The sequence below is a fragment of the Mauremys mutica genome, chromosome 5 (genome assembly GCF_020497125.1).
Source record: "Mauremys mutica isolate MM-2020 ecotype Southern chromosome 5, ASM2049712v1, whole genome shotgun sequence".
In the NCBI taxonomy this organism is placed as follows: Eukaryota; Metazoa; Chordata; order Testudines; family Geoemydidae; genus Mauremys; species Mauremys mutica.
Genome location: NC_059076.1, coordinates 129,583,581 through 129,655,294, shown reverse-complemented (window position 1 = coordinate 129,655,294; position 71,714 = coordinate 129,583,581). Strand labels below are relative to the sequence as shown.

Sequence of the window (71,714 nt, the reverse complement as noted above, 5' to 3'; positions counted from 1 at the left end):
TTATGGTCAAGAGCTGAGCATATACCGTAATAGATTTTTTTCAGTTTGGGGGTTGAACTGGTGGGGAAATGGTTCAGTTAGAACCAGAACAGAATTTTTGCTGTTTTTCCTTGCCAAACGAAAAAAAAATGTTTCGGGTCAAATGAAACATTTTGTTCAACCCAAAACAAGGGGTTTTTTTCTTCAGTTTGGATTGTTTTGGGGGCCTTTTACCCTTTCTTTTTCTAAAAGTTAAATTTCAAAACAAAATGCCATTTTGAAACCATATTTTTCACTTCAACATTTTTTAAAATAGAATTCCAATTGTTTTTGGCCAAAACTATCCACTAACTTTGACCCTAATTTGCAAATAGTTTTAGGGACCTAAAAAATGCATTTTGTGGTGAAGAAATATTCACTTAGTTCTATTACAGCCCCCCGCTAAAAAGGGTTGATACTTTAGTTCAAGCTATAGCAGCTCTTGCTTTTAGCTCTGGATGTCCCCAGTTCAATCCCTGGTGTGTTGGCCAAGAGGTCATCATGCCACAATGTATCTTTTTGCTCTGTGTTGTACAGCACCTGGCACAATGGGGCCTTGGTCCATGACTGGGACTCCTAGGTGCTACTGTAACAACAAATAAAAATATTGCCTGTTTGCCTACCCAAAACTCCCATTGAAATTACTATGCTGTGTTAATATGGGAAAAACCTAACAGCAGAACGATGGAGTGTAGAACCAATAGTGTGAGATTCCAAGTGCCTAAGGAAACAGATTTTCTGTGCATGCCAGAAAAATTATATTTTAATTACTTACATTTCCATTATTTTAAAACTTTTCCCTAAAAAAGCTTAGCAAAGCAATTATGCCTTAATGCGTCACGTTCATCTGTTGATATGTAATTTATGCACAAAACAAAATATTGGGAAAATGGGAACAAGTATGTATCCTTTTCCCGGCTCCATTCAAAAACAGCTGAATGGACTGCACTCAAACTTCCCCAGAAATTCACCTGATGGCGGACCAAAGCTTGGAAAGTTTCAGGCCAGAAGGAACATCTTGAAGAATGTTTGAGCTAGGAGCTGTTAAAGGGGAAGTTCCAGTTTTCTTTTTGCAGCGTGAGGCATTTAAACCTTACACTTTACTGTAGTGAATAAAAGGAATATCACAGACATGGATGGGAAATGAGAATTAAAGGCCCTGCCCTGAAAACCTTTATTCACAGGAGTAGTCCTTGCTCTGGTGAGCAGATCACTGATTTCAATAGCAGCTCTTCAGAAGTAGGTGAAATGACTCAGATGATAAAGGACGCTTCTCAACAGGATCTGGCCCCAGGACTGGCACTGGCACCTTCAGGGGTTATTTTTTCCACCGCAAATGATTTTCCAGTGAAAATATGCACTGTACACTGAGCTAGATCTTCAGCCGCTGTAAACAAGCGTACATCCAAAGGCCCTGGAGAGGCGCAGATTTACACTGCTTGAGGATCTGACACACTAGACTTTCCTTTTAGCTGAACCTGATGAAGCAGGTTACTATAGAAGGTGATTCCTGACATTACATTGACAATCCTGGGTCTGATCCTGCGTATACTGAGCCCTTCCTGCAAGGTGACAAGTGTCTGAAGTGAATGGGGGTGGTGGGTGCTAAGCAGGAGGCTGGACCTGTAATCCTTTGCTCACACAAGCAGTCCCAGTGCTTTCAGAGCTACAACTCACATGAGTGAGAAGGATTAGCAGGATCAGGCCGAGATGCTCACCACTTGTCAGCATTTGGCCGTTAGTAGACTTGGAGAGCACAGCAAGAGGGAAGTAGGAGCAGGCTTATTATTTGCTGCCAGCTTTCATCATAAAGTAAAATATGATGGTGATTATTTATTTGTACTATTGTAGCATCTAAGCGCCCCAGTCACAAACCAGGACCTCTTTGTGCTAAGTGCTACACAAACAGAGAACATAAAGCCCCAAAGTGCTCACAATCTAGGTATCAGACAGGAGACAACAGATGGATACAGACATACAGGGGAGTACAAGGAACCAATGAGACAATATTGGTTAGCATGACAGGCAGTGGTCTCAGAGCACCAGCAGCCTAACCATTGTCAAGTTTTTTGTAGGCATCACAGCCAGAAAGAGTTTGAAGGAGGGATTTGAAGAAGGATAATGTATTAGTTATGCAGATGTTTCTGGGCAGTTTCTCTCAAGTGTGAGGGGCAGCATGGGAGAAAGCACGAAGGTGCTTGTTTTAAAATTTAACAAGTGGGAGATGGAGGCTGATTTCATGGTCTATCAGAGGCAGCAGTTGATAGGTCGTGAGGGGCCTTGAACAGGGCCAGCTCCAGCGTTTTTGCCGCCCCAAGCGGCGAAAAAAACAACAACAAAAAAACGTGATCGGCGGCACTTCGGTGGCAGCTCTACTGCTGCCACTTCTTGGGCAGCAATTCGGCAGCAGGTCCTTCCCTCCGAGAGGGACTGAGGGACCCACCGCCAAGTTGCCGCCAAAGAGCCGGATGTGCCGCCCCTTTCCGTTGGCCGCCGCAAGCACCTGCTTACTGCGCTGGTGTCTGGAGCCAGCCCTGGCCTTGAAAGAAAAGACAAATAACCTCTTTAGTCTTGGAAGGATTTGATATTTATCAGTAAATGTCAGTAAACACTGATTTCACCGCACACAAGCAAAACAACAAAAATATATTTCCATCGATAATTGAAATTTACAAATTGGCAAAGTAAGAAAAATGCTGTTTAAGAACTTATTAGAGTCAACATCCTTTAAAAGAATAAGAACATCCTTATTCTTTTGAATTAGGCTTATTGCAAATGGACTAGCAAAAGAAGAGTAAAAACAGGTATGACTGCTTGATTTAAGGCTATTTACTTCGTATATTTTGACATGTGATGTTGACAATTTGTGTCTTAATGGTTTATAAAGCTCGAACTTTTTGAATCTCAACATCTAATGTCATGAAATAACTGTGTCCCCCATCATTTCCCACAACTGTGAAAATTTAAATCAATAAAAATAGAAAAAAGTCTCAAAACCCATAAATTGTGCAACTGTGAATGTATAAATTGATAAAAAATTGCTTTAAAATAGATGTTGACATACTCTTTCAAAATTATAAAAAAATAAAAATCAAATTCTGCCAAGCCTACTTACGTTTGATACAAGACTTCTCTACAAAGTACACATTTCGATCTGTGGTTCTTAAACATTTACATATCTTCCTAAGATCAGAAGCGTCCCAGGGACCACGTGCCCTTTCCCCCTCCAAGTCCAGAAGCCACACCTGCCTTGCAGAAACCAGGAATCTTAGCTATGTGAAAAAGTAATAGCAGGACAGTATAGCAAATAAACTCGCTCTGACATGGTTGGTACTGACAGCTTAGTTACTTCCCTCCCTTTTTCTTGTGCCTATTTCCTGTTCTCTGCGCAGGACCTTACAGTACATTGAACTGGATTTCCCCCAGTTGCCTGCAGCCCCCACTGCCCTAATCAATCCAGGTCACTTTGCATTATAGTTCTCTTCTCTGAGTGCTTGTTACTCCTCCAGGTCTGGCACAGCGGACAAATTTGATCATGGTTGTACTTCCTTCAAAAAAGCCACAAGCCAATTCTTGCCATTTTATCAAAAGTCTCATAATATTTAATGTTAAGGTGCTAACTCCAGGAGTCAGGTGATTATGTAAGAGCCTCGGCTTTCAATAAAAAAAAAGACATTTCTAGCCCTCATGATTTCAGAGAAATGCCTGAAAACATAACCTGAGTGTATCCCAAAGGCTCAGAAACCAGAGGCAAATAAAAAGAATCCAAAATGCATTATTTTTTTTAAAAATCTCATGTTTTTAAAGGCAGTCTCATGATTACTGGGGCCCTGACTCATGATTTTTGATGTTTGGGATTGGCAATACCATGTCACAAAGATCAATACGAAGCAGCTGTACAGGATCCAGAGTGCGGACTGATCTGTTGATCGAAAAGCCTTTGTAAGGTCCTGAAAGAGTTATGGAGTGGGCTACAGCAAGCAGAAGGTGTCACTAGTTGACGACTGGCAGGTGCTTCGTCACTTCACATCCAAATAAATTGTAAACGTTGCCTTTTCCTCTCTCCTTAGGCCTATGAATGGGAGCAATGGAAAACCCAGCATGCCAAACAGATACGTGTAACGTGACTGAGCCATTTGCATCTGGATCTCCAAACGGGAGCTGTGACTGCATAAACAAACCCTACGTCCATTTCCATTACTCATTCTCGGCCTCACTTTATTTTTTAAATTGTTCTTGTACTTTCTATTCTGTTAAATTTTAAAAGGCAAACTGTTCAAAAAGAGCATATAGATAATGCTGGACACCAGCCACTTTCTTCATCAATTCTATTGCCTGGATTTTAAAGTATAGCTCCCTCCAAAATTTTCTTGGTTGAATCTTTCAAACTGGTCATAAAAAAGCAAAATATGCCAAATGACATAGTCCATAACTCTAGCAAAGCCCCCACTTACTGAAGTCTATGACGCAAATCCTGAGATTTTTATTGTCCTTACTTAAATATATACCAGTTGATTTCAACAGCTAAGTAGAGACCTCAACGTTCAGTCTGTTGGGAATTTTGCCTGCATAAAAACAGAGTAAAGACTGCCAGATTAGGCCTGCCACAATAAAGTGTGTGCTCCTGAAGTCACTGGTAAAGCTCTCATTCACTTCACCGATGCAGGACTGGGGCCTTTGTGAAGACATTTTTATTTGTGATGCTGTCTACAATGGGGAAAGGAGATAAAAGGTTTTTAATCTAATGAGCATCCCAATGCCAAGCTAACTGGTAGTGGGGCATTAGCACAGGCTAATTTTAATTTTTTAATTTTAAAATGGGGCAAAAAGCCAGATAAGTTTGAACAATCACAGAGTTTAGTATCAACAACTGGCTAAAATCAATGAAACTGTAAAACTTTTAGAAGACATGATGCAGGGTTGAAAGGGCAAATGGTAAAAAGGGCTGTTATTCCTTTTACGGTCCCAAAGACTAAAGATTGCAGGCTCCAGCATTCTGCCCTTACTCAGGTAGACTCTCACTGACTTCAGTGGGAGTTTTGACTGATCAAGGTATGCAGGATTCATCCTATTTCTAGGCACCCTCAGGTAAGTGGCAAAAGAGTAAATCTAAGCCCATTCTCCCTTCCGCAAACCAGTGTTTTAAGCACAGAATGAAAGATCTTAGTTTTTTCAACTATGTAGTTGATGTAAATATTTTCTTGCTATAATTGCCATAAAGTTTTTCATTATTTCTGTTCCCAACAATCAGTATAAATACTGTGGAACGATTCAACTATACTTCTAGATATTCTCACTAAAGTACATTTCCTTTTCTTCTTCTTAGCCTCAGAAAAGTTTCCCACCTGTAAAATAATACTTCCACACCTTGCTGTCATGCTAAACCCAAAATACTTTGGGGTTAAAGGCCTTATAAATCTGTAGATACAAGATGTTGACTGGCAAGAGAGATCTCTTACTATATATTTATACACAAATCAGCCAGACAAAATATTCCATCTGTATTGGCACTACCACAGTAACACAATCCAAATCCACTTCCAACATCCCAAGTGTCTCTCTTCTTAAACAGTGGATCTGGTAGTAAGTGTGGCCCCAATTTAGTAAGTCCTAAAGCTTGTGCCTATCTCAAGACTTGTGAGTAGTCCCATTCACTAGACCAAGAAATCTTTTTGTGACAGACGTTGAGATGCCATGTAATAATCTATGAATACTGAGATATAATAAAGTTATGAACACTGCATGTGACCTGTTCTGTAAAGGGAAGTTACAGTAGAGTATGGTGGGTTATTGGAATTTCCTGAATGAATGTATCGATCTGACTTAATAGGAGGTTGTGAGAAAAGCAAGCAGGAAAGCAACAAAATAGCTAGAGGTAAGCAACCCTCCCAACAAACACAGGGGTCAGGGAGGGAGGGAGTGTGAGGGGCAATTGTAAAACAATGGCATTCCTCCAGGCCTTAGGCCAGGGGTCGGCAACCTTTCATTTATTCACTCTAATTTAAGGTTTCGCGCGCCGCTAATACATTTTAATGTTTTTTAGAAGGTCTCTCTTTACAAGTCTATATATTATATAACTAAACTAGTGTTGTACTGTAAAATAAACATGGTTTTCAAAATGTTTAAGAAGCTTCTTTTAAAATTAAATTAAAATGTTGATCTTACACCACCGGCCCGCTCAGCCTGCTGCTGGTCTGGGGTTCTGGTCACCTAGGCCGGCAGTGGGCTGAGTGGGGCCCGCAGCCGGGATCCCAGACCGGCAGTGGGCTGAGCGGCTCAGCCCACTGCCACTCAGGGGTTCCATCCACCGTCTCCTGCCAGCCGGGATCCTGCCTGCCGGACCCACTCAGCCCGCTGCTGGTCTGGGGTCCCAGCCCTGCCCATATACAGTGGGTACCTACCTTCTCCCTGGTTCTGGCCCATCTTTTCCTCTCTCTGCACTGAGCTGAGGGTGGGAGTGGACCGAGCACAGGGCTGGGGGTGAAGGGTCTGGCCAGAATCTAGAATGAGGGAGGGGCTCAGGGTTGGGGCAGGAGGTTTGGGTGTGGAGGCACTTACCTGGTGTGAGGGGTGCAGATGGGATATGAGTGGGGGTGCAGGAGCTCCTGTTTGGTGCTCACGGTGGGGATGGGGATATGCAGGGTGCATAGGATGTGGGGGGTGCAAGAGTCAGGGCAGAGGGCTAGGCACATGTGAGGGGGTGCAGGTGTCAGGGTAGGGGGGCAGGGTATGTGTGGGGGTGCAGAGTCAGGGGTGGGATCATGGGGGGGTGAAGGAGTCAACAGAGGGTTGGGTGATACAGGGCTCAGAGCAGGGGCCTGCGTGTGTGTGGGGGTGCAGGGCTCAGGGCAGAGGGCTGGGTGACTGCTCCCCCCAGAACCCCCCCCAGCTCCTTGTCTCAACTACCCCCTCCTGGGACCCCACCCTCTATCTAAGCCTCCCTGCCCCTTGTCCCCTGACTGCCCCCCTAGGACCCTACCCCCTACCTGTCCCCTGACTGCCCCAACCCTTATCCACACCCCCACACCACCCAGACAGAACCCCCTGGACTCCCATGCCTATCTAACCGCTCCCCGCCCCCTGACAGGACCCCCAGAACTCTGGACTCATAACTCCCCCTGCCCCCTACCTGCCCCCTCCAGAGACCCCCACCCCTAACCACCCTCCTGGGATCCCACCCACCCTGCTCCCTGTCCCTTGACTGCCCCCAGCCCGGCCCCCTTACCATGAGGCTCCCAGCTCATCCGGAGCTATGCTGCTGTGCGCGCGCACAGCCCTGCCCTGCCCTGCCCCTCAGAGCGCTGCACGTGAGGCGGCAGGGCTCCAGGGAAGCAGGGGGAAGGCAAAGGAGGGACCGGCGGCTTGCTGCGCTCGGCCGGACGCTCCAGCCAGGGAGCACAGACCCTTCAGCTTGCCGCGTCGGCAGGATTTTTAATGGCCTGCGGAGTCCCAGCAGGCAGTCGCGTGCCGTCTTTGGCACGCATGCCATAGGTTGCCAACCCCTGCCCTAGGCCAAAGTGACATAGCTGTTCTGCTGTCAAAGGGCTAAGTTAAGCCTCCTCAGGAGAAGAAGGAGGATCAATTGTCAGCATGTGTGACAGACCCAGGGAGAGGTTCTGTGGAGAAGTCTGAAAGATTAGGATCTTTCCCCAGATCCAGGGAATGGTAAGCCTTAGGGAAAGACAGGCTAGCATGTAGGGTGCTGATGGTTTTAAGATTTGTTTTCTCTGAAAGTCTTTTGTACTAAATAAATAATACATTGCTTGATGAATGCTGCCTGGTCACTAGTTATCACTGTCATTGCTCCAGAGGAGATGGAACTGCAGGCACTGAGGATAAATCAAACCTGCCGAGGTAACCATGGTTGATCAGAGGGGACTTCAAAGTGGCAGAATCACATGATTGCATACCAAGAGAGGTGATGGTGTGAGGCCCAAGACCTGAGAGGGGTGCATGTGACGAGACCAGAAGGAGTCAGAGGTGCAGTTAGCTCAATAACTTGGACAACTTTGTTACACAATGCATAACTAATCTGTGGAACTCATTGCCACAAGATATTATTGAAGAAGCCAAAAGCATAGCAAGATTAAAAAAAGAACTAGACATTTATATATATATATATATAGTTATATACTTATATGTACCTATATAACTATATATATCTATATATATATAGTTATATATAGTTATATATATACTTATATTGCAGTAGCACCCAGGGGCGGCTCCAGGCCCCAGCACACCAAGCGCATGCTTGGGGCGGCATGCCGTGGGGGGCGCTTTGCCAGTCACCGGGAGGGCGGCAGGCAGGGAGCCTTTGGCGGCATGCCTGCGGAGGGTCCGCTGGTCCTGCGGCTTCACCGCGGCTTCAGTGGAACCGTGGGACCAGCGGACCCTCCGCAGGCACACCTGTGGGAGGTCCAACGGAGCCACAGGACCGGCGACCGGCAGAGCGCGCCCCGCGGCATGCCGCCGTGCTTGTGGCGGCGAAATGTCTAGAGCCGCCCCTGGTAGCACCTAGAGGCTCCATTTGTTAAATGCTCTACCTACACATCATAAGAGACAGTCCCTTCCCTAGAATTTATAGTCTACATATACAAAGGGTAAGAAGGGCAATAGAGGCACAGTGAGGGGAAATGACTTGCCCAAGGTCACAGAGCAGGTCAGCGGCAAAGCTGGGAGTAGCACCCAGGTTTCCTTACACCCAAGTAGTATATGGCTTGATAGTATTCATCACCATGTATTTTTGACAGGTTTCACACCACATTTAGGGCTTATGTTTCGTCCCCGTTTCTGTTGGTGTCGAGGTTTGGCACCATCGGCCATTTTGAAAAAAAAATATTTTTTATGTTTGAACAGTGGGAATGTTGTATGCTTGTACTTTGGTACATTTGGTTGATTGCTTAGAGAAAAGAGTTGAAAGAATAGAGTGAGAGAGCTTAAAGATTTAAAAAAGAAAGCTTTGGTAAGGTGTAGAGGGAAAAGAAAAGAGATTTTTGGTGAGGTTGAGTAAGGAGAGATGATTTTAAAGGCCTAGTTTGGCATGTTATTAAAGAATAGAGAAAGACCTTAAAGAAAAATAAAGATTTTTGGTTTTAAAAGGTTAGTTTGGAAGAGCAGAGGCAAGTTATTAAAGAGAAGAAAGATCGTTTGGTAAGGTTGAATAAGGAAAGATAATTTTATAGGCCTAGCTTGGCATGTTATTAAAGAATAGAAAGAGAGAACTTTTAAAAAATAAAGATATTTGTTCTTAAAGGGTTAGTTGGAAAGAACAGAGGGAAGTTATTAAAGAAAAGAGAGATTTTGGTGACGTTTATTAAGGAGAGCTGTTTTCAAAGGACTAGTTTGGTATGTTATTAAAGAATAAAAAAAATTGAGATAAATGTAAAAGGTGTATTAAATATAAGGGTTTGTTAAGAAAAGAGCATTTTAAAAGAGTTAACTAAAAGAGAAACACATAAAGGAAACTGTTTAGTAAGCACATGGTAAAAATATAAAGGTTGGTTAAGAAAAACATTTAAAATGTTAAATGTAAGGTGTAGGTTAAGAAAAAAGCATTTAAAAACATTAAATAATATTAAAAATAGGTTGAAAAAGAACACACATGGGGGAAAAGGGGCATTTACTAAAGCAGAGACTGTTTAGTAAGCACATGGTAAAAGTATAAAGGGAGGTTAATAGAAAAGCATTTAAACTATTAAAGATACTTCGTAGCAGGGCCTGCAAAGCAACAATTACAATTTTGTTTATCATTATCTTGTCTAAGCCCCTTGAGAATATTTTTTGTTTTGTTTTTATAAAACATTTTTATGCAAACTGTAACCCTAGATGATGTACAGCATTAAATAATATGAAACAGTAGACGAGAGACCAGAGACACTGTTGAAATCAGAGGGGTCATGATTAAGTCCTAATGCAGAGGGCCTGGAGTGGAAAATGAAAAGGTACAGCCGAAGCGGAAGACGATATGATTTAAGAGGGGTTCTGGGGTTGTTTTGCAACAGGCCAGGTGCCCCAACTGCCTATATCCTTCATGCACAAGCACCAGGGCTGGGTGGGGTGAGTGGGCCTTTGTTAGAGGAACAGGCCGCTCATATACTTCTTGTTGTTGACAAACTGTAACCTAACTGCACGTATACTCTGGGGGGCAAATGACTGCCCTTTTGACAAACCCCACACCCCTTCAACTCCATAAAAACATGCTTCACACAGTTATTTTCAACGTGACATTTTATTTTACAACACACCCTGTTTTGTTCCCAAAACACGCTCTAACTTGTAGTGTTTTTTCTCAGCAAGATTTTGTAATTTGCTGAACAAAGAAGATGTTCAACATTTCACATTAAAAGTTTTTTTTCTTCTGCTGATAATAGCTCATCTTAATTAATTAGCCTCTTAGAGTCGGTAGGGCAACTCATGCCTCTTCATGTTCTCTGTATGTGTATATATAATCTCCTTGATACATGTTCCATTCTGTGCATCCGATGAAGTGGGCTGTAGCCCACGAAAGCTTATGCTCAAATAAATTTGTTAGTGTCTAAGGTGCCACAAGTACTCCAGTTCTTTTTACGGATACAGACTAACACGGCTGCTACTCTGAAACTTCTCAAAGAAGTAGATCAGGTTGGTTTGACACGATCTATCTTTTGTAAAACCATGTTGCATTTTGTCCCAATTACCATTGACCTCAATGTCCTTAACTACTTTCTCCTTCAAAAATTTTCCAAGACTTTACATACTACAGATGTCAAACTAACTGGCCTGTAGTTATCCAGATCACTTTTTATTCCTTTCTTAAAAATAAGAACTATATTAGCAATTCTCCAGTCATACAGTATAGCCCCTGAGTTTAAGGATTCGTTAAAAATTCTTGCTAATGGGCTTGCAATTTAATTGTGCCAGTTCCTTTAATATTCTTGGATGAAGATTATCTGCCCCCCCATCCCACCCTGATTTAGTCCCATTAAGCTGTTCGAGTTTGGCTTCTATCTTGTATGTGGTAATATCTATCTCCATATCCTCTTTCCCATTTGTCATCCTACCATTGTCCCTAAACTCCTGATTAGCCTCATTAAAGTATTTGTTTAGCTATTTGGCCATGCCTAGATTATCCTTAACCTCCATTCCATCCTCAGTCCCACTTCTTTCTTTGTTTTCTTCTTATTTATATGGCTATAGAACCTTTTACTATTGGTTTTAATTCCCTTTGCAAGGTCCAACTCTACATGGCTTTTGGCCTCTCACTTTATCCCTACATGTTCTAACTTCAATAAGGTAGATTTCCTTGCTGATCCTTCCATTTTCCACTTCTTGTAGGCTTTCTGCTTTTTCTTAATCACCTCTCAGAGATGCTTGCTCATCCAGCTTGGTCTACAACTCCTGCCTATGAATTTTTTCCCCTAAGGAGGAGCTTCCACTTAAATGGGTCTGATGATTAAAGATGGCTGCACCTAGAAGGTCCTGGCCAACACTGGCAGTCAAGTCTCTCATGAAGAGACATTGTATATATAAATATATATAATATAAACTGTCTGTGGTTTTAAACATGGGGTGTTTCTGCATGCTCTATTTTATTGAAACACACCTGTAAATAAAGGGACGTGTCTTCATATAGGCTTGTCTTTTCAAGTAATTATTTTTATTGTATTTATTATATTATTATTTTATACTTTATTCCTTTGCAAAACTTAATGTAACTTTTACTTGCATTTGTTAAAAAGTTTGGGGATGAAGCAGCCTTCTTATCTCTGATCCACTAAGGGTATGGCTACACTTGCAGCTGTACAGCGCTGCGATTTAAAGCTGTCTTCATACAGCTGTGTAGGGAAAGTGCTGCAGTCTGTCCACACTGCCAGCTGCCAGCGCTCTGTCGTGGCCACATTTGCAGCATCTGCAGCGGTGTTGGGAGTGGTGCATTATGGGCAGCTATCCCAGAGTTCAAGTGGCTGCAACGTGCTTTTCAAAAGAGAGGGTTGGGGTGGAGTGTGACAGGGAGCATGGGGGAGAGAGAGAGTGGATTTTTGGAGCCGACACTGTGTCAGCTCCCTGCCTTGCAAATTCCGACCCCTTCCCCCACCCCTCTCTCATTCACAATCCCCATTTACCAAGTTTGTTTTTTTCCTCACAGACCAGATAAGCAGCCGCTCCGAAACGGACCCCCACTCATTCACAGAAAACAGGAGCTGTGTTTGTTTTTTAGATAAGCAGCTCCAGGAGCCCCCCGAGTTCACAACAAAACAAAGAGAGGCATCACAACAAAACAAAGAGAGTTCTTTACTTAAAAGCATTATGGGAAACTTCCGGAGGTCAGTTACAGCGTAGTAAGATTAATCACTGTTTACACTGGCACCCCAGCGCTGCAGCAGCAGCGCTATAGTCTTTATTCCTCTCGTCGAGGTGGAGTACATGCAGCGCTGTAGCCAGGGAAATACAGCGCTGTATGTGCCTTGCCAGTGTGGACAGGGAGTGAGTTGCAGCGCTGTAAAGCCACCACCAGCGCTGTAACTCTCAAGTGTAGCCAAGGCCTAACTCACACATGCTGTTTTATCTAACAGGGACTTTGCTGCAGCTTCAAATTGTCCTCACTAAGAAATAACCGTTGCAAGCCTAAAACATAGGGGGAAACTTTTAAAAATTGTTTGTTACTAAGGGCTTATGGTTTTAACTTTTATTAAAGCCCCTATGTAAAAGGGCTACATGGCGGGAAAAATGCTTGGGATCTGTTTTTTTAGATAAGAATAAGGCAGTTAAAGTGGGGGTAGCGAAGGGAGGGAAAGGAGATGGCACTTGTTTGAAAATCTTGGGATGAAAGAGTTGGTTCAGGAAAATGAATTCTATGACGCTACTGAAGAACAACATCTGATTGGGCCAATCCAAAGGCGGTGATAACAAGCCTGAGGGGCTGTGAATCTGGGAAGTTGCCTCTTTCCACAGAAATACTTGGAAGAGTAAGATCTCTCTCTCTCTGACTCAACCATGTGCTGTCTATCTTTGCCCTTTGCAAAGGGGCTTTCTTTTCCCTTTTCTTGCCCCGTTCTTTCTTTTAACCTATGTTTAGATGTTTGACCTGTCTAAACTCTTTTTAAATGCTTTTTTCTTAACCTACCCTTGTATTTAATAGTTTAAATGCTTTTCTATTACCCTATCTTTATACTTCTTACCATGTGCTTACTAAACAGTCTCTGCTTTAGTAAATTCCCTTTTTTTGCCATGTGTGTTCTTTTTAAACCTATTTTTTTCTTTTATTTAATGTTTTCAAATGTTCTTTTCTTAACCTACACTTGTATTTAACATTTTAAATGTTTCTTATTTAAACAACCTTTATATTTTTTACCATGTGCTTACTTAACAGTTTCTACTTTATTAAATGTCTTTTTTTTTCAATGTGGTTCATTTAATTTTGGAGGCTGAGAAACTTTCTCATGATGTTTGCTGACATCACATCCTCCCCCAAAAGCACTATGTCCTATGAAGCCAAACCAGCGAATTCATCTTTGCTCTGCTACACCTTTCTTGAGAACAGTCGGCACGAGGAGATAATGGCCAGATTCGTTTCTTTGCTGTTTTTTCTCAGTCTGAACTTGTGTGAGTACAGAATCGCTATTTAGTGTAACCTCTTTAAGAAGGGTCATTAATAATGGGAGTTTAGGGTGTCTCTCCAGAGTCATCTGAATGGAGGAGTCAAAATGAATGGGCAAGGAGTCAAAACAAAGATTTAAAAAGCAAACAAACCCATCAGATTAATTTTCAGTTTTGTGTTTTACTTTGTTTCTGTGAGCGAATAGAGAAAATGTCCCAGAGCCTGAGCTCAGTCATGCAGGTGCAGCCAGTGGAGTTACTCCAGATTTACTCCAGCATGACTGAGAGCAGAGTCTAGCCCAAGGATTTTTTGGGGTTCCAGCACAGTTAAAACTAATGCATCATTTTAAAAAACTTGGTACCTGTCATTGTAACCTGAGCTTTCACCCAGATGGCTTCTCTGCATCAGATGATCTATTGAACTAGCTTTCAGAGTAGCAGCCGTGTTAGTCTGTATCCGCAAAAAGAACAGGAGTACTTGTGGCACCTTAGAGACCAACAAATTTATTTGAGCATAAGGCTTCGTGGGCTACAGCCCACTTCACTGAACTAGGGCAGCCATTGTAAGGACTCGGGCGATCGCTGAGCACACTGTAGCCCTGAATCCTGGCAGTCGCTGAAATGGATTATCTGAGTCTGCCTGAGAGCGTGTTGGTCCCTTAGCCCTGTGCATGTTCTTGGTTCACTGCTCTGGGTGTCTAGGCACTAATCAGTGAGGATGGAGCTTTGAGTGAGGTCTGAGACCCCAGTAAGGAGAATACGGCTTGGGATGGTGCTGAGGACACTCTCTGTGGATGGGTGTGACTGTGCTGATAACTCTGCTGGGTGGATTTCTCTCCCTCAGGTTGCTGCAGATCCCAGAGCCAGGGAAGCAAAATGAGTGTGAGGCTCCGCAGCGGCAGCAGCCCCCTTGCCCTGGGAGCCAGGGTGGAGCTGGAGTGTCTGATCTCAGACCACAACTTGTCCAACAGCGGCGTGTCCTGGATGCGCCAGCACAGGGATTCTGCCCTCCAGTTCATCTTGTTCATTTCCTCCCTCAACCGGGTGGCATCGACAGAGAATGGAAAACCACCCGCACGCTTTGAGGCAAAAAGAGAATCCAACATCTACAGACTGACCGCGAAGTCCTTCCAGGAGCAGGACCAGGGCAACTATTATTGCATTGTCAAACACAACCAGCGGCTGCACTTCAGCTCCGGGATCCCACTCCACCTGCCAGGTCAGCACCAACCTCACCCCATCTAAGCCCCCTCTGCCTGGGCTGGAGCCCCAGCATTCCCCCTCCCTCCTAGCCCAGCATCATCCTTATCACCCCTCAGACCTGGCCCTTTCTTCCTGTGTGCCCAGGTGGGCAGGTGTCAGGGCCCAGGGGTTGCTCCCTGCACAGAACCTTCTGCCCAGGACGCCCCTCTCAATGTTTCACTTTCCCTGAATGTCTCAGCCACACTGACTCCTGGCATCTGTCTCACCCTCATTCTCTGTCACTGCCCTTCACCTCCACTCATTGCCTGTAACTGCCAGCAGTTGGGTGTCCCTGAGCAGGTTGAGGTTTTCCCCGTAGGGTCCTAGTGATCCCTCTCCTTCAGAAGACTGGAGACAATGGGCACCCCTTCTTCCCAACAAACCCATCACTGACACCCCCTTCTTCCCAACAAACCCCATCACTCACACCTCCTTCTTCCCAACAAACCCCATCACTGACACCCCCTTCTTCCCAACAAACCTCAACCAACCCCTAAACATTAAGAAAATCTTTTAAAAAATCAAACCCCAAACCTTACCCAAGCAGAGTTTTGACCCCAAAATGGGATAAGTGCCAGAGACTCCATGATGTCCACTAAGGGCTTTGCTATTGCTACTGATTTGATGTGGACTGGAAGGCACCCAGATACTATGATGATGGGTGTGATGGGTTGGATCACAGAAACCCTCTTGGGAACTGCCAAGACTACTTCTGCCCCTGCTTTCCCTTTGCCATCTTGGGAATCCAACACCCGGTCTTGCTGAGCCAGACACACCCGTCTGCTCCAGCACAGACCCAGGGTCTGAACCAAGTGCCCAAAAGCTGCAGACTTAACTGAAAACAGCTCACAGACGTATGCTTGTCTTTAACACTCAGATGCCCAACTCCCAATGGGGTCTAAACCCTGGTGGCCCTCTATAACACTGATAGAGAGATACCCTCTATAACACTGATAGAGAGATGCGCAGTGATACCCTCCCAGGTATTAACACATACGCTGAGTTAATTAATAAGTAAAAAGTGATTTTATTAAATACAGAAAGCAGGATTTAAGTGGTTTCAAGTAGTAACAAACAGAACAAAGTGAATTACCAAGTGAAATAAAATAAAACACGCAAACCTATGCCTAATATAACTGAATACAATTGAGTACAGATAAAAATCTCACCCTTGGCGATGTTTCAATAAGTTTCTTTTCTCAGACTGGACACCTTCCAGGCCTGGGCACAATCCTTTCCCCTGGTCAGGGGCGGCTCCAGGCCCCAGCACGCCAAGCACGTGCCTGGGGCGGCAAGCCACGGGGGGCGCTCTGGTGGTCGCCGTGAGGGCGGCAGGCAGGTTGCCTTTGGTGGCATGCCTGCAGAGGGTCTGCTGGTCCCGCGGCTTCGGAGGACCTCCCACAGGCGTGCCGCCGAATCCACGGGACCGGGGACCTCCCGCAGGCAAGCCGCCGAAGGAAGCCTGCCTGCCGTGCTTGGGGCGGCAAAATACCTAGAGCCGCCCCTGCCCCTGGTACAGCTCTTGTTCCAGCTCAGGTGGTAGCTAGGGGATTCCTCATGATGGCTGCTCCCTCTTTCCCTGTCCCAACCACTTATATATCTTTTTCATAAAGCATATTCCAGTTACACTATATTCACTCATTAGCATATTTTTATAAAATCGTATAGACTGCACCGTCACGATGGGCAGCAGGATAAAACCAGATAGATAGATAGATAGATAGATAGATAGATAGATAGATGCATTTACTGCTCTTTAGAGTCTGTTCCAGGACTGGGATTGCCCCAGGAGATCCCTACAGAGTCGCTTTGGCTGGGGAAGGAGTTGCTGTCCACATGGGCTATGGGTACGTGGGGGCCCAGCCCCAGCTCTACTGGGGGAGTGAGTCCTGGAGGGAAGGACAGGGGAGGCAGCAAGAGGAGATGAAGGGACAGAGATTGACTTCACTACCTGTTGTTTCCATTCTTGTTTCCAGTACCCCTCATCCCCTTTATGAAGGCAACCACCCCCCAGCCCAACACCAAGGAACCCAGGGACTGCAAACACTCCCTGAACACAGGAACTGGCTTCAGTTCATCCCCACAGCTTTGGGGGAGCCAGAGCCCCCAGCAGCAGGGCTGGCTGTGATTTCACACACCCTGGCTGCTCACTCTGCACGCAGCATTGGCTCCCAGGCTCTTGCTGGCTGTCTCGGGCTGGACAGCCCATTGCAGAGCAATCCCCAGAGCTCCGAGCCGGGCTCACTTCTTATCGTGCACAGCCAGGCATGCCAGGGGGAAAGCCCCGCTCCTGCCCCCTTGCCAGTGCTGGGCTGTGTGGGAAGCGCAGGGCGGACAGGGAGATCCTAAGCCCGGATTTGCCGGCCACATGTTTTCCCTCTGGAGGGAAACCTGGCGGCTCGTTAAACCAGCCCCAGAGATAAATTCAGAAGCTCACGCACGAGCACCAGCCCCATCCTACCCGCTGGGATCGCTGCGGAGTAGCAGAAACGGCTCCCCCCGCTATCGGCCAGCACAGGCCGTCTCTGTCTCCACAGCACATGGTGGAGCCTGCACCTGTCCCTCCCTTCCCTGCACCCAGTGCATCCTGCACCCCCACCCATCGCCTGATCCCTCCTCTTGGAGCGGAGCCGGGGGATCGCTGAAGCTCCTGGGTTAGTTTTATTTTTTTACGCTATTTTGTTTCTGCAGCGAAAGCCCCAAAGAAAGGGCTGGGTTTATCCTGTGACTTTTCCATCTGGGTCCCCTTAGCGAGCGCCTGCCTTCTCCTCCTCATTGCCCTGCTGGCCACCATCACGATGTGTCAAAGTAAGTGACTCCTCTCCATCCGGCTGAGCCAGATACTCCTTAGCTCCCAGGCCAGAGAGCAGCATTTAACATTAAAATATTGTCAGTGATGGTGAATCCACCATCACCCTTGGTAAATTGTTCCAGTCTTAGTTACTTGCACCATTAAAATGTACAGTACGCCTTATTTCCAGACTGAATTTGTTTAGCTTCAGCTTCCAGCCATTGGATTGTGTATTTCTATAACTGGTGAGTGGCAAGGAGATTCCCCCAGCAGAGAGCAGCCAGCCAGGGCCATGAAAATAATTTTGCCCGAAGATGTGGCCTGCTTCTTTGTGCTAAAATAAACGGTTCTCCCATATATTGTGTCAAATACAGCCCTGGTGCAATGTCAGTGGAGTTATGCCAAGGATGACTTTGGCTAAGTGGGCCAGATCCACCGTTGGTATAAATCTGCAGAGCTTCATTGAAGTCAGTGGAGCAATGCTAATTTACACCAGGTGAGGATCTGTCCCAATATGTCTTCTTATCCCAGAGTACGTTGGCAACAGAAATGGATTCCGTGAAGAGGGCACAGGGTGATCTTTACTCAAAAAATCCTCCTTCTTTTTCAGGGTCAGATCTCAGTTACCTTGGGGTAAATTTGGTTGTGCTCTTCTGGCAATCCATGCCGCTTGCCTATTGTAGAAATAAGCACTGCAAACAAATGTTCACTGGCTTTCCAGATTGGTATCGATCGCAATCAGGAACGTACAGTCAATACTCCAGTTCTGAGTTTTAGTCCTGAGTAAAAACCGAAGGCTCAGTCCTGCAGCCACTAATCACACGAGTGGCTCTTATTCTTGGGAGCAATTTCATTGACTTCAATAGGACTATGTGTTGGATAAGGACTACTTGCAGGGGCGGCTCCAGGCACCAGCGCTCCAAGCTCCATGAGGGCGGCAGTCAGGCTGCCTTCGGCGGCATGCCTGCAGGAGGTCCGCCGGTCCTGTGGTTTCGGCAGCAATTCGGCGGCGGGTACTGCATGCTGCCGAATCCGCGATACCGGTGGACCTCCCGTAGGCGCGCTGCCGAAAGCTGCCTGATTGCCGTGCTTGGGGCAGCATAATACATAGAGCCTCCCTGACTACTTGCCTTGCTTAAGGGTTGCCCAAAAGAAAACTAAAAGAGACAGTGGCTGGACCAAACCTATAGCAAATATAAACTCAACTCTAGCATGCAGAGGATGATTTCGGGGAGGGGGGGTGGAATGCTGGTAATGTGTTGCTGCAGCGTCTTTTTTACTGAACAATGACTCGCTCGCTAATTCTTTCAACTTCATCTTTTCTTTTAAAAGAAACCAGAAGACGAAGATGCAAATGTAAAAGGTTGGTAAACTTCCATTTGGGGGCATTTTCTCTTTAGTTCAGTGGCTTCTTGCACAGCCTGTTATAAAGTAAATGGATACCACAAGCCAAAAAGTCCCACACATTGGCCCCCTCACATGCACACAATATTACTTCTGAGGGTTTGTCTGTGTCATTAAGTCCGGAAAACCAGCCTTAAGGTTCTTGCTTTAACCCTTTCTCCTTTGTTATTATTATATACCATTGAAATACAGTAGCACCCCATAGAGAGTAGGTACTGTACAGACACACAGGAAGACAGTTCATGCCTCAAAGAGTTTGCAGGCTGCAGACTTTGTGGATATGAATTACAGTAGGCCCTTTCATTAGGAGATCACCCAATGTACCTACCAAATGTTACATGTCTCCGTCAAGGATAATAGGGGAAAGTATAGTTTGTTTTTCCAGCAGGCTTGCTGTCACATTGGCCTGTATTATCTAAGGGCTGCAAGGTGCTGAGCCCTTTGGGCCAGATCCCCAAAAATATTTTAGCACATGCATGATCCTATTGAAGACTGTGGGACTACACACATGCTTAAATCTGAGCTGTACTTAAATCCTTTTCTGGATCAGGGTCAGAGAACTCAGCCCCCTGCAGGATCAAGCCCTAATTGTATAACAATAGAAGTGCCATAGTATATACACACAAGGGGACAGTGTTAAGTTTGCTATGGAAACTTGAATCTTCTGAATTTTTGACATCTCAAATGTAAGGTCCATTATCTTGCATTTTTCTGTTCCCAAAACTACTATTGGATTCAAGAGATGCAGGACCTGGCCCACCCCCTTGCATTAACATAGGGTTTGGTGCTATTTTTGGATATCATTTCTTTCCCCCTTTTGCAGATCATTGCATGTTTGGTTATTTGAATAAAACGACGGCACATTCAGATAACCGCACTGTGAAATGTACCTGTGAACAGTAAATAAATAAATAGTAATGACAAGTAGCATTCAGGCTCGACCCAACAAGTTCTGTGTGCACAGACTTCATGGGCTCTCCAAGCACCAGGAGTTTGTAAGGTCACGTTCTTATTGTCCAGCTTCAAAGCTATTACCACCATTAAGTGAGACTTCGCAACATCACTGTGTTGACTAATGGGAAACTGAGGCAGGCAGGTTCAAGTAGCTTTAAATGACTTGCCAAAGGCCCACAGAAGATGTTTTAAACAGGGTCAAGTTGCACTTGTGTGAGCCTCATTTTACACTGTCCCAGTGAGTGCTCACTAGGGATTTGCACTGGTGGAACTACATTGATGCACAAATCTATACGACAGACAAACCCTAAGTGTCTGGGTTGGGATTAGCATATAGACGATCTGGACTTAATGAATGCTCAGGGTAGTATTTTCAAACCTCCAGAGCTTTTTCTTTGGCAAATCCAATGTCTGCTGACAAAGCTACGCTCACATTCCCCCTTCAGGACCCACATATGTCAGATTTTAAATTTCAGAACAAGCTATTTTTGAGTTACCTAAATGAACAAATTCATCTGAGAAAAATTAATATCAGAAAAATGCTGTTTTTAATATGTCCCTAATACAGAACGGATGGTTACCAGATTGGTAAAACTTGTTAAAAATGAACTCCTAGGCTGAGATCAAGCATTAGAAATTGCTGCCCAAAGGGTAATGTTTTGTGAAAGGGTTTTAGAATGAAAATGCCTTCTGATCTTTAAATATAACCCTGCTATCACTGCACTGTGACCACATCGTAGCAGCTTTACACAGGAACCTAAAAATATATATGCCTCTATTATCTCACTCTATCTCCAGTCTGAGATATGTATTGCCTTGCAAAGTGCCATTCTAATCCACTGCAGAGTGTGTGTTACAGGCCCCCTCTGTGCTGATCTACAGAGGATGGAAGTTGTTACGGTCAAGAGCTGAGCGCATAATAGATTTTTTTCAGTTTGGGGGTTGAACTGGCGGGGAAATGGTTCAGTTAGAACCAGAACTGAATTGTTGCTGTTTTTCCTTGCCAAACGAAAAAATGTTGTTTCGGGTCAAATGAAACATTCTGTTCCACCCAAAACAAGGGGTTTTTTGGCTCAGTTCTGGGTTGTTTTGGGGTGCCCTTTCCCCTTTCTTTTTCTAAAAGTTAAATTTCAAAACAAAATGCCATTTTGAAACCAAAACGCCATATTTTTTGTTTTGAAATGGCTGAACTGATACACTTCAACATTTTTTAAAATAAAATTCCAATTGTTTTTGGCCAAAACTATCCACTAACTTTGACCCTAATTTGCAAATAGTTTTGGTGATGTGAAAAAATTTATTTTGTGGTGAAAAAAAATATTCACTTAGTTCTATTACAGCCCCCCGCTAAAAAGGGTTGATACTTTAGTTCAAGCTATAGCAGCTCTTGCTTTTAGCTCTGGATGTCCCCAGTTCAGTCCCTGGTGTGTTGGCCAAGAGGTCATCATGCCACAAAGTGGTTTTTTGTTCTGTGTTTGTATAGTACCCAGCTGTAGCGGGGTGACCACCCACTCCAGCCCGGAAGGGGGTGGAAAAGCCCTGCAGAGGGCTGAGGCTGGGCAAGGTAAAACCCTGGCTGATTGGGGGAAGTGGTTGCAGCTGGGGCCATGCCCCAAACTGAGCAACAGTCCTTATAAGAAGGCCAGGGAAGCCAAAAGCAGCAGTCTCCCTCTGCCTATAGAGGGAGAAGGGCCTGCCTGCAGGGAGCTAGAGACATGGTACTGGAGTGGAGCAGGGCTGGGGAAAGGCTGAGGAGCTGGGGAGCTCCAGCCTGGAAAGCCACAGGCTGCAGCCTAGCAGAAGGCAACAGGTACTGGGGGTTGCAGAGGGCAGCCCAGGGGTAGGTCAAGGCAGCAGGTCCAAACCCAACCTTGCCAGTGATGCGTAGGCTGATACTGCAGTTGGCCCCAGGGTATGGCGGCTAGCTGATGACTGGCAGTAGTCTGATAATGAGGTGAAGTGGGGATAGTGGGTGGGGGTTTCCTGGGGAGGGGAGACCCTGAGAGAAAGGGCTTACTGCCAGGGGGCAGCACCCCAGCTAACAGGGCACCAGAGTCCAGAAAGGGACATGGGGGTCAGAGGACAGGGGGATCACTGGCCTGCAGGGGGTGCTCCAGAGCTGGAACGAGCTAATTCCTGGAAGTCACGAGCAGGAGGTGCCGTAGGGGTGAGTCCACATGTCTACACCAGCACAATGGGGCCTTGGTCCATGATTGGGACTCCTAGGTGCTACTGTAATAAATAATAAAAATATTGCCTGTTTGCCTACCCAAAACTCCCATTGAAATTACTATGCTATGTTAATATGGGAAAAACCTAACAGCAGAACAATGGAGTGTAGAACCAATAATGTGAGATTCCAAGTGCCTCAGGAAATAGATTTTTCTGTGCAATGCCAGAAAAATTGTATTTTAATTACTTACATTTCCATTATTTTAAAACTTTTCCCCCAAACAACTTAGCAAAGCAATTATGCCTTAATGCATCAAGTTCATCTGTTGATATGTCATTTGTGCACAAAATGAAATCTTGGGAAAATGGGAACAAGTATGTATGTTTTTCCCAGCTCCATTCAAAAACAGCTGAATGGATTGTACTCAAACTTCCCCAGGAATTCACCTGACGGCTGACCAAAACTTGGAAAGCTTCAGGCCAGAAGGAACATCTTGGAGAATGTTTGAGCTAGGAGCTGTTAAAGGGGAAGTTCCAGCAGTGTGAGGCATTTAAACCTTACACTTTACTGTAGTGAATAAAAGGAATATCACAGACATGGATGGGAAATGAGAATTAAAGGCCCTGTCCTGAAAACCTTTATTCACAGGAGTAGTCCTTGCTCTGGTGAGCAGTTCACTGATTTCAATAACAGCTCTTCAGAAGTCAGTGGTACGACGCAGAGTATGTCTAAACTACCTGCCGGATCGGCGGGCGGCAATCAGTCCAGCGGGGGTCGATTTATCGTGTCGCGATAAATCAACCCCCGAGCACTCTCCTGTCGACTCCTGTAGTCCACCAAGCCGAGAGGCGCAGGCAGAGTCGATGGGGGAGCGTCAGCAGTCGACTCACTGCAATGAAGATACCACAGTGAGTAGATCTAAGTATGTCAACCTCAGCTACGTTACTGAAGTAACTTAGGGCGTGGCTACACTTACAAATTTGCAGCACTGCAGCAGGGTGTGAAAACACACCCTCTCCAGCGCTGCAAATTGCGGCGCTGCAAAGCGCCAGTGTAGTCAAAGCCCCAGCGCTGGGAGCGCGGCTCCCAGCGCTGTCCGTTATTCCCCACAGGGAGGAATTTGATCATGGTTGTACTTCCTTCAAAAAAGCCACAAGCCAATTCTTGCCATTTTATCAAAAGTCTCATAATATTTAATGTTAAGGTGCTAACTCCAGGAGTCAGGTGATTATGTAAGAGCCTCGGCTTTCAATAAAAAGACATTTCTAGCCCTCATGATTTCAGAGAAATGCCTGAAAACATAACCTGAGTGTATCCCAAAGGCTCAGAAACCAGAGGCAAATAAAAAGAATCCAAAATGCATTACATTTTTTAAAAATCTCATGCTTTTAAAGGCAGTCGCATGATTACTGGGGTCCTGACTCATGATTTTTGATGTTTGGGATTGGCAATACCATGTCACAAAGAACAATACGAAGCAGCTGTACAGGATGCAGATTGGGGACTGATTTGTTGATTGAAAAGCCTTTGTAAGGTCCTGAAAGAGTTATGGAGTGGGCTACAGCAAGCAGAAGGTGTCACTAGTTGATGACTGGCAGATGCTTCACCAGTGTGACGTGTACCCAGAAGTACACCATGGCCTACAACTTGAGACCCATTGGTTTAGATGAAGGCCAGATGAGCTGACCAATGCTGGTGGATCTTGCATTTTTACATAACTCATTTTCTTGTTCACTTCACATCCAAATAAATTGTAAACGTTGCCTTTTCCTCTCTTCTTAGGCCTATGAATAGGAGCAATGGAAAACCTAGCATGCCAAACAGATACGTGTAATGTGACTGAGCCATTTGCATCTGGATCTCCAAACGAGAGCTGTCTCTGCATAAACAAACCCTACGTCCATTTCCATTACTCATTCTGGTCCTCACTTTATCTTTTAAATTGTTCTTGTACTTTCTGTTCTGTTAATTTTTAAAAGGCAAACTGTTCAAAAAGAGCATATAGATAATGCTGGACACCAGCCACTTCCTACATCAATTCTATTGCCTGGATTTTTAAAATGTAGCTTCCTCCAAAATTTTGTTGGTTGAAACTTTCAAACTGGTTTCAAAGTCATAAAAAAGCAAAGCAAAGCCCCCACTTACTGAAATCTGTGGTGCAAATCCTGAGATTTTTATTCTCCTTACTCAGTTATATACCAATTGACTTCAACAGCTAAGTAGAGACCTCAATGTTCAGTCTGTTGCGGAATTTTGCCTGCATAAAAACAGAGTAAAGACTGCCAGATTAGGCCTGCCATGACAAAGTGTGTGATCCTGCAGCAACTGAAGTCAGTGGTAAAGCTCTCATTCACTTCAGTGATGCAGGACTGGGGCCTTTGTGAAGACATTTTTATTTGTGATGCTGTCTACAATGGGGAAAGGAGATAAAAGGTATTTAATCTAATGAGCATCCCAATGCCAAGCTAACTGGTAGTGGGGCATTAGCACAGGCTAATTTTAATTTTTTTAATTTTAAAATGGGGCAAAAAGCCAGATAAGTTTGAACAATCACAGAGTTTAGTATCAACAACTGGCTAAAATCAATGAAACTGTAAAACTTTTAGAAGACATGATGCAGGGTTGAAAGGGCAAATGCTAAAAAGGGCTGTTATTTCTTTTACGGTACTAAAGACTGCAGGCTCTAGCATTCTGCCCTTACTCAGGTAGACTCTCACTGACTTCAGTGGGAGTTTTGACTGATCAAGGTATGCAGGATTCATCCTATTTCTAGGCACCCACAGGTAAGTGGCAAAAGAGTAAATCTAAGCCCACTCTCCCTTCCGCAAACCAGTGTTTTAAGCACAGAATGAAAGATCTTAGGCCTGGTCTACACTAGGGTGGGGGGTCGAACTAAGGTACGCAACTTCAGCTACGCGAATAGCGTAGCTGAAGTCGAACTACCTTAGTTCGAACTTCTTACCTGTCCAGACGCCACGGGATCGAAGTCCGCGGCTCCCCCGTTGACTCCGCCACCGCCATTCGTGGTGGTGGAGTTCCAGAGTCGACGGGAGCGCGTTCGGAGTTCGAACTATCGCGTCTAGCCGGCAGGTAAGTATAGACCTACCCTTAGTTTTTTCAACTATGTAGTTGATGTAAATATTTTCTTGCTATAATTGCCATAAAGTTTTTTTCAATATTTCTGTTCCCAGCAATCAGTATAAATACTGTGGAACAATTCAACTATACTTCTAGATAGTCTCATTAAAGTACATTTCCTTTTCCTCTTCTTAGCCTCAGAAAAGTTAAACAACTAAATAAAAATATAAATGACCTTTTTGCTGAGAGATTTGAATAACAGGTGTTGCTGTGGTTAAAGATACAGGACTAGGCTTCAGAAGACCTAGGTTCAAATCCCAGCTTTACCACAGTCTGTAACCTTAATTTATCTCTGCCTCAGTTTCCCATCTGCAAAATGGGGACAATAATACTTCCGTACCTTGCTGTCATGCTAAACCTGTAAATACTTTGGGGTTAAAGGCCTTATAAGTCTGTAGATATAAGATGTTGACTGGCAAGAGAGAACTCTTACTATATATTTATACACAAATCAGCCAGGCAAAATGTTCCATCTGTATTGGCACTACCACAGTAACACAATCCAAATCCACTTCTAACATCCCCAGTGTCTCTCTTCTTAAACAATGAATCTGGTAATAAGTGTGGCCCCAATTTAGTAAAGTCCTTAAGCTTGTGCCTATCTCAAGACTTGTGAGTAGTCCCATTCACTAGACCAAGAAATCCTTTGACACAGGCGTTGATATACCATGTAATAATCTATGAATACTGAGATATAATAATGTTATGAACACTGCATGTGACCTGTTCTGTAAAGGGAAGTTACAGTAGAGTATGGTGGGTTATTGGAGTTTCCTGTATGAATGTATCAGTCTGACTTAATAGGGGGTTGTGAGAAAAGCAAGCAGGAAAGCATCAAAATAGCTAGAGGTAAGCAACCCTCCCAACAAACACAGGGGTCAGGGAGGGTGAGGGGCAATTGTAAGACACTGGCATTCCTCCAGGCCAAAGTGACATAGCTGTTCTGCTATCAGAGGGCTATAAACAGATAAGCCTCCTCCCGGAGAAGGAGGATCAATTGTCAGCATGTGTGACAGACCCAGGGAGAGGCTCTATGGAGGAGTCTGAAAGATTAGGATCTTTCCCCAGATCCAGGGAATGGTAAGCCTTAGGGAAAGACAGGCAAGCATGTAGGGTGTTGATTGTTTTAAGATTTGTTTTGTCTGAAAGCCTTTTGTACTAAATAAATAATACATTGCTTGACGAATGCTGCCTGGTCACTAGTTATCACTGTCATTGCTCCAGAGGGGATGGAACTGCAGGCATTGAGGATAAATCAGACCTGCCGAGGTAACCACGGTTGATCACAGGGGACTGCAGAGTGGGAGAATCACATGATTCTATACCAAGAGAGGTGATGGCGTGAGGCCCAAGACCTGAGAGGGGTGCATGTGACAAGACCAGAAGGAGTCAGAGGTGCAGTTAGCTCAATAACTTGGACAACTTTGTTACGCGATGCATAACTAATCTGTAGAACTCATTGCCACAAGATATTCTTGAAGCCAAGAGCATAGCAAGATTCAAAAAAGAACTAGACATATATAGTTAGTTATATTGCAGTAGCACCTAGCGGCCCCATTTGTTAAATGCTTTACTTACACATCATAAGAGACAGTCCCTGCCCCAGAATGTATAGTCTACCCATAGAAAGGGGAGGAAGAGCAATAGAGGCACAGAGAGGTGAAATGGCATGCCCAAGGTCACAGAGGAGGTCAGGGGCAAAGCTGGGAGTAGCACCCAGGTCTCCTTACACCCAGTCCATTGCCATAGCCTCTGGACAATAGTGCCTCATTGAGTGTATTCACAGTTACAGTAGACAGATTTTTTTTGTTAACGTTTGTTAAGAAGGGAGCATATACATTCATGCTGCAGGGCATAAGCCAACTTCTAGCTTACAAGAGGTTCAGAAGAACCTTCCCCTTTGGGGAGATTATTTCAAAATTGTCCACCAAAGCATTTCTGATAGTTTCCTCTGAAGCATCTGGCCACTGTCAAAGACAGATACTAGACTTGAAGGAACCCTAGCCTGATCCAGTATGGCATCTCCTCTGTTCCTAAGAGAAGCTGTACTCTGGGTTGATACTTTCCCCTAAGGAATAATGGGGGGCTCAGAAATAGTCTCTGCACCTAAAACTATATATCTGGGGTCTGTACAATTACACTATTACAATCTCACTGCACTGAGCTCAGACTAAGAGAGTTGTGCTGTCGTAAATAGAAATGTAGAAAATCTCACTAGTTGGAACTTTTAAAAAAGTTTTGTCCTTTTCTTTCCCCCACACATCAAAACAGAGGCCGAGGTGGGTTGCTCTATTCAGTAGTAGCATTTGTCATTTTAAAAACAATAATCTAACCACTTTTTACAGTAACTGAGAGAAAGATCAGAGAACCCCTCCAGCTGTGACATCCCCTGAGAGCTGTGTGCTCATCGAGGCATTTTAATGACATTATGTTAACCGCACAACTAAAGGCCACCTAGTTTGTGTTGGTTTTCAGAACCCGAAGAGAAATTGGTGGCCTTTGTATCTGTTTACACCTATTGCGTATTTACAAGGGCTTCCATGCCTGTCTCTAAAACTATAGGCAATCAGCATAGTCTAGTGACTGGGAAACCTATCATGGGAAATCCTACTATCAGCCTTGCCACTGAGTTGTTTTCAAACCACAACTTCTCTGTGCTTTAGTTCCTGCTGCTTTAAAGACCTAGCCTTGTCAAGATCTCGAGTGTTTTGGAAACTGCTGTATCAGTGCAAAGTATTATAACTGCAGTGTGTTCTCGTGAGTGGTAGGAGTAATGCCTAGTGCCACAAACTGTACAGTTGTCCAAACATTAAACAAATGAACATCACTCCAAAGAAGGCCCTTTTTCTGGCGAAATCCCTAGGGTCCAGGGCATCTGACCACAGCAAGGCTTGGCCAAATTCACCCAATCAAATCTCTGTCTGAGTCCTTCCTCAAGTGACATGTTGGAGCTGTGGAACCCACAGAAGTAGCCTCTCAGGCTCTCTCTGAGGAGCTTGGATTCTGAGGTCTCTTGAGTTATTTCTGGGACTTCCTACAGGGCATCTTCTCCAGAGACCAACCCTTCCAGTTCTCCATGGAACCACCAAACTTCAGATCTGAGGCAGGTTTCACAGCCGTGCCACTTGGGCCTGGAGAGCTTCACTTTGCAGAAGACCTCTCCAGCTCTGGAGTTGTTAAAGCTCCCTCACACCAGAAAGTTTTAGAGCCTTGCTTGGTAATTCTTTGGAAAGAGGCCAGGACACTGGGCAATTCTTTGCTGAATAGCCTTTTCCTAACCAAGAGAGACATACCCTGTACTCATCAGAGGATGGGAATTTGCTGGGAACATGGTGCATCTCTTCAACTCATTGTTTGATATTTTGCCAGATCCACAATAATAACCAGATCCAAAAGGATCTTATAAACTTAACAACATATGAAATAATTTTTTTTTAAAGTTCACAATAGAGTGAAGCACAGAACTAGCTCCAGGGCAGAGATTTCACACCATTTTCCCGCACAGAGCAAGAGGAGGGAAAAGTATCTAGATCACTGAGTTTGGCACAGAAAGAGGAACTGGGGAGTAGAGGAACTGGGTTAATTATAGCATCAACCCAGAGATGGTAGGCATGAGGAACATACCTGCATTTCCAACCATAAGGCTTGAAAAGGTTCTATGGTCCGACAGCTAGGCACCCAGGCCTACGTTTTCAAAAGTGACTCATGGTTTTAGGTGCCAAGGTCAGGACACCCTGATGGAGCCTGATTGCCAGAAAGCACTGAACACCTGCCCTCTAAAAATCAGGCCCTAAACACTGAGGCATCCAAAATCACTAGTCACTTTTGAAAATTTAGTCTACAAATACCTACTGTAGGGCTCTGGGAAAGAGAACCAATCCTTTTCTCATATCACACTGGCTCCCTTAAACTCTACTCACACTGGATTAGCATCTGCAATGATCCCTGACATGTACAGAAAGGTGCTGCAGGAATATGGTAAAATGTGCTCATCGTGTATTTTTTGTCACAAAGAGAGAGACATTATATTATGCACAGTTATTAATGTCTTTTCAATCAATGACCTGAAGAAGAGCTCTGTGGAACTCGAAAGTTTGTTTCTTTCACCAACAGAAGTTGGTCCAGTAAAAGATATTACCTCACCCACCTTGTCTCTCTCACATCCTTAAAATAGCATTTGCTGTTCACAAACTGCACTCTGCTGGCCAGAAGTTAAATAGCACCATAAGTATTTTCTCCTCAGGAGCATTCTCAAGTGCGTAGCACAGCTGTAGCTGCTGTAAAAAGAACAGCATTTGAGATTACACAGCCAAATGCAGCAGTTGTTCCTTTTCTAGATGCCAGTCCAAATCCAGGTTATTTGGTCTGATGCCCAAAAACGCATTCCCCTTCCTAGACTCCTTCCTAAAGATAAAGCTAAGTAACACCTCACCTTTTAAAATAACCAGTCTTCATGGATACACTGATGAGCCTAGCAAGATCTCCATGATTTTTGAGCTTAAAGAAGCCTCTTGTCACAATACTTATGCAACACGTTCCTTCTTTCAAGGCCAGAGCTAACTGTTTCAGAGGGAAGGGAAGGATATTTAGCTCAAAAATCTCAGCATGCCTGACAGGAAAAGCATATTTACCCTCCTCCACACCACTGGCTTGCCGGGATACAATGGGACTGTGCATTGCTAGGTTACAGGCAATTGCACTAATTATTTCACATTCACCATATTTTCTAGTTACATTGATTAGATATTTAAGGCAAAGGTGGTGACTCTCTGTTGAAGGGTACGTTGCTACTTTAAGAGAACAGAGAAATAGGGAGTACATATATATGTGTGTGTGTGTGTGTGTGTGTGTGTATATATATATACATACACACACACACATATATTATATATATATATATATTGTTTACCAAAGAACATGGGATCAGTGCTACTTATACACACACACTATGAATGTGAGATTCTTAAATATCCACATGAAAACAAACCATTCTATTCTGTGTTATAAATTAGTTGGTTCCACATCACCCCTCTCCCGCCCCCAGCACTCTCTGCTGCACTATCTCCCCCAATCCAGCCCCATGGCATCACACTGGTGGTGGGGTAGGCAGATCAAGACAGCCGAGTCATGTTCATTGCTCTCTGTCCCCATGGAGAATACACAGACAGAGGCTGCATTATCTTTTCCATAGAGCTCCTAGCTGGGGGTCCTGAGTGCAGCCATGGCCAGAGAGATCCCATGGTAGGTGGGGCTTCAGTGAAGCGGTATTTCCAGAAAGGATGCCAGGGACTAGGGCTATTGTGGTGGCACAGGACCCCTGGGGAGCAGAGCTTCTGGCCTTTCCCATGGTAGGTGGGGCTAGAACATCTGCTTCCCTCAGTAGTACAACACAAGGAACAAAGCTTGGAGCAGCATGGAGGAATCTCTGAAAGGGATTCTCACAGAAATTCCCTCCCTTAGAGCCCTCTCCTCAGGTCTTACAGCAGGTGGAGATAATCTGGGCCTGGGTTTATAAAGTAACATTTCATCATCATTAAAATGGGAGAAGCTCACAGTGAATGCCAGGGAGAATGAGGGAGCTGGAAGAAGAATGCTCTGACTTCCATGTCTGATTTTACTGTGCAGCTCTTAATAGTGAATCGCTCTGTGGAGCATTTACATCATACGGTGTTGTCTCTCTTATTTCCAGCCACTATATTACATCAAAGACTGCTGTAGACTCATTAAATGCTCCAACCATTTTTCCATGTAAGCACTTTCTGGATTTGCTACAAGGGACATTATTGCAATGGCACGTGGGAGAAGCCCTCACAAATGGGAAGGGAGATGTCTTATGAGCCTTCACAGTATTTAAATATGGTTCATGCTATGAAAGTGCTTGAGAACCCCTATTCCATTGCTTTAAAACAATGGGTATTTAAAATATTATTTAAAAAAAAACCCACCTGCTAGCACCATCTCTTGGAGGCGGGGGTGGGGGTTAAAAACTACAAATAATTCCTGTTAAAGCAAATGTAGATTGCTTTTACCAGGAACGGGACTGCAAAGGACTTAGTACACATAATACAAAATCAGGGTACGATGAAAATAGTAAAGCTATTGTTTTAATTATTTCCATTTAACTATATTTACAGACATGCATTAGATAAAAGGCAAAACATGAAGGTGTGGTATAAAGATTCTGGTGGCATGGCTGAATGACTCATACCTGCCTCACATTCAGTGAGGATGAGGGAAGATGAATAAGGTCGATGGTCTCCTCATACTGCAAGGTTGCGACTCTGGCCTAGGCTTTTCCATTCTTCCTGCACAAACTGTGCACCTTCTAACTCACTGGGTGACAGAATGAACACGAGACAGCTGCTCCACAGGAACTGGACTCACACAAAGCTAGCATTCCCAGAGTCCCAAGCAGGAAGAAGCTTGTTCACAGTAAAACAACCTGTTGAGAAATACTCAAGAGGCAAGAGAGAATGTCATATTTAGGGCCCTAAAAACCGGTCACGGACCGTGAAATCTAGTCTTTTGTGTACTTTTACCCTATCCTCTACAGATTTCACCAGCATTTCTCAAACTGGGGGTCCTGACTCAAAAGGAGGGGTTCCAGGGTTATTGTAGGGGGGGGATGCTGTATTGCTACCCTTCTGCACTGCCTTCAAAGCTGGGTGTCTGGAGAGTGGCAGTTGCTGGCCAGGCGACCAGCTCTGAAGGCAGCACCACCGTTTGCAGCAGCGCAGAAGCAAGAACGCCAATACCAGGCCACGCCACCCTTACTTCGGCACTGCTGCCTTCAGAGCTGGATGTCTGGCTGAAGGCCCAGCTCCGAAGGCAGCAGTGGAGAAGTAAGGGTGGCAATATTGTCCCATGCCATCCTTACTTCTGCGCTGCTGCAAACGGTAGCGCTGCCTTCAGTGCTGGGCTCCCAGCCAGCAGCAGAATAGAAATAATGGTGGCAATACTGTGACCCCCATACAACAGCCTGGCAACTCCCCCACAGCTCCCTTTTGGGTCAGGACCCTACACCTGTTACACCACCATGAAATTTCAGATTTAAACATCTGAAATCATGAAATTTATTATTTTTAAAATCCTGTCACCGTGAAATTGAACAAGAGAGACCATGAATTTGATAGGGCCCTATCATATTGGGTCTGACCAATGGTCCACGTAGCCCAGGATCCTGTATTGCAACAGTGGCTGGTGCCAGAAGGGATTCAGACGGAATTAATAGAACAGGGCAATTATCAAGTGATCCATCCTATTGTCCAGTCCCAGCTTCTAGAAGTCAGAGGTTTAGGGACACCCAGAGCATGGGGATGCATCCCTGACCATCCCTAACAGCCATTCATGGACCTATCCTCCATTAATTTATCTAATTCTTTTTTTAACCCAATTATACTTGGAGCCTTCACAACATCCCCTCGCAACGAATTCCACAGGTTGACTGCATTGTGTGAAGTGCTTCCTTATGTTAGTTTTAAACCTCCCACCTATTAAACTGGGTGACCCCAGATTCTTGTGAAAGGTAAATAACACCTCCCTATTCACTTCCTCCACATCAGTCATGATTTTATAGACCTCCATCATATCCCCCCTCAGTCATCTCTTTTCTTAGATGAACTGTTCGTCTTTTTAATCTCTCCTCATATGGAAGCTGTTCCATCCCCCTAATCATTTTTGTTGCTCGTCTCTGCACCTTTTCCAGTTCTAATATATCTTTTGTGAGATGGGGCGACCAGAACTGCATGCAGTATTCAAGGAGTGGGTGTACCATGGATTTATATAGTGGCATTTTGATATTTTCTGTCTCATTATCTATTCCTTTCCCTATGGTTCTTAATATTGGCAGCTTTTTTGCCTGCTCCTGCACATTGAGCAGATATTTTCAGAGAACTAGCCCTGACGATGCCATGATCTTTTCTTGAGTGGTAACAACTAATTTAGACTCCAGCATTTTGTATGGAGAGTTGGGATTATGTTTTCCAACTTGCATTACTTTGCACTTAAAAGAGCCCAAATGCCCTGACAGGGAACAGCTCCACTCAGGCACTATCAACTTTAACAGACTCCAGCTGGGAGACCCTAATCAATGCACTGATATGGGAAAGCAACACTTACTGCATCGAAGCAAGATAAAGAGCCCCTGCATGTAGCCAGAAAGGGGACATTTTGGGTGGTGTTCTCAACTGCATTCAACATCATAAACCACATGCAGTGTGGGAAAAGCAGCAGGCAGAGCTCAAAGCTAGTCCAGCGTTGAAGAACACACAGGGTTCCATATATGGGAAAAGCAGCAGGCGGAGCACTAACCAGGCCCAGGTGCTTGGTGCTGCTCTGCTTTCTTTGCGCCACTCAGGCAATGCAAAGGAAATGGAAATGGAAATGACCCATAAGGTCCCAGCTAGGGAGATCCTGGAGGAAGGGCCAGCGGGCTACTCTGAAACCAGTCTTTTTAGGGACAATCAGCTGCCATGGGTTAGAAACTGGTCCTTGCAGGCCAGGATAGAGCCAGAAGGAGAACCAGAAAACAAAAACCAGTTCCCGGGTAATCCCTATCTCCGTCCCCAGGCCTGAGCATATTTTGATTACACAGGAGAATCTACCTACTTAATACAAATGGCACCATTTGTATGTTATGAACAATTCTCTGTTCAGGACACCACATAAATTAGCTTCTGTTTATGGTGATCCCACTGCACCAGCATTATAGATAGCATTATATGTTACAAAGTGGAAAGATACAATAACATTTTTTAAAATTACATTTACATCATTTTTCTTTACAATACACATGCTATTTTGCTGAAATGCCAAATAAAGCAATTCCACTCAAGATAAAGGTTAAAAGTAACTTCACCAAGACTAAAAATCTACATTAAAAATAATATCCTCACCCGTTTATTGTTGATTTCACCACTTAGCCTCGTTTTTTTTAAGTCAGTATGAATACAATTTAATTGCAGAAAAAAGTCACACACACACAGCTCTATTTTTTCCACATACATACTGAACACATATTCAAAGTTTAATGTGTCTTGGTTTGCTCCTCTTGTCTCATTCAGAGTGTCCATTGCCACTGAGCCCAAGTCCATCTCTTAAATCAGACGAAACAGGGATGCAAAAATGTAGATTTCTCAGTGATGTTCTTCTCTGTCGTGCATTGTACTAGTGCATTCAAACAGTGTGTCAGAATTCAATCAGATAAGCTGGGGGGGGATTATTACACAATACAGAAATATATTTTTACATGTATCTTAACATGCCATATGGCTGCTTGCCCTACTATAGTACAGTGCAATAAATACAAATATATTCACACTAGAAAAGGTTTAACTGCCATGATCTACATCTGGTTTATGAGTACAAATTCACCTAGTCAACGATATAACAAACTGAGCAGGGAAAAGTGGCACTGGCAGTAATAGTCTAGTACGAAATGCAAGGCTAGAAGCAAAGTGTTTTCAAGCTACAGAAAATTTGCTAGCTTCTAATATGAGGATGTAGGGCCCAATCCTGCAAGGTGCAGATTTGTGATCAGTAGATTGCATCAGGACATGGGTGGTTGTTTTTTTCCAATTTAACAATGAATACTCTGACCATTTATTTGGCTTTGCTAATCGTTTATAAATAACACACTCTGTCTATTAAACTATACAGCAACATGACATTTATAGCCTAATCCTGAAGGCAAAGTTCAAAGAACGTGACTACAAAGGCCAAAGAGCAAGTGTCATTGACTAAAAGCATTTCCACTTAGAACTCCATTTTATTGAATATTCTGTTACACAAACATTTCTTGATCACGAAAGCAAAAGGAATAGGATTCCCTATTCCACTCCATTCCAGTAGTAATTTATCCATACACCACTTTTATAAACCAGTGATGGAATTTAACAGTTAGCCCCTCAGGGCTATATATTTATATATTTTATATATATGCACATTTACTTTGAGTTCTATGTAAAAATTGAAAAAATGTTTGAAAGAAAACTCAGAATATATCACAGCTTTTTTTTTTCCCAGGAAAAAAAAATTAGTTTTATAACACTATTCAATTTATCAAACTTTTTCGGAAGTATTTACTTTGAATTATGTACACATTACTGGAAATAAAACTTTTTCCACAAACATTCCCTAGGGTGACAGTTATCAACAGGATGACAGAAGAATTGCAGGATGAATATTAAACATATTGAGGGGAGAAGAGGGAGGAGGTGATCGGTTTATGCTTTAAAAAGTCACCATATAATTAAGTACAAAAACCTGCATTGAATGACAACTGCTGGTGTGGTAACTTGATCAGATATGGAGACCAAGAGTATAGTAAAGCTTTATGGTAATATTATTTCTGTAGCATTTCCACTCTGTATGTATATACTAAATGTTGGCAAAGTTTCTGTAGCATTAGCTTATACAAACACAGGAGTCCTCAGTCTGCTGCGTAAAATGGAACAAGTGTTTTTAATTCTTCTGAAATGCACCCGTAATTCAGAGTGTCACTTACAAACTGCACATTGAATCATTTCTTCAGAAAAATATCTGTTTGGCATCTCCAGGGCTCTGTTCCATTGGACAATAGGGGCATTTTAATCTAGAGAGAAAGACAATGTGTTAGGATTGTTCTAATATGACAGCCTGCAGTGGAGCAGCAACTGCAATTTCTGGACATCTCAATTTGTTTTGACATGTTGAAATAACAGAGCACTAGGCATTTGCATTCATTATTATTTATATTATAATAGCACCTAGTTGTCAATTAAATTTGATAGGGTAGGCAGGAAAAAGAGACTAGATAGCCCTTTCTGCATAATGCTTTCCTCAGCTCCACTGAACAGATCCCCTAGCTATAAAGGGACCTTAGCCAGAGTTAGAATAATTTTTTTTAAAGATGTAGTTGCTACTTACCTTATTAGTCACACCTAGATTATTCAAAATGAAGAAGTTAGATTTTAAAATTAATTCTTTATCCTGTGTGGTTGCTTGCTGCATTTTGCTGTTTGGACTATGAAATTAGACCGGTCACTTACAGTTAACATCTAGACAGTTTCTAACCCAGCAGTGAATATGAAAAACAGAAGACATCCAAAATTTTCATTTGAAAAAACCCAGTAACATTTTCTATTTGGTTTCACAAAACCTTTGTACTACAAAATTTAAGTTTGGGCCAAAATTAAGTTCATAGTGTATTTAGATTGTGCAGCTCTCTATGCTTTATCAATGCAGTGAGTCCTGAAGTGGAATTACCAATAGTTGGAGAGGTTCCCTTCCTAAAAAAGTACTTTCCTTATTTCCCACTTTTCTTCCCGCCCCCTCCAAATCTAAGTAGCTAACGAATAACATGAAATCACCATTGCAGAAATATTCATCTACTCTAAGTTATCTGATTACCCTAGTTTCCTCCAAGGGTCTCCCCCACCCCACGCGACCCCCTTTCCTTTTTTTTTCAAAAACATTTGTTTCGTGTGTGATTAACCTTGCTCTCAACAGAAAACACAATGTATAGAAAACCTGAGCCTTCATGCAGCAATAATTAATTGGTACTTATAGTTTTTGTAAAATGGAAGGCTAATTTTTCAAAGTGATGTAATCCTATCTATTGAGATTCTTATATCAGGTCCTTCAGTGTCGTATAAAAGTATAATATACAGCCAACTGACACTGTTATTGTTCTAGTGCACCGACAATGCTATCCTGCTTTGAAGTCAGCCATCAGAATTTCAACTAGCTTCCACCCATTCTGTGTTTATGGAATCTTCTCTCACCCCAAACTCACTATTTTAACCTTAAAATTGGTCACTGCCCACACTTTGCTAACAGGGAAAGAATGAGACTTACTTGCTGCCATTAAACATTTTATTCAGAGCGTCTCTTGATATAATATGACCACAGACCAGTTTCATAGGTGGATTATTATCTGTTGTTTGCTGACGAAGAATGGGACAGGCAAATATTGAGTGATACCAGCACTTCTTTCCAAGGTCCACTTCAATCTGTATAAAAGAAAACATTAATTAAAATCACCATGTATCTTGTGTAACTGCATTTCCAGCAGACAGTCATCACTACTCTCTCCAGGGCCATTAAACACATTTCAATACAACTTTAAGTACACCAGAATCACTTGTGCTGATGAGTGGGAAGCCTTCAGCCAGAAATATCTCAGAGTGATCTTAAATTAAACTGTTTTAGGTTTTTTCAAAGCAGAGCATAGTGCTGGCACACCACTTGTAGGTATGCATTGTAGAACAAACCAGCACTGGCAGGGAAATGGACCTGATGATCCCACAGGACTTATCTGTTCTAGGCAGAGATTTCCATAGCTGGCTAAGGGATTTGATGACTAATTTTCATTAGAAATTAATTAGAACTGATTATCCACATTCCTAAAGTGCTTTTAAAACTCCCACCACTAACACGTATATGATTCACATCAAAAGTCATGTAACATCTTGGGATCACAATGCAGAAGATACAAGTCCAGGCAAAAACTCCGCCACAACTCCTCAGGCAGGAGGGTTGTATAATTTCAGGAAGAGACAAGAGCAAAGACAGAGAGAAAAATGTGGATCAGTGTTTTAAGCAAAGGAGTGGGGACTAGGAACTTCCAGCTTCTAATCCTGGCTCTGACTGAGTCCTGTAACCTTGATATTTTACTTAACCTCTCAGGATCCTTGTATGTAAAATAACAACAATGCTTTCCACACCTTCAGCACCTCACAGGGGTCTTTGTGAAGTGTTTAGAATATGCAAGCAGCTATATAAGTACTATTAACTAATCCATATCTGCTGGGTGATCCTTTGTTCTTTCCATGTTCTTTCCAGTCATTCTGTTGGGGCGCCAATGCATGAACTGGTCACCCACCTTAGACCAGATTCCACAGTCACAATTATAAAAAGCAATTTGGACTGATCCCAGCAGACACACTGGTGCCACACATGGATCCTCATCACAGCTACAGTCAGGAATGTCAAGTCTGCTGCTGCCCAGCACAACATCTAAAAAGTTTTTTCTCCTTCTCAAAGCAGGAACAGAGAGCCTTGAACAGTTTCATGAACATGGTCACGCAGATTTTGCTATGAATAAGCTCCTCCAGAAGTGTCCCTAGCCTCTGTCTGTTTGTCAGAGGGTGGAGATGGATGGCAGGAGAGAGATCACTTGATTATTACCTGTTAGGTTCACTCCCTGTGGGGCACCTGGCATTGGCCACTGTTGGTAGACAGGATACTGGGCTGGATGGACCTTTCGTCTGACCCAGTACGGCCGTTCTTATGTTCTTAAGTGCATCTGTGGGTCCCAATTCAGTCCACCAATCATGCAATGATGCTATTCCTGGTCATTTCAAGCCCACCTAGTGTTGTAGCAATACTCCAGCAAGCTGTGGCTGGAGCTCAGGCCTGGCTGAACAATGGTAATATAACAATCTGATTTTCTTCCTCCCCAATTTTATGGCAGAATACCGCTCCTGGCTGTTTTAGCAGTTATACAGTTCACATTGACTTTTGGGGTGACAGAAAATCCATACACACTTTTAGTATAAGAGAAACTCAAAAGGCTTGCTCATTGTCCGAATCCTGGTCTGTCTGAAAGTACAGAACATACTCACCGGCAATTCATCTTTCTGATTCCAAACTCCAGTGCACTGTCTTTGTTCGATCACAGCTTTGATATTAATTAAAGCTGGCAATGCTACACAACCTGCTGAAAAACTGCAGAATGCACAGAAATATTAGCACAGGATGTTGTTTTAAAATGAATATTTCTCATAGTTCTACCTCATTAGTAAGTTAATGGGGACAAAAGACAGTCATATTTCCTCATTCCATTCTTGCCTTCTGTATTACCACCCAACAAGTAAGACTGCAGGTTGCTGGGATTCTGGGTTCTGTTGTGTACAACAAGCTGAAGGGTAACAATTTGAGCGGAACACATCAATAATCTGATTTACTGTACCATTTGTTTTGGTATCCATGGTCCAAGAGAAAAAGAGACTGGAAACCGCACCGCTTTACATGTGGTCAAGAGACTGTTACATAACTGGCATGGCCAAAATGTGATCTGAATGCAGCCTACGGAGTTGTACACACGTGGACCACAATCAGACCTTTAACAGTGTGCTAGTGTAACTTCAAGAGACTACAGATCTCACTACCTATGGTCCCTGGGATTAAGACGGAGAAGGAGTCTCCACAGAATGGAGCTGAGGAAGGTAATGCAACCTGCTCTGTTTATGCTGCAAATGGGCTAAGATTGGGTGCTACACAGAGTCTGTTCCAGGAGCTTCCTGTTACCCAAGTATATTCTATTCCTTTGCAGTACTCCACAAGGTTGCCACAATAAGTGTGGAAATGATTTTGGGAAAATTAACAGGAAAGTCTGAATATTTTGCACTGAGTATCCCCTGCAACAAATTAAGTGAGGACAGGAAGGGGAGCCAAGAGTTCTAATCCCAGCTCTGCTACTGACATAATATGTTGCTTTGGCAAAGTCACGTCACTATTTGGGCCAGTTTTATCATCTGTGAAAATAATACTTTCTCCTTCACAGGAGCTTTGAGAGGTTTAGTTAATAAAATGCTTTTAGAATGTTGCCTCTGGCAGGGTCGTCTGTGGGGACTACACCTGGAACCTCTGGATCTAAAAGCATGAGCCTGTAGCATCTGAGCTAAAGAATCAGATCCGCTACCTCAGACACAGTAGCCAGTTCAAACCATTATCTGTGCTCTAGCCAGTAGGGGGAGACAAAAAGCTACAGCATTAGCCTACACTACACTAGGAAGATTTATATTCTGCACAAACAAAAGCACCACCTCACTTAGTAGTCCTAAAAGAAAGCAGCTGTGAGGGACGTCAAAGAGCCTTCTGAAGACTAACAGTAGCTAAAAGAAATTGATGTAATACATGACAATTTATTTGGATTGCAGTAGTGCTTAAAGGGCCCAATTCAAAGCCCACTGAAGCCAATGGGAGTCTTTCCACTGACTTCAACGGGTTTGGATCAGGCCCCCCGAGGGTCCCAATAAGATTGGATCCTCATTGTTGGAAGCCACTGAACAGCCATAAAAAGAGAAATGGTTCTGCACCAAAATATTAGAAAATGAAATTTTGTAGGCAGGCTTTTATTTCAAACTGGTTTAATGTTTAAGGTATTTGCTACGTACGTGCAATAGCTACATTTTAGAGCAGTCTTGTTTATGCCCTGAATGTCAATAACATATACACAATAAAACGTCACAGTTCAATTGATTTCACTTTGGGCCCCAAATGGCTGTCTAATCAACACAAGTATCAATAAAAGGGAGGGGATTTTTCCACCTCAGTGGTAGCAACTCATATACTTGTACTGATAATGAACTGTGCACATTACTCAGTCAATGCACGGGCCATTAAAATGTCAGTGAGTGACTATTAATTCGCAGGATATTGTTCTGGGAGGAAAAAAGATGGACTAAAAAATCTATTACAGGGACACAAATTCCTCAGTGCTCATTTTTACACCCACAAACTAAAATTAACCAATAAATGCTGCTACAGAAGGATGTATATTCAGGCATACTTTTCCTTTCCATTCTGCTGCTCCTTTCCAATGCATGAGCCTGGCTCCAAAAGAAATTGGTCCACCAAAAATCACCAAATATATTAATGAAATGTCTGTGAAATGCTGCAGTAATGAGTTTGTACCTCTTTAAAAGTGGTCAACTAAACAGGAACGTAACTAACAGTCACAGGCAAGCAGATAACCACAAAAAAAATACTGGCACTTCCACAGGATTGAGTCCACTGAAAGACAAAACCCATCTCTCTCTTCTCGTCTAACCTCTAAAAGGAAAGTCAGGTACAGTGCATTTGGGGGATGTACCGCTCAAAGTCCTAGTGGTGGTTAATTCTTCACTATCTGGGTAAAGGGTGGTTTACGATTTGACTGCTGTAGACTTGTAAAGAAAAATTAGATTTCTGTATTTTCAGTTAAACACAATGTTAATATTCACCACAGAGCCGGGAAACACCAGTTCCCATGAAAGTGTAAGATTTCATCTTTGCAAATCTTGAATTCCCCATGAGTGGATTGTAAATTTTACCAGCTGAAATCACATTCTAGCATATTTAGAAACAGAACCTCAACACAGAACCAATGCGAAGTGAGAAAACTGAATTAAAGATAACAAAATTGACTAAAAGTGTTAGTTAGCAAGTAGATACTTGGTTCAGGCTTTTTCATTTTTAAGTGTCAAGTTGTGGTACCAATTTTCACACACTAGTGCTAAGCTCAAGGAGGGGCTGGTTACTGCCTCATCTTTAATATGGGTGTGTAACCTACAGCAGCTTAAGAATCCCAGCATACAATGTTCCACTTTGAGCTGAATAGGCGGCCATTTGGCCACACTGCATGCTGGAATCTGTAGTCTTACAATGGGCTCTATTGAATGCATATTAGCCACCTCTCTTGCATTCCTGTCAAGTTAACACTGCAGCCCGCAGCTGGGAAAAGGTTAGGCACCCTGGCCTTCAAAACATTTCAGTGGGAGATAGCATACCTAACACTCAGAGGTGATTCAACCGAGAGACCCAGGAGAGCACAGGCGTCCCTTGTAAAGATGTCACAGATGTCTGCCCACTGGTTTGCATCTAGTAGATGAACGTATGGAGAGTTCTCTATACCCTGTCTCAAGTACACCAGGCTGCCCATTAAAACCTGAATATCTGTGAAGGACAAAAAGCAAATCTTTAGCTATTACATTTTACACTGCTTTATGTGATAGTGGGAAGATTAGTCTGAGCTTTTCCCCTTTACAAGGGGAAAAAAACAGAATTTTAATGTATACTGAGTCAACGATTATCAGTTGTGTTACAAGAGATTCAGAAATAGACACACACTTCAATACCAAATATGGGTATGACCAGCATGGACTAAATATCTTTCTGTAACCAGAACAGACCACATTGCTATGGAATAGACTGCATTATTTTTGCACTTCTGCTATCACTTGCACTCTGCCCCCACCAACCTGCTTCTACCAGGTCTACTTACAATGTGCCAAATGTCTGAGCAGCTTTCAGATGTCAGGCTCTGATTATTTAGAAAGGCTATTACTAAAAATGTTACTTCTCCCCTACCAACAGGGTGGTCGGACCCTGGATGAGGTTGGAGCACAGATTATTAGTCCAATGTCCAGGACTACAGAGTTTTAAGATCAGATGTCTCTCAAACTACTCAGACAAATGATGCCGGAGCTGGAATTCCACTCTTCAACAGGATACGAACCTGTCTCTGACTCTGGCACAGCAGAAACACTAGGGTCATGACACCTGGATTTACAGAAATATACTCTTCTTTTTTTAAGATCATTCGCTGAGATTTTGACCGCTTCATACTAATTTCTCTCCCTGCCCATACAGCTGCATTCATGTTAATAGGGCAATCTCTCTATACAGGCAGTGGGATATGAAAAAACTAGTACTGATGAAGTTTTCAAAGCTCCCTAACACTTTTCTAAAGAAGTTCTTCTGTCAGCTTTGTGAAGAGAGTATGTAGTGGGGAGCGGGGGGGCTGCGACGCGAAGTGTGGGCCTGGGGCAAGATCTGAGGCCTAAACCAGAGGCTGTGAACCAAAGTCTGGCCACGCATTAAAGCAGATGCTTACAAGTTCACTTTCCAGCCCATGAACTTGGCAAAGTTGTTGCTAGTGTACTAGGCACTAGATATTTACATACATATATTCTAGCTAGTACAGATACATCCCAATCTAGAAAAAGATAAGATGGTTTGACAAGATAATGAATAGGGATGTTTTGTCCAAGATATCAGGAAGAAGGGGAGATAACAAGCGGACATCATGAAATGTGTAAGGTGGTTTTAACTGTGTGTTCCAGTTTGTTTTTGCCTAGAAATGTCAGGGTACTTTACCGTACTCCTTTGTTCAGCCTAGGGGACAGCAGAAAGTCCCGCAGCTGACTGAGCTGAGTCCATTGTAACGCGCATACATGTGTTAGTGTAACTGTAGACATTGATCCAGGGAGCTAATACCGTGCTTTGTGGACAATAAACCTGGCCGAGTGCCTTCACCCCCGAACCGTGCCTGTGGTCTTCCTTTTTGTGTCTGCTGAACTAACATGCTGCACCATCTACTAATAACATTGAACCTACAAGGGCAGAAGCACTGAGCAGCCTAAACAGCGCTACTGAGGCAACGACATTCCAGCCTCCCGCACTTAACCACACTGGCTAATACTACTGAGGTCTGTTGAACCAGCTATCTGTGCAGAGCTGGACAGCACACTGAAAGCACACACATACCCAAGCCACTGCCAACAACATAAACAGAGTATACAATGGTATGGAATTAAGCTTTTTATTGGCTCTCATTTGGGACGGCATGTTTAACTCACTCGTGGCTTCCCAGCTTCTCGAGATATCAAGTCACCTGCATCTCACAACAAAAAAAACATTTATATTGTCACATACAGCTGGAATACCAGACGTCTGCCCAAACAGTATTTGTGTGTGTTTTTGTATACTTTACCCTGGCAATGTATCTATATTAGAGGAGACCTAAATAAAAAGCTCAACAACATTATAACCATATTTGATTGTCACCGTTAAAAGACAAAAACTAATTCAAGCTACCAGGATGCCGGGACAGTATTCCTGAACACAGAGGGGGGGGAGGGGGCGAAATTACATTTCAAGATGCGGTGACAAGTTTCAAAAGTATTAAGAGGATGGGCAAATAAAGGGTTCTGTGTTAGCTTGTTGGAAAAAGCCAGCTACTTGTGGGAGATGCTGCAAAGCATGGAGGAATCAGAGGAGTGGGAATGCAAGCGAGTGGGAGAGACAAGAGGGATAAAGAAGAGTGGAAGAGAGAAAAGCAAAATATCAGGTGAGTGACTTTAAAAAAGTCAACTGAATAATATATTTAGGTTGTCTCTCCTCCCAATCCTTCCCCAGCAGTGGACAGAATGTCAGTGTCAAGCCTGATCAATATCGCATTCTACTAGTTGTAGTCTATAAAGATTATACAAGCTTTAAACTAGGATGTAGGAAGTGTGAAAAGAAAGACAGATTGACACTTCAGATGAAGGAAGATACAGCCAGTCTCACTAACCTGTGATTCCCACCCTCTCACTTTCCAGCTAGTGTGCTTAAAACTATGTTATGGTTGTAATTCCACCTTGGGGTTTCTGGAGAGTTGAATACTTAACTCAACCTGCCCTTCACTTATTCAATGCTCTATCGTCTATGTAAAGCTGCTCTTAGCACATTACTCCTTGTGTTTATTAACAGTCAAGAGTTTGTTGTGGCATCACATCTTGCTCTTGAATATATTCTTATATTAAGAAAAGGCCTCCACATCTTCCCCTGGAAAAGTAAATAAGGGACTTGACGAAACACAGCAACAGAATACAAAGGCAACTCAAACTGAAGGCCAAGTACTGAATGTGTTACAAATTTAAAAACAGCTAAAACTCACTCACCTTTCTGATGGTTTAGAGCAAACGGCTGAAAGTTTTTAGCATATTGCAATGCCTCTCTCTGATTTGCTGTTCCACCCATCAATAAACTAATGAAATATAGCCTGTGTAGTTTAAATTCCAAGGAACTATTCTGGGCCATAAGCATTTCCCGGTTAGATACTGCCCACCTAAGGGAAATTGGAAAAAAAAATCAGTTTCAGCCTACAACAGTGCAGAATTGTTAAAATTATAACTTGCATTTCAAGGAGCATCTCAGTAAGAATATGGCTCCGTATCCTGCACTTCCATTATAATACTCAGCATTCAGAGGATCTCAAAACATTTTACAAATAACTAAGCCTCACAGCTCAGACAAGGAATACATATAAATACAAAGGGGTCACTTAATCTACCACTTAAATGCCACCACTTTTGGGGTTGAATAACACAGCCTCATTTAAAACAGCACACAGTAACACTACCCAACAACCCAGGACAGGAAGTATACACCATGTATCAAGCTTAAACCGTAGGAGGAGTATAATTAAGCAGAATATAGAGCTGGAATTTGACCAAGAGACTGAGATTAATACTCATATTGTGTTGCTACAGGATCTTTAAATAGCCACAAATTGTCAGGACCTCTATTTTAGATACCATCCAAAGACTCAACATGTAAGAACATGATGCCCCTCTCCACTCTCCAGGTGTCATCTACTGCAGCGGTCCCCAACCTTTTTGGCACCAGGGACCGGTTTCGTAGAAAAAAAAATTTCCGCGGACCTGTGGGATGGTTTTGGGACGATTCAAGCGCATTACATTTATTTTTGTACTTTTATTTCTATTATTATTGTAATATATAATGAAATAATTATACAACTGACCATAATGCAGAATTAGTGGGAGCCCTGCCCCCTATCTGACCCCCACCCACTTCCTGCCCCCCCGACTGCCCGCCCCCCTCAGAATCCCCGACCCATCCTGCTCCTTGTCCCCTCACCATCCCCCAGAGACCCCCGCCACCCTGGGACCCCACCCCTGCTCCCTGTCCCCTGACTGCCCCAACCCTTATCCCCTCCCCCCCCAGCTGAGTCCTGACAGACCCCCCCGGAACACCCACAATCCAACCCCCCCCATTCCCTGCCCCCCTGACTGCCCCCCCAACCTCTGCCCCCTCTCTGTGCCCTGACTGTCCCCAGGACTCCCTGCCCCTTAGCCAACCCCGCTGGCCCCAGACTCTTACCCCCGGCTCTCTCCTCACCCGGAGCCTCAGCGCCTCGCCCGACAGCTGCAGCGTGCCTCCGTCCCGCTCAGAGCCGCGTGGTGAGGGGGCGGGGCTGGGAGCTCCTCGCCGAGCGGAGGCAGCTGAGCTCAGCCCGGAGCTCGCAGCCCCACCCCCTCACCATGCGGCTCTGAGGGGGCGGGGCTCAGGGGCCCCGCCGGAGACACGCTTGATGTGCTAGGGGTCGGTTCGCGGCCCGGTTCCTAACAGGCCGCGGACCAGTACCGGTCCGCGGCCTGGGAGTTGGGGACCCCTGATCTACTGAATCACCACATTATGGATGTACACCGGAGCAGTCTCCACTGGGAGCTCTTTACGACAGATCTTACTAACACCTGACATTTTAAAAAAATCTTTGTTTTAATAACTGAACTTTGTACTGATTATGCTATTACTGTATTTTCTCTGTTATCTTCAGCTTGAACAATAAAAATAGCCTCGCTAATCTCCCTTTCCTCCTGCCATGCACTATCACATCACTGCCATGTTTTGAGTTGCAAATGCCACAGCAAAATGTTTACATACAAACCAAATAAAATGTAATGGAACATACTGAAGAGTTCATGGAAACATTCATATTGTTTAGGTTTTATGGAACCTCGTTTTGATGTTTTAAACACGGCTGGACCTAAACCAATCTGATCTTGTTCCTTTAAGAAGCCTTTGGATAAAGCCCAAATTCTAGTAAGATCAGTCACGCCTGTTTGTTATTAGTGGATACCTGCTTTTTATCTGGAGTACCATTAAGCTAGGACAGCAGCTTTCCACCTCTCAGCAAGGAAGTGATGTAGCCAATAATGTCTTTTACAAGGAAGAGCTGGATTGGGTGCAGGTGAAATTAACAATCCAAAAAAGCAAGGAAATATATCACCCTACCATATCAAAAACACTTCAGTCGCTTAGTGAAAATCACCTGGGTAGGCAGGTCTTACATCTCCAAACAAGCAAATGTATTCTTCCATTTTATTGGAATGAAAGAGTCACAATCCTGACATAAGCATTGTGGGCTTGAAACCAGAACTGTTGACTTGAACTTTTAATGATGCCCGGTGGAAAATAGAACCTTCATAATCAGCAGGGAGCCTAGAAATCTGTGCCACGGAAAAATGCAGAATTTGCATTTTTACAGAGAATCTTTATTTTTTCCATTTTGTGAAAAAATAAAAACAGGAGAACTGGCAAACAGCTTTATATCCCCCTATTTTAAGCTGGCAGCGGGGAGGCTCAGGTGATCAGCCCCAGTCAGCAGGGCTGACAACTAGAGCCCCAGCCACCCTGGGTTGACAGCCTGAGCCCCACCACCATCAGCCCCAGGTGGCTGGTGGTTCAGGTAATATGGAGGGCCGGATAAGGGAGACGCAAATAAATGGGGTTCTACTGTATGGAATAGAGACATAGAAGTATTGGTATATGTAAGAAATACAAATTACAATTCTATTAATTTTATTACAGTGCTTGATGGCACTGGTAGGCTTTGAACTTGCTTAAATATTGTAAATATATCAATAAAACAGAGAATCATAGAATACCAGGGTTGGAAGGGACCTCAGGAGGTCGTCTAGTCCAACCCCCTGCTCAAAGTAGGACCAATCCCCAGACAGATTTTTGCCCCAGATCCCTAAATGGCCCCCTCAAGGATTGAACTCACAACTCTGGGTTTAGCAGGCCAATGCTCAAACCACTGAGCTATCCCTCCCCTCAACACTGTGTTCAATTGATACCTATATATACTGTGGTTAGGGAAACTAAAGTTCAGCATTACATTTTAATCATGGAAAAATGCGGATTTTTGTGCTTTTTTTTTTAATTGGTAAATTTGGGGGTTTTTAAATCATGGAAAACTAGGATCCCTGACAATCAGTAAACTTAGATGCTTGAATTTCAGCAGTGCAGTGTAAGTCTCAGACGGTTCAACCCAACCAAGTCTGTCAGCATTGTATCTCCACTAAGGCCTGGTCTACACTAGGGGGTGGGGGGGTGTCGAACTAAGGTACGCAACTTCAGCTACGCTATAGTTCGAACTACTTACCCGTCCTCACGGCGCGGGATCGACGTCCGCGGCTCCCCCGTCGACTCTGCCACCACCGTTCGCGGTGGTGGAGTTCTGGAGTCGACGGGAGCGCATTCGGAGTTCGATATATCGCGTCTAGATGAGACGCGATATATCGAACTCCGAGAAGTTGATTGCTACCCGCCGATCCGGGCGGGTAGTATGGACGTACCCTGAGTGGCTAATGTCACTGAAGAATGTATCAATAGAACTTCTCAACCAAGAAGCTAGTATCATGAAAATATTGTCCATGGTACAGTCCTGGTCAGCTGACTATTGTCACTGAAGCTCAGACCCTTACTAGGAAATAAGGGCCACCAAATGTCATCCAGAGTGATTAAGTGGCTCATAAGTCGGAAAGCATGTTCAGCAAACACTGCAACTAGAATCACAGATTCATAGGACTGGAAGGACACTGATAGGTTATCTAGTCTAGTCCCCTGCACTCATGGCAGGACTGAGTATTATCTGACAGGTGTTTGTCTAACCTGCTCTTAAAAATCTCCAATGAAAGAGATTCCACAGCCTCCCTAGGCAATTTATTCCAGTGCTTAACCACCCTGAAAGGAAGTTTTTCCCAGGACCGGCTTTAGGACGTGCAGGGTCCGATTCGAAAGAACTGCCACCAAAATGCTGCCAAAGACAGTGGCAGCGATTGAGCTGCCGCCGAAGATAGCGGCGGCAATTCGGCGGCAGCTCAATCGGTTGCTGCTGTTTCCAGCGGCACTTCGGCGGAGGGTCCTTCCTCGGCAGCAGTTGTCTTCTGGGGCCTTACCTTGCGGGGTCCCTCTTCCGGACACTGCGGGGCCCTCTGAGGCGTGGGGCCTGATTTATGGAATTGGGGGAATCAGCCTAAAGCCGGCCCTGATTTCTCTTAAGGTCCAACCTAAACCGCCCTTGCTTCAGTTTAAGCTCATTGCTTCTTGTCCTATCCCCAGAGGTTAACGAGAACAATTTATGTCCCTCCTCCTTACAACCACCTTTTGTGTAACTGAAAACTCTTTTGTCCCCTCTCACTCACTCTTCTCTTCTCCAGACTAAACAGACCCAATTTTTTTTCAATCTTCCCCCATAGGTCATGTTTTCTAGACCTTTAATCATTTTCATTGCTCTTCTCTAGACCTTCTCCAATTTGTCCACATCTTTCCTGAAATGTGGCACTCAGAACTGGACCCAATACTCCAGCTGAGGCCTAACCAGTGTGGAATAGAGCAGAAGAATTACTTCTCATGTCTTGCTTACAATTCCCTTGCTAATACATGCCTGAATGATGATTCGGTTTTTTGCAACAGGGTTACACTGTTGACTCAGATTTAGCTTGTGATCCACTATTACCCCCACATCTGCAGTATTTCTTCCTAGGCACTCATTTCCCATTTAGTACATATGCAACTGACTCTTCCTTCCTAAGTGGAGTACTTTGCATTTGTCTTTGTTGAATTTCAACCATTTCTCCAGTTTGTCCAGATCATTTTGACTAATGTCACAATCAAAGACAGCAGCCCGGGACATTCTGTATTTATTAAAAAGATTCCTGCGAAAGCAACAAGTGACATTCATTTGTTAACTACGTTCAAGTTCAACCCCCATATATGCTCTACCAAGCTCTGAAATGAAGCATTAATCACTGCACTGTCTGCACTCCCGAAGAACGCTGATACTTCTTTCAGAACAATACTTGCTTTTCTACATATTCACTTTTGTGATTCAAATTTAGCTGAACATTTATTTCTATAAAGTACATAATTAAAAACAACCTTCAAAGTTGAGCTTCATTCTCACCTAATCTTTATATCGCTGTAGTGCTCAGAGACCCCCATCGATATCAGGACTCTGCTGTGAACAGGGCAGTACAGATACATAGGAAGACAAATCCACTCCCTGAAGAAGTTACAATCGAAAGCCTAGATCCTGTAAGATGTTCTGCAGAAGTGAACCCCTACACCCGCACAGAGACCCACTGAAATCAATGGGGCTCCACAGAGGCACAGGGATCCATCTGGAAAGGACCTACGGCCTCAACCCAGCAATCAGACTGAACGAGCAAACTTCTTTGACTGTGCAGAGCTCTTTTGAAGTCAGTGGGGTTCTACACAAGTGCAGGAATCTCAGGGGTTAGAATGTAGGATCAGGGCTGAGTAGGCTACCTGCTCAAGCTGAGTGAAATGCACAAAAAGTAAATAAACAGCATAATTGGTAAAAAAAAAAAAAAAAGTAAACTAGATATAAATGTTAGCCCATGTATTACTAATCTTAGAATTTTAAAGTTTTATAGCTTTTATATTTAATAATCTAAAGGGTAATCAGTAACACAGATAGATCTCTCTATTTCATAAACTTCCACCACTCTGTCTGGGCACAGGAACTTTAATTGAGTGTTCCTTTTAAAAAAATGGCTTCATTTAAAAAAAACAATGGCCAGCAATTATCTTTAGGTGGTTGTTTTTTCATTTGTTTGTTTTTGGGGGGGTGAGCAGTTGTGTAACTAACCAAACACTGGTTCTTCCCCGGCCTGACTAATGGTGCGGTAATTAACAGTTCTTTCCCTGTTTCCACCTTTATGCTCCATCGACAGCAGCAGCACAGCCCTGGGAGCAGGTCAGCCAAGTACTTGAGCCTGCCATTTAAACATTTCTTTTAAAGCTACATTTAATGCTGACAGCCTTGTCTGCCTGTATGTTGGCTTCTCACACAAACATTGCCATGCCTCCTTCTATGCTGTCCCCCATGCCTGGATCGAGCCTTCCTGAGCTCACCCCCCAGGCCTCTACCCTTTCCAAACTCAGCTCCCTCCTGAAGCTCCATTTCTGCTGTGGGACCCAGGGGAAACTAGCTCACTAATAATCTCAAGTGTGAGGAGTAATTGGGAATCACTTATAGTACCTCTTTATTCGTTCAGAACACTGTTCACATAACTTTTTATAATCAAGACGTGATTAACCACCACCTTATATGCTGCACTACTTTCTTCCACCTCCTGTCTTTGGAATATGAAATCCTTGGAGAAAAGACCATGCCTTGCCTCCTGTTTGGCAAGTGTGGGAGTTACCAGAAATAAACAAGTAGCAATGAGCGAGGTACAGGGTATTTCCTGGAAATGTGTAGCTAGCTGGAGGCAAGAGGACTTGCTGCCCCGAGGTGCAGATGACAGTCATTAATAGCAATCAGCAGTCAATCTCCAGGTAATGCCCTTCACTAAGGTTGTGCTACTATTATAACTACAAGAAATAGGTGCCATGTAAATGGCAGGTGATGCCGTTTCAATTGGTACATCCAGGTCATCGTTAGATTATTCATGCCCTGTAATTATCTAGTTCAGTGGCACTAAACCAGCTCAACATTCCATTCACCTTAGCATATTCAATGAGTAATTATTTATGCTGGCCTCCTCATGTTCTATAGAAAGATTTCAGTACTTGGTGTATGTGGAGTAATGGCTTAAACATCACAGTGTCAGTGCATTTAACTTTGATGCCAATTTCATGATCATAGATTTTCAAGGTCAGACTATAAGACTAGTAGTTACGAGTCAACACAAGTATCAAGGGAAAAATGTCTTTGCCCATATGAAAATTACTTCACTAAACAACGAAGAAAATTGGCTATCCTAAATCCGTGTTTCCCAAACTTGGGACACCGCTTGTGTAGGGAAAGCCCCTGGCGGGCCGGGCTGGTTTGTGTACCTGCCGCCTCCGCAGGTCCGGCCGATTGTGGCTCCCACTGGCCGCGGTTCACCGCTCCAGGCCAGTGGGCAGGGCCGCCCAGAGGATTCAGGGGGCCTGGGGCAAAGCAATTTCGGGGGCCCCTTCCACAAAAAAATGTTGCAATACTATAAAATACTATATTCTCGTGAGGGCCCCTGTGGGGCCTGGGGCAAATTGCCCCATTTCCCCCCCCCCCAAGGGGCAGCCCTGCCAGTGGGAGCTGCGATCGGCCGGACCTGCAGACGCGGCGGGTACACAAACCAGCCTGGCCCGCCAGAGGCTTTCCCTGAACAAGCAGCATCCCAAGTTTGGGAAACACAGTCCTAAATGCATGATGATCATATGCAATAAAATGTAAAGGATTTCTGTTTCCTTTGCTCTACTGTTTCTAGTAATACAGAATAAATATCACAGGCTACCAAAGATGTATTTTAACAACTCTTTCTTTAATTTGTCTAGTTTTATTTATATGAGAGAGAAGCTAAAGTTAAGTTACATAGAATTTGATGCACACTGAGAACTGGACTCAAGTGCCAAAATCTCTTTCAAGGTTGCATGCTTTCCTGCAAGTTGTAGAGCACATCCTAATCAGTTATCCAGGGTCTGGAAAGGCAGAAAACACAGTGTAATCCACAAGAGGGGATTTTTCATCATCTTGCCTTTTTTCTTTATCTTCCACTTCCCCTTATAGGTCTAATGGAGGAAAAGCCTACTAAATCCAAGATATATCATAGCCTGAAGTTCAACAACATATGCTAGATGGTCTTTGCTTGCGCATCAGATACCATTCTCCACTGGCTCTTGCCACTGGGAGAAAGGATAACTTTGTCTAATTGCAGGACTTCACCTGCAATCCATCTTCCCAATTTGACCTCAGGTGAACCAGGGACTCTACCTGCCTGAGGAAAAAGCAAAACTCTAGTGTGAAGCTAACACCACCACTCGCTTATCACCACCAGCCCATGAAAAGCACCTATCCTTCAAACCACCTGCTCCTCCATCGCCCTGCTTTTCCTTTTCCCTTCTCTTGTGATCTCTCTGATCTGTGTTTGATTGGCAAAACTGACAAAATGAATTGCTTTGAACATGATCCTGCAGGGCCCTGAGCACCTTCAGCCCCCATTAAAGTCAATGGGAACAGGGGGTGCACAGCCATGAGGTACTTGGCACTCTCTACTTTTAGACTCTTTTTAAGTAAATGACAGTGTTTCATTGTAACCTAGGTAACATTTCATTGTTTAAGGCATACAACTGTTTCTGTAACTGACACAGTTTTTCCTGCAAGCTTATTTAGTAACAGGATTGTACCATGTGTAGTTCAAATTAAGCATTCGACCAGGAGAAAGAACCTGGAAGGTCAGCACTAGCCGTGGGGGAAAGGACCACAGAATAACATCTAAACCTCCTATAAACTATGACGCCCGCCTTAAAGTGTATTGATGTCAATGCCAAGATTTCCACCACCCTTTGGATTTTCACTTGAAGTATTCAAATAAAGAAAACTGAGCAACTCACTCTAATGCGGGTCTCAAAACTCTAACTTTTAATGCTTCCAATATTCGATTTAACTCCACAAATGGTTCTTTTTGACTTTGGTCTATAGAAAGACCAGATTCCTGAAAAACAAAGTCACACCTTTTAGTTACCAGAAAAATGGCCAGAAAAAGTCTACAAAGTAATATCTCATTTTTTAAATTATTTACACTTAAATATTAATACTCCAGTTGAGAGTTTCAGCTAACAAAATTAAAGATGCTTATCTGGGGTATAATTTATACTTCTTGGTAATGTTAAACATCCTGAGCTATGGTTACCTGACAGAGCTCCTCAGCGACATCCAGCATTCCTTGGCGGAAAAAATGTTCTACCATCACCTCATTGAGAATTCGCTGGCTGTCAGCTTGCCAGCATCCATCTATCCCCACGCTGCTGATGTCGGAGTCAAAATTCTGAAACGTACAAATTAACATTTAATAGGCTGGAACAAGTAACTCCATGTAATTATTCTTTAATTAGGCAGAGACACCTATGTCTACACTCTGATGCTTTTTGCTTGTTACTCAGCTGCCCTCAATTACCTTCCATTTTAAGAGAAACATACTTGGTTATCTTCTGTGTGCTGTAAGAAGAAATCCTTGGCTTGCTTGCTTGGAATCTGAAATGTATCCAATATAAGGAAATATGCTAGCAAATTACAAGTCTAGTTAATTAATAAAAGGATTTCCAGCCCATGACATATCCTCACAGAGAAGTGTCAGCAGAGGAGAGTTTTCTGTATCTTCTAATCTGTCCCGTCACTGTCTCCCCCCTATCTATTTGGGAAACTCTAGAACCCTGGGCAAGTTGTCAGGTGCTAGAACCTTGCATAAAGGCGCTACTGAGTTATGTTAATAGGTGGATCATTAGCTACAACTGAGATATCAAGAAGACTATAGTATCTCTCTTGGTAGAGGAAATTAAGAGTATAGAAGCTGTTCTGCAGGGAAAGCTTAACCTGAGGCTGAAAGACGCTTTGTTGTTTTAGTTAACAATGAAGCCAAACCACAGAAAAGGGGTACGTTTGGACTATAAACACTGGGCAGATACTCTGTTTAAAGTGGGAACTTCACATGCTTATTCTACCCAATTTAAACTACTCATCCTTGCTTTCAACTACAGCTCCCCTTCACTTGCCAATGATGCCCAGGGTCTAACTGATCTCTATATTTGGGGTCAGGAAGGAATTTTCCTCCAGGTCAGATTGGCAGAGACCGTTGGAGTTTTTTGCCTTCCTCTGCAGCATCGGGCACAGCTCGCTTACTGGTTTGAACTAGAGTAAACGGGGGATACTCTGTAACTTGAAGTCTTTAAACCAAGATTTGAGGATTTCAGTAACTCAACCAGAGGCTATGGACCTATTGCTGGAGGGAGTGGGTCAGGTTCTGTGACTTGTGATGTGCAGGTCAGACTAGATGATCATGATGGTCCCTTCTGGCCTTAAAGTCTATGAATCTATGCCAGCTTCACTGTTCCCTTTATTTCCTGCACCAAATCTCATCTTCATGCCTTTTTCCCTGCTGCCCCCTACATATGGAACAACCTCCTTTGCTCAGTGCATAAGGCCTCAATCATCTCCTTCCGATCTTATAGACACAGTCATTCGTGTCAAGTATCAGAGGGGTAGCCATGTTAATCTGGATCTGTAAAAGCAGCAAAGAATCCTGTGGCACCTTACAGACTAACAGACGTTTTGCAGCATGAGCTTTCGTGGGTGAATACCCACTTCGTCGGATTCACCCACGAAAGCTCATGCTGCAAAACGTCTGTTAGTCTATAAGGTGCCACAGGATTCTTTGCTGCTTTTACAGTCATTAGTGAGGAACAAAAACACTAGCCCTAAATCAATCAACTGTCTTCTCCACCTCATTATAAGAGGGGAGACATGGAGTGATACAGAGAGCTCAATATTAAAAATATAAAAGCTATGACCATTCACAAGCTGTCTCACATTTAACAAGAGTTTTGTCTTAGGTGTCTTAATTTGTAAACTCCGTGAGGTACCGACTGTTTGTTAGTTTGTTTGTTTGTGGCATGTCTTGAACAGCCCTGAGCACCTTAGAGCTTAATAATAATAATCCTCGTATCTGAAACAATCTTGTGAACCTTGCGAGGTTCATCTCCATCACCGATCCTGATGACAATATCCCAACCACATTGTGACTAGACAGATGGAACCCATTACAGCTGTGATATTTAATAAGCATTCAGGAGTTTGGTCTATCAGGGAGGAATGCACAGCTACAAATAAGCACTCAGATTGGTCCAATTCTGCTCAGGCTTCTGCTAAAGAACCTTATAGTAACAGTGGTTCTTCAAGACAACTTGTCCATGTGGATTCCACTCTTTGTGAACATGCACACAAGATAAGATCTGTCTAACCTGTAATGTCTATTAGGGTTGTGCCTATGCTCTAGATGTCCTCATGTCCTCCCAAACCAGATGCCATAAAGAGTGGAGCAGATCAAACCATCCTTCAGTTCCTTTACCAATACAGAACTCATGAGGAGTAGGACTTCATAGTAGTGGGGAAGGACGGTGGGTCATAGAAACCATGTGGACAACACATCTCAAAGAACCACAATTACTGTAGGGAAGTCATTGCTGTTTCTTCAAGTAATTGTCCACAAGGATTCCACTCTTGGTGACTAATACACAGTTATCTGTTTGCCTGGAGGTGGATAGTAGGAGTCCTACTTAAACGACTGTGGGACAGCCCTACCAAAGAAGGCATCCCTCTAATGTGGCTGGGTGGATTTAATCTGGCTAATTCGTAATATGTCCTTTTACTCAGATAATCTGAGAAGATATTGCCTGACCTATAACCCTCTCTGCAGAGGTCACGAACCGTCTAGATGTGTTTCTGAATGGTTTTGTCCTGTCCGTGTAAAAACACAGTGCTCTTACTGCTGCAAGCGTGTGAAGACTGGCTTCTCTCAAAGTTAAGTGAGGCTTGGGGAAGAGAACTGGGAGACAAATGAACTGGTTTATATGGAATTCTGAAACAACCTTGGGAAAGAACATGGCATGAGGCCTGAGACCTTATGAAACACTGTATAAGGGGGATCCACCCTGAGGGCCTGAAGCTCCCCTACCCTTTGAGCTGATGTAATGGCTACAAAAAATGCAATCTTCATTGGTAGGTGGTATAGGGCAGGGGTTCTCAATCTTTTTCTTTCTGAGCCCCGCCACCCCACTCCAACATGCTATACAAACTCCACAGCCCACCTGTGCCACAACAACTGGTTTTCTGCATATAAAAGCCAGGGCCAGCATTAAGTGGTAGCAAGCAGGGCAATTGCCTGGGGCCCCATGCCGCAGGGGCCCCCGTGAAGCTAAGTGGCTCTGGCTTTGGCTTCAGCCCTATGCGGTGGGGCTTTGGCTTTCTGCCCTGGGTTCCAGCAAGTCTAATGCTGGCCCTCCTTGGAGGACCCCCTGAAACCTGCTCACAGCTCCCTAGGGGACGCCAGGCCCCTGGTTGAGAACCACTTATATAGGGAACAGGTCGCTAAGGGCTCAAGCTTGGGGAACTCATCGACTCTGATAATATTATAGTGAGATTCCAAATGGGAGAGGGCTCCTGAACCAGGAGAAAAATCATAAATTAGACCTTCAATTAATCAAGCCACTATAGGTAAGAACTTTCAGTATGACCCTGGACAGTAGCAGATATTGCTGCTAGATGGACCCTTACCAAGCCAATAGAAAGCCAAGATTGTTTCAGGGCTAAAAATAGTATTGCTGTAGTGGGTGTTGTCAAGGAAGGCAGCAGTGCTGAGATACTCAAATAGAAAACCTTTTCGTAAGTCTGTCTTTTCTGCTTTGGAGGATAATGTTCTGAACTTCAGCTGAACAGCTTCTTTCAGTGGACATCATCCACTGTAAAATCTGACCCTTGTTCTGCCACACTATATTAGGCATAGCACCATAAAGTGATCGGGTGCTGCGCGCGGAAAGATTCACCAGCTCCAAGGGGAGGGCATAGGTGGGGGAGGAGGAGGGCATACCTCAGTCCCAGTGTTCAGGAAGTGAGAAAGGCATCAACAGTAAGCCTGGATTAGATCCCCTTTGGAACAGAACACATGGCATGTCTTGTTCTGGTCTGTGACAAATAGGTCTATTTCGACTTGTGAAACATATTCTGTAAACACTGGGTCTTTGACTGACCAGTCGTGGTTATTAGGGAACTGTCTGCTGAGGTGCTCGGCTAGCAAGTTCTGAATGCTTGGCAGACACAAGGCGAGTGGTGTGATATGGTGAAAAATACACCAACACCAAAGTTTAACAACTTCCTGACAGAGTGGATAAGATCTGGTTCCTCATGGTCTGATGATATAGCGCATAGCCATGGGGTCAGCACTTGGATAATGGATCCCTGGAGTAAAAAGCAGAAATGCTCTGCATGCTAGAAGGATGACTGTGACCCTAGGATGTTTATGTGCAGATAAGTTTCCTGAGGGGACCACAGGCCCGGAGTACAAAGATGGTTTAGGTGAGTTCCCCATCCCTGAGTGGAGGTATCTGTCACCACAGACTTGGTAGGTAGAGGTGTAGAGAAAGGTACTCTGTTCTGCACCACATGAGGGTCTTTCCACCAGAGAGAGGACTTCTTGTGGGACCATAACGATCACGTCTGTGTGGTTCGAGTTGGGTAAATACACCCATTTTAGCCACCCTTTTATGGAGCACAGGTGAAGTCTAGCAACATGCGTCACAGAGGTACATGAGGCCATGTGTCCCATTAACTACTGACCTGCAGGAACTGGGTTGCATATCACATGGTACCCAGTAACACCAAAGTTCATAGGCATATGGGTAATGAACCCATGGAGGAGGATGCTGATCTCTATGAGATTCGTGCCTTTTCCTACTGAGAACAGTTCCTGGAATCCCTCTTGGATTCCCATTGTGACCCCATGGAGGTGAGTGGGAGATGAGTCCCTACTGTGCACTGACAGAGAGGATGAGGAGAACAGAGATAGGGCAACACTTTCAGATGTACAAGGACACTAATGATCCCTCTACTCAAATAGGGGATGGAGTTGGTACCACTCCAATATAGCAGATTTGGTGACCAATGGTATAGCCAGCACCCCTTTCAATCTCTCCAAAGGTGACTCTAGTACTAGACTCACAGCTAAATCACTCAGTACCATATATGTTCTAGGTACCAGTAGGGACAAAGCGCCAGAAGCCAGAGGAATAGCAGTCTGCAGGTATAGGGGGTACCACAAGCATTTATTTAACAGCTGGTCCCAAGAAACCTTGGTCAGACCTATGGCTGCCCTTCAAGTGCTTAGTCTGAGGGGAGTCAGACCCACGCTAACTTTTTGTCTGGACCTTGTAGGCAGCAGGGAAGGTGACCTACACTTTGGCTCGACTCTGGAGAGGTGCTCCTTCCTGCCCCTTTCCAAAGCTGTCATCAAAGGTATTGAAGTCAACGACTGGGGTCTCTAAATCGACGTTGCCCTGGAGCTCGAGGTTGAATCATGGCTCACCGCAGCGCTCCTCAAAAAGGAACAAGCCTTCACTAGGTCCTTCTCTCCATGTGTGAAGAGGTCTTCATGGAGCACTGAAGAAGAAATAATCACAGATGGGTTTCCCAGGCCTTTTGAATCCACTTGGAAAATGAGTGGTAGATGGCACAGCACTCTGGGATATGCCCCTCACCATCATTTAGAGGCACAGCAGCCTCCCAAGAAGGGAAAGTTTTGACTGCTGGGGATTTTGCTGCTGCTATGATGGCTAGAGCTCTTGTACAAGGGGGTCCCGAGCCTATTAAGTGATAAAAGGGGGGTGGGATTTTATGCTAATGGGTAAAATAAATCTACATTAACAACGCTAACTAACTAACCATTAGGACAGTGTTTATAGGAAACAGGAAAGCAAGTTGGCATTGTAGTGGTTCTGTCTCACTGCCATGGGTGGTAAGAAGGAACTGAGGGACAGCTGGGTGCACTCTGCTCTTTACACCCTCAGGTGGGAGTGTGCATGAGGGGAGAATACCTCGGGTGCAGGTGTGGCCCCAACAGACACTGCTGGCAAAAAGACTCTAGCCTCAGGCACATGCACACCAAGAATGGAATCCATGTGGACAATCACTCAAAGAAGAACCTTTAGTTCATACCGAATGTGGTCAGAGGCTTGCAGGTACTAGTATAGCACTCATAATGGAATGCCAGGCTTATGTTTACCTGCACTCTGTCCCTTTAAGGCTGTGCCCTCTCCCTTTAAGGGTCTGGAGTTCTGCTGATGAGGTTAAAGTGAACACAGTGGGGAACAGGGCCAGCTCCAGGTTTTCTGCCGCCCCAAGCAGCAAAAAAAACAACCACTCTTCAGCGGCAATTTGGCGGCAGGTCCTTCGCTCCAAGAGGGACCCGCTGCCGAATTGCCGCTGAAGACTCGGACGTGCCACCCCAACAGCGGCCGGAGGGCTGCCCCTTGGTATTGGCCACCCCAAGCACCTGCTTCTTTAGCTGGTGCCTGGAGCCGGCCCTGGTGGGGAAGCAAGATGTGATCCCAGGAGGATTGCTGTTGTCCTTCAGTGAGATTGAACATTTACAAGCTGCGTTTGTTTGGGGAGTTGTGGCTATTATGTTTAATAAAACCCTAGTTTTAAAACCATTCCTGGTCTGGGAGTGTAACACTAGCATAGTCACTCCTATACTATTATCTCATCTCATTTGCCTACTCACTCCCATGTTAGTAACTACATGCATATCTCAACTCCCTCACCTTTTAGCTATTTTAATTACTGTTAAGGCAACACTTCGTTTTGAAATAACATCTGGTTCATAAACCTTGCAACTCTTTTCAAAGCCACTTAGTGCTGTATGTATCTGGCTATTCTGTCAGATAGCTATAACTCCCTAATCTGAACTCACTATGGACTCATTGCACACCAAATTCCATCAAAATCTGAGCTTGTTGAGCAGGAAACACTGGTTGATTTGAAACAATAGATATCACTGGGATGTAACATTCAACTAAAATTAGTTCCAATAAATATTGGAAGCCTCATTCTAATCTTGAAGCCCATGATAAATTCATGTGAGATAAATTGTTCACATCTGATCATATCTTAACAAAACCATGATCACCTTTAAAACGCCAATCACATTGTCATGGGGTTTTATTCTATCTGTAAAAATAAAGATGAAAATGAAGATGCTGCTGGAAGGCTATTGTAAATACAAAACCCTCATCTTGTGAATGACAGTAAAAGACTCATTTGTCGGGTTCTAATGAGGATTTTATTTATTGACAGCAAAAAAGTTTGTCTAGTATTTGTCTGGAAGCCATGAGGGATCCACTCACTAGATCAATTATATCTAATTACTTTGACTTGGTTTAAAACTTAAGTATATTATTTGGGGAGATTTGAATTTAAATTGGTTATGGAACCCTAATAAGCCAATAGATACTTCACTAGACAGAATCAGATTTGTTTGAAATGCAAACATTATCTTAATCAGCGCAGGCGGATAGATTAGATGAACCCCATGAGACCTTCTTCAACCTGACCGTCCATGAAATCATTATGTTCCACTTTATACAATGGATTTTGTCAATAGCCCAAGAAGGATTAGAATGTATTTTCTGTAGTTTATTTGTCTAGGGAAATTCTCAGCAGATGCAGCTCTTGCTTTCTATCCAGTTTTCCAGCTGTATGGACTGAAGCTTTTGGTTCAAGTGACTTGCAAAAGATCTTACAGAAAGTCTGTGTTTCAAGGCATGATCTTGCAAAGTGCCAAATAACGTGGAAGAAATGTTTGTGTCCTGAACTCCCGGTGATATTGATGGGAGCTGAGGTTGCTCAGAATATCACAGGACTGAACTTTCAGCTCTGGGTCCTTATTGGCAATCCTGCACCCACTGTGGGCACAGACCAGATGAACTTGTTGATGTCTTTCCACTTCTTGTTTCTGTCAGTCTCTAAAATGTGGTTCCTACAGTTTAATAAAATTTATTTATATTGTCCATTTTTTAATACTAGGCAAACTTAATTTGGAAAAGTGACAATAAAACTGTTGGGAAACTACATGAGTGAATTGGAAACAAAAGACCATGTCTAATTTTATGAAATACCTAAATGTCAAGAGGGGTTTTACCTCTTATTTTTTGTTACTACAAACAATTTCCCAATTGTTTCACTCAGTACTTAAGTCCACCTAAATTACATTGCTATTATTTAGTGCTATTCTGTTTCACCAGAGCAATTAAATAGAAAAAGAACCTAATCAAATTCAGAATGGTTCATATGAAGTCCATCTGTTAAATCAAAAGAGGACTGAAGTTACAAATTTCAAACTCAAGACAAGATTAAACAGATTTATAGCAGGTTTCAAGCTAGTAATAAGGATGGATTGCTTTTACTCTAGTTAATTGGTTTAGATATAGTAGCTAGGATCATGAACAGATGTATCCTTAAGCTTTGAATATCACACTGATGCTTGGATTAGCACTGTTGGTATTAAGCCATCCATTCTTTTTTAGATCTATATGATAGCTAAATACAGAGAAAACAAACAAAAAAAAATCACAATAGTTGCACAGATATTCCACCCAATAATGCAGTGTGCTGTGTATTGCGATTGTTAGTGCACTCTGCTCTACTAAATTAAAACTTAATAGATTAGATGTCTTGTTTAAACCTGGTTATGAAAGATAAAAGATTAATCCTTACTTTGTATAGCTGGGTTGGCTCTTTAGAGGCAAGAGACATATTCACAGAGGTCTCCTTTATAAAAGGATTGTCTGCGGTCTACCAACTCTATGTCTGTCACTGTGTTTAAGAAATCTGTCAGTACATACGATCTGAGATCTAAACATGTCTAAATATTAAACCATAACACAAACGAAAATCTGAAAAAAGGGTTTGGGGAATTTTTTGTTTTGTTTTGTTTATTACAGATGCTCTTACACAGAGATTTATCTCCCACGAGAGGGAAGAATGCTTCACAATATTGTTTCATGGAAAAGGGTGGCTTGAAGGTTTACAAATGGCATCAATTGCTGTGAGAGAGAATTCTGGTACCTTTTCGAAGGGATATTGAAGTCTATCCCTACAGTAACTTGTGGAGCTCCCAGAAATCCTTGAAATCGGAATTTGTATCAGAATGTCTCACCAGAAAAGCTTCAACTATGATAATTTTTGTGCTCTCTTTATTATTTATTAAGTACACAAAAGCATCATATTAATAGCCCTGATCCGGTGGGGTGCTCAGCATCCTGTATTCCCACTGAGAGTGCTCAACACTTCACAGGACCAAGCCCTCAGTGAAGTGAGTAAAAGCAAACTAGAACAAAAAATCATTCAAAAATACCTTTCTTGATAAAGCTGTTCCAGATTAACAGGTCTCCTAAAACAGGATACGGCTGTCTAAACATCTGTTACCAGTGATTAGACAGAAAGAAGACATGTTTCTTAGCTAGAAGATTTCTATTAATTCTGTTAGCACCTTGCTATATTACTATAATACGTTGAAACATCTCAGATTCATGGATGATACTGTGTTGATTGCAGAAAATACTATCATACTACAGAAAATGCTATGAGATCGCAACACAAAAAGCAGCCAAGTCGGACTGAAAATTAACCATTCCAAAACAAAATGTATGCAGTCTGATACCTTGCCAAAAGCCCAAATAACAATCAAGGGAGAACAAACAGAAGAAGTTGAGCAATATATCTATTTGGGCCAAGAAATGAACATGCACCACGATCAGGAAGGGGAACTCTGGCAAAGAAAGAAAACATGTTGGTGCGCATTCAATTCTATCAAGGATGTTCTTCAAGGAAAAAAAATCAACAAAGCAACACGCACCAGCATCTTCAACTTAACTGTACTGCCAGCAATGTTGTACGGCAGCGAAACATGGGCGCTGACAAAGACAGAGGAGCAGCAACTGTCTGTCTCAGAGAGGGTGATAGAAAGAAGAATTCTGGGAATTTCAATCCTCGATCAAGTCCCCAGTGAAGTGATCAGACAGCAGAGTGGAGTGCAGGACGCTGTTGTTGAGAGCAGGCATAGTAAAATGTGATGGGCCAGACATATAGCGAGGCTCACTGACAATCGATGGACTGCAGCTGTTGCCAACTGGTACCCACGGGAACTGAAATGACCACTTGGCCGACCTCCAAAGAGATGGGAAGATTTTATCGTGAAAAGACATGGCTGCACATGGAGAAGGAAGGCCAGGATATGAGAAGAATGGAAGACGTGTTGTGTCGGCGTAATCTATACAAGGGCTGAAGGACCGATCGCTCAAGATGATCAAGGTGACATTGAACTATTAATCCTGTATATGCTAATGGGCATTTTCTCTTGTTAATATGCTTGAAAGGGGGACAGTCTCTATACAGAGTGGTCTAAACTTTCAGAAGATTAGTTTATACACAGGGATAAAATCCTGGCGCTGCTGAAGTCCATGGAATTTTTCCAATTATTGGGCCAGGATTTAACCCCAACCTTCTGATTCCAAATATAGCAGGGTTGACTATATACTATAAACTACAGGAGAAAAATACTGAACAAGTTTCAACACAATAAAATGCATAACGTAAATACCTTATCAATGGCTTTTCCGACTCGGGAAACGCTGCTGTGAATGTCTTTATGATCTGAGGCCAATTTCTGAACTGTGTCTTTTATTCTTTTACAGCACTGTGTCATAACAAGGGAAATTGTCCCTGACAAGGCTCCATCTTGGTCTAGGCAGAAGACAAGAAAATTGATTACAAACTTTATTATAAACAAATGATAATGCTAAATCCTTCCCAAATAGGTGAAGATAATAAAAGATGAAAATGGTACTGGAAGAGTGAAGAGCTCTGAAAAAAACAAAGTCAAAAGCCAATCTTTAGAAAGTGTAGGCAAAGTATCATCAGCTAAACACCGTTTAAAAAAAAATAAAACCCATAGGATATGGGACAACTTCATTAAGATGCCAGTCCCGGTTTTGCTATGGCAGGTACAAATTCTCCTGAATGGAATAACAGTTTTTTAAATTGATGAATTCAAGGTTAATGATAAATAGGACTTTCTAGTGCCTTTCACCAGAGGATCTCAAAGCACTAACATTAAACCAACCTTCCTCACAGAATGTACTGGGGTATCATTTCTACCCTCACCATAGGATCAGCTTTCATTTGTGCAGTTCTTTGAGGATGCAGTAGGGCTAGGCATTACATTACTGCATGCGCGCACGCGCACACACTCACACTCACACACACTCTCTCTCTCTCTTCAGGATTAGAACCTAAAGGCCCAATTCATTGTTGCCCTAAACCTTATATAGCTATTTACATCAGTGCAAAGTGAGTGCCCAGTATTACCACTCTGATTTGGTAGCATATTACATTAAAAACAAAGTGCAAAGCAATACAATTCAGGTCCTAAATCTTCTAACTCACAATCCTATGTCTAAATAATTAAACCAACAGGTCTCAAACACTGATTCAAAGAGCAGAGTTGGGCCATGGAGCGCTTGCTGGTGGTCCACAAAGAACTGGCTCGTCACACTGTGCTGGATTTCCTCATTTCCAGTTGCTAAATCACATGTGACAGCTAAAAATACATTATTCCTTTCCAGATAGTCCATTGCATCAGTTTCAATAGTTGCCACAGGAATGTCATGGGATTACCAGTGGGAGGGGAGGAGGCACACTCTATGTATAAAATAATAAATATGAAAATGTTTGAGAACTCCTAAACTTAATCCCAGTATCTCCCAGGCAACTCACATCGTCTATGCCTCAGTTTCCCTATGGGTTAAAATAGTCACAGCTGGAGAAATGGACTTTTTCTCTTCAGTGTTCTGCTTCAGTCCCACTTTCGGATCCCAGATTCAGGAATATTTTCTTTTCCAGTCTTGTGTTAGAACCTATTGCTAATGAGAGGATTTTTCTCATCACTGCTTCCGCCCAGATCATTCCACGAGTTACATCGTTCAATCAGGCACACACTCATGTCTGTGTTAAAATATCCCTCAGGTAGTGTACACAGTGATGGTTGAAATAAACAACCAGTCCAAGAACAGTTTTCTTAACAGCCCTAGCTTCCCATAAATCCTTCCCAGGAGAAATATTTAAAAGGATGAGATCCTAATAGTTCCACAACATTTAATAAAACAAGGATCAAAAAGCAACCCCTAATCTTAATCGCTATTCTTTTCTCATTCTGTGTCTTGAATTACTGTTGGTTGGAGCAGAGTGTTACTCAGCCAGTTTCTCTTCTGATATTTCAGGCATTACAACATGTGTAACAAACTGCCATCACAGGAGTTGCAAGTGTGGGGAGAGGAGAAACAAAACGCAACTACCATGATAAAATGCTTTTTGAGGAAAAACCCTATCTAAAGATAGTTTTAATTAAGATACACTATAGCTCAAAGATATCTCATCATGGAATAGGGATTATAAATTCTAATTCTATAGTATGAGACAATATATTCATGTAATGTTCAAGAAAAGTTTTGTAAATGAGTTCCAATAGTTCATGGATTAGGGACCCAAATTTATGGGGTTCCACAGGCTTCTGTACAGATTATTTAGGTTAATCTTTCTATCTACCCAATGGGACTCAGTGCTCAGTCTAGAAGATACCATCAGAGATACTTAGTTTTGCAGTTCTCAAACTGTGGACTTGTGTCTCCAGAGATAACATGCTTGTTAACAGCAAAAATGTTTTAAAATAAACAAATAATATATAGAGGTGAGAAATAACAGACCTCAACTCTATTGTCCCTCTGCAAATTTGTGTTCACAGAGTCAATCCCTTACCTCTCTCTTAAAGAGCAAAGCTTCAAAAAGTTCAATGAATACAAGATTGTTGGGGGCAGAATAGACCTGGACAAGGAGAAGAAGTCTGGAGATAAATGTGAGAAGCGAGGGACATATGTTTGTTCTGTTAAAATATTATATGTTTGCTGTTGAAGAAAAAAATCCAGAATACTTAACGTTGTTGTTTTAGTTAAATAAAACAATCTAAATGTCTGTCTGGTGATGTTCTCCTCCTAATACAGCATGGCAAGAAAATCCTCCAAATATTAATGATTAACCTGTTGATTTGGAAATAGTTCACTTCCCAATGACTTCATAAATATCTGCTTCATTACCTTTGGTAAATGAAATAACCAAACAATCATTCATTTTCTGATATCTCTGTAAAAGTAATCCGAAAAGTTTTCAAAATAAATCACTGTTTAAAAATGTATAGTGTGTACTTTCTAAAAATGAAACCTACATCTATCTCTGAGTTGTGAAGAATATGTATTAAGGTTATAACAACCAACACGAATGCACTTTTATGTAGAAAACTATGATTAAATCAAGTCTTCCTGACTAGTGATTTAAATCAAATCCACCCTGGACTCAGTACAAACTAAAATTTCATACAATAACTTGTTTATACTGCTTATAATTATATGGTAAAAATGAGAAAGTAAGCAATAAGATAAATTACTAATAACAAGAACAAAGCTTGAACACCTTGTTCTATTTAAAAAGTTATTTATAACTAGTGAAAATTAAATTGGAAATTTTGCTATCCAAAAAGGTAGCTTTATAATGTCCCCAAACTGTCTGAAGCTGCACAGTAAACACCCCTTACTTTATTCCAGAGTGTTTACTAAGCAATGGCAATATTCACATTCACATTGCTCACTCATTAGGTACCAATAACATACATGGCCTTTTACAAGATATGAAAAAAAGATAGCACCAGCCTTGCTAAAGGTCTAGAAAAGAAGCACAGTAGGGACACAGTCACAAAAGAGTAAAGACATACAAGAGTGTTTTGTTTTTTTAACAGGTAAGAGGCTTGGATCCCGCAAAGGGATCCTTGTAGGCTGATCTTCTTGGCTAAGCGAACCCCACTGAGGTCAATGAGACCCACTTTAAGCAGAAGGGTCATACCACACAACTCTCCTTGCAGGATAAGAGTCTCAATTTGTAAGATGTATATTTTATTGATTGCCTTTAATATATAATTATTGTCGGTGTGTTTCAAGGTACTGGCGCGCTTGGTCCTACAGCTCATATTACCTGACGTGGAGAGAATTTTGAGCCCTGACCTAGCCGTCTTTCACAGAGGCTGTAGCACATGCGATCAAGTACTCGCACTGACCACATTTGTTGAAAATGGCTTCCACAGAAACTTGAAAACGGGTGCTGTTTTCGTCGATCTAACAGTGGCATACAATACGATATGGCACACTGGCCTGCTCGTGAAGGTATCATGGGTCCTGCTACCTTGGGTCACAGGCGTCACTGAACTGTTCCTCCGTGATAGGCAGTTCAGAGTCCATATGGGGGAGAAGACAAGTGCTTGGAGATAACAGAACAATGGGTTATCCCAGGGCTCTGTGCTTTCTCCAACCCTGTTCAACCTTTACATCGATGACCTGCCAACAACAGAGTCACAAAAATTCATTTAGGCAGACGACATCTGTTTCGGTACCCAGGCCTAGACGTTTCATGAGCTTGATGCCACCTTAAACCGGGACATGATAAAGTTAGCTGACTATTGTAAGACTTGGCACCTCCAGCCAAGCATCATAGAAACAGTCTCCACTTTGTTCCATCTTCATCATGCCAGAGCAACCTGAAAACTGAATGTTTATCTGAATGGTTAGACGGTGAAGCACGAAGTAAAACCGTTCTACCTAGGTGTGACCTTAGACCACACACTGAGTTATCATGCCCACCTAAAGAAGACAGCAGCTAAAGTTAAGAGACACAACAATCTTCTTAGAAAACTGTCAGGTTTGTCATGGGATGCTTGTGCTCCAACTCTGCAGACATCAGCTCTTGCCACCTCGAATTCGGTGGCGGAGTACTGCACACCAGTTTGGAGTCGATCGGCACACACCAAACTGGTGAATACACAGTTACATACTGCCATGTGTATAATCTCCAGCACCCTGCATCTGACTCCACTCCCTGGCTCCCAGTTCTAAGCAATAATGCTGCTCCTCATATCAGACGAGGTGTTGCCACTGGCCAGTTACTGGAGAAAGTAGGCGCCAACTCAAGCCTGCTGCTGCACAACCACCTTTTTAAACCACCAGCTGCATGTCTGCCGTCACGTCACCCATTATGGTCTCATATGGCCACGCCCGGATATTAGGGTGGTAACACTCTGGCAAGAGGAATGGATCTCTGTTATAATCCCCAACCAGTCCCTCGTTGCCGACCCCACAATTTGTCTGCCTGGTTTTGACTTGCCCAGGTGCCAATGGTTGAATAGGTTCTGGATAGGGCACAGTCTCCGTGCAGCCAACCAGTATCACTGGGACCTTCGTAACAGCCTTTTGTGCAGCTGCGGCACAACACAGCCGATGACGCACACTGTCGATGAATGCCTGCTGACTAGGTTCAGCGGTGGCCTAGAAGAACAGCATTCACACCACTGAAGATGCCATCGCTTGGCTAGACAATTATGCACACGCTAAATAATAAATAAACATACAAAGTGCTGGCCACTTAGTCAAACCGTTTTGTACGACAAAAAATTTCTTTGAATTGTGGACCGATAAAAGAGGGTGCAGAAGGAACAGATTTAATTTAATTTTTACCTGCCTGGACAACTTGAAAAAAATATGAGGGACTATTAAAAACGTGCTTCCAAAGAGGAAGATTCTCTAAAGAATTAATTTCTGGTAGATAATGCCACTAGGAATTTCTGATCCACCAACCCTTGAAACAGCTGGAACAAGAGGAGAAACAACTGTTCAAGAACTTCTCACAGAATGAAGATTCTACTGCCTCTATTGGACTGGACTCTTACAAATACCTAAATTGTATGATCATCAGAACAAGGCCTGACTCTATAGTCTCTCTGTAAACTGCCATATATAAATAACAGCCCTGATCCTGCCAACATCTAACTTTACTCACATGAGTAATCCCACTGACATCAATGCAAGTAAAGTTATGCAGCTGCATTTGCACGGGACTAGAACAAACAAATACAACTCTTGGAACTAAACAAAAGTGGATTATTGAAAACAGCGACAGTAAATACAGGACTGGGAGCCAGGAATGCCCAAATTCTAATCACATATTTATTACTCACTTCCTCTATGGCACTAGGTAAATCACATGATTTGTCTCACCACTTCCTCCCATTACATGTATAAATACTGAGTTACTTACCTCCCAGGGATTTTGCAAGGTTTATGTTTAAAAAGAGCTGGTATGGTGTATGACACTTTGAAAGTGCTAAATATTATTTGCAAATATAATACTTAGGGGCTATGTTTATCTTCATCTGAAGCCCCTATAATCTAGCCCAGAAAATCCAAAAAAACTGTTGTTTATGTCACGCAGCCTGGCTTTTATGACTGCTCTTTCAATAGCAGTGACTAATCCCATTATTACTCAATGCAAAAGAATAAAGATATAAACATATTGACAAATATAAAGATGACATAGCAGAATCTCCTAACCAGGAATAAATGTTTTTAGTCATTAAAGAATGAGTAGGTGTACCCAAAATGGACCAATGCCTGTCCCAACTCAACACCCCACAACCAGAAGTCCTAATCTCCTCCATCACCCAAATAAGGCTCTGTTTATGCTATAGTTAGACCCAGGGTAGCAACAAAGTTGTTTAAGTTCAGAGGGTAGCAGAAATCTGCACAGTTTCCCTGAATGAGCATGAAGAAGGATTGCTTCTTTTTGTTAACTGGTCAGGGAAACAGAAAAATGCCCCTGTCCTTGCAGTATGCAGAAGTTGGTCTAATAAAATATATTACCTCACCTACCTTGTCTCCCTGTCCTCGCAGGTCAGGAAAACTCTGATAGAACCCCACACTACTACTAGCAACAATGGTGCTCAAATACTCTTGTTAGCGTGTTGTTAACTATAAAGTGTGGACAGGGTCTAAATTTAAACATGGTTGTAACCTCTTCACTAAATTGCTGTGAGTCACGTTTCCCCCTACAAGGGCATTTAATACCATCTCAGAAACTGTAAACAAAGGCTTGTTTCCCTTTACGAACACTGTGTAGGCAAGAGAAAGGAAGAAAAGGAAAGAAGGAAGTTTGTCTAAAAACAGTTTCCTTTAACTTTTACATGTTTTGACCGGCTGGGAATTTTCCCCCTTTTACACTCTGTTTATGAAATCGCTATTTCATTTTCCTTGAGTGCTTAAAAATCACAGCATCTGGGGGTGATGAGGCCAGGAAGTGGGGGGGGGGGGGGGGGGGAGAACCGGGATCGGGGGAGCCTGGGGAGAACCGGGATCGGGGGGCGTAGGGGGGGACTAGGAGAACCGGGATCTGGGGGGGAGCCTGGGGAGAACCGGGATCTGGAGGGGAAGGGGGGCTAGGGGAACCGGGATCGGGGGAGCCTGGGGAGGGTTGAGGAGAACCAGGAATTTGGAGGGGGGCTAGGAGAACCGGGATCTGGGGGGGGAAGGGGAGCCTGGGGAGAACCGGGATCTGGGGGGGAAGGGGAGCCTGGGGAGAACCGGGATCTGGGGGGGAAGGGGAGCCTGGGGAGAACCGGGATCTGGGGGGGAAGGGGAGCCTGGGGAGAACCGGGAATTGGAGGGGAAGGGGGACTAGGAGAACCGGGATCGGGGGGGGGGTAAGAGAACCGGGATCTGGAGGGGAAGGGGAGCCTGGGGAGAACCGGGATCTGGAGGGGAAGGGGAGCCTGGGGAGAACCGGGATCTGGGGGGGGGTTTGGGGAGAACCGGGATCGGGGGGGGGGGGTAGGAGAACCAGGGGCGGGCTCTCTGGAAGGGCTATGGGGGGGCTCTCCCTCCCCCCCCCGCACCGCCCGAGCCCCGGGCCCGGCGCGCCGCACGTACTCTCGCTCTGCAGGATCTCGCGGCGCAGCCCCCCCGCGTACTGGATCAGCTCCTCCAGGCTCCGCTCGCAGAGCTGCCCGTAGCCCGAGAACTTCTGCAGCACCTTCTCCAGCTCCCGCTCCACCGTCACACACTGATCCATAGCGAGCGCGGCGGGGCCCCCCGCTCCCTCAGGCCGGGTCTCCCTGCTGCCGCCGGGCTCCCCGCCGCTCGCCGGGCGGAATTTTGTTTAGAACTTCTACCGGAGGCTGGCTGGGCAGTGTTATTGTGCAGGCAACGCGAAGGCAGCCGGGGTCCTCAGCGGCAACGGGCGCACTCGCTGCGCAGGCACTGTACTAGGCACCCGGGGTCCTCAGGCAATTATTGTTCAGGCTGCATGGTAGACAGTCGGGGTCCTGAGACAAGCCCTATGTAAAACAGCTGGACGATGCGCTGAGGGTCGCTGGTGGCTTTGTTATTCCGGGATCAGGAACGATCGCTCGGATCCCTGCTCAGTGCGCGTGCTGTGGTTGTACAGGCGGTTAGAGTCCTCGGTGGAATTATTCTTCAGGCACCGCTACAGGCACCTTGGGT

The 71,714-nt window shown here is 43.6% G+C and overlaps 3 protein-coding genes across 5 annotated transcripts in view; 2 read left to right on the top strand and 1 right to left on the bottom strand.

Moving 5' to 3' along the window:
- Window positions 1-6,079, top strand: part of LOC123370671 (T-cell surface glycoprotein CD8 alpha chain-like) — an 11,362-nt gene extending 5,283 nt beyond the window's left edge. Inside the window, exon 6 of the mRNA XM_045017360.1 lies at window positions 4,089-6,079. Coding sequence (XP_044873295.1) covers window positions 4,089-4,140 — 52 coding nt within the window. The 3' untranslated portion in view covers window positions 4,141-6,079. The remainder of the gene's footprint in view (window positions 1-4,088) is intronic.
- A 7,477-nt stretch (window positions 6,080-13,556) lies between these two features.
- LOC123371790 (T-cell surface glycoprotein CD8 alpha chain-like) lies at window positions 13,557-24,058 on the top strand. Its single transcript, XM_045019664.1, has 5 exons — window positions 13,557-13,602; window positions 14,441-14,815; window positions 17,530-17,646; window positions 18,962-18,992; window positions 23,943-24,058. The coding sequence occupies exons 1-5, from the start codon at window positions 13,557-13,559 to the stop codon at window positions 23,992-23,994; spliced, it is 621 nt and encodes a 206-aa protein (XP_044875599.1). The 3' UTR covers window positions 23,995-24,058.
- A 10,111-nt stretch (window positions 24,059-34,169) lies between these two features.
- RMND5A (required for meiotic nuclear division 5 homolog A) lies at window positions 34,170-71,449 on the bottom strand. 3 transcript variants are annotated; one of them, XM_045019714.1, is made up of 10 exons: window positions 70,089-70,459; window positions 65,065-65,210; window positions 63,890-64,032; window positions 53,597-53,731; window positions 53,298-53,398; window positions 44,768-44,934; window positions 41,831-41,996; window positions 38,903-39,005; window positions 37,134-37,288; window positions 34,170-35,889 (listed from the first exon to the last, which is right to left on the bottom strand). In XM_045019714.1, exons 3-10 carry the CDS (start codon window positions 63,992-63,994, stop codon window positions 35,826-35,828), a joined length of 996 nt encoding a protein of 331 aa, XP_044875649.1. In that variant the 5' UTR covers window positions 63,995-64,032; window positions 65,065-65,210; window positions 70,089-70,459; the 3' UTR covers window positions 34,170-35,825. The 3 variants fall into 3 exon arrangements, with proteins under 3 accessions (XP_044875649.1, XP_044875648.1, XP_044875651.1); XM_045019713.1 differs by lacking the exons at window positions 65,065-65,210; window positions 70,089-70,459 and adding an exon at window positions 71,142-71,449; XM_045019716.1 differs by lacking the exon at window positions 65,065-65,210.
- Between the last annotated feature and the right edge of the window lie 265 nt (window positions 71,450-71,714).

Bases quoted from the DNA above. Each gene is read 5' to 3' on its own strand.
- LOC123371790 (XM_045019664.1), top strand. From the start codon at position 13,557: ATGGCCAGATTCGTTTCTTTGCTGTTTTTTCTCAGTCTGAACTTGT. The intron at 14,816-17,529 runs GTCAGCACCAAC...TTGTTTCTGCAG, and splicing joins GATCCCACTCCACCTGCCAG to CGAAAGCCCCAAAGAAAGGG. The intron at 18,993-23,942 runs GTTGGTAAACTT...CTCTCTTCTTAG, and splicing joins CGAAGATGCAAATGTAAAAG to GCCTATGAATAGGAGCAATG.
- RMND5A (XM_045019713.1), bottom strand. From the start codon at position 71,283: ATGGATCAGTGTGTGACGGTGGAGCGGGAGCTGGAGAAGGTGCTGCAG. The intron at 53,399-53,596 runs GTAACCATAGCT...TTTGTTTTTCAG, and splicing joins TCGCTGAGGAGCTCTGTCAG to GAATCTGGTCTTTCTATAGA. The intron at 44,935-53,297 runs GTGAGTTGCTCA...AATTTCCCTTAG, and splicing joins GTTTTGAGACCCGCATTAGA to GTGGGCAGTATCTAACCGGG.